The sequence below is a fragment of the Lygodium microphyllum genome, chromosome 8 (genome assembly GCF_053477565.2).
Source record: "Lygodium microphyllum isolate KBCC chromosome 8, Lygodium_microphyllum_v1.1.10, whole genome shotgun sequence".
NCBI lineage: Eukaryota > Viridiplantae > Streptophyta > Polypodiopsida > Schizaeales > Lygodiaceae > Lygodium > Lygodium microphyllum.
Window position 1 is genome coordinate 207960 of NC_141142.1, and position 72089 is coordinate 280048.

Genomic DNA, 72089 nt, shown 5'->3' on the forward strand with positions numbered 1-72089 from the left:
GCTTTGATTCAGAGCTCCTGTTGAGACTTCGGGTTGTTGAGTCGCTATTGGAGGAATTGTTTAAGGCCACTATTGTTGTGGTTGAACCATCATTTGAGGCACTGTTGTCTACGATGACCACACTAGATTAGGTGCATTATACTGCAGCACTGTTTGCATCTGGGGATAGGGGTAGGGAACTGTTCCTGGGATTGTATTTGGTGGTTATACCATTCCTAGCATGGGAGGAGGTAAGACTCCTCTTCCTGGAGTCATTGGCAGCCTTGCTTCAACTATCATATAATCTTGCACCTTCCACTGCAGCTTGTAGATTGACTGGTCTTCTCAATTCTACAAACTTGTGAACTTCTGGTTGTAGGCCTCAGTGGAACACTCCTTTTTGGATTCCTTCATCCAAATGATAGTTAGTCCATCTCTTCAGGATGGATTCCATTCGCGAGACATAAGCTTCTACTCTTTCTCCAGAGGACTGACTTAGGTTCATGAACTCCTCTCGCATCCGCTCTTAAAAACCTTCATGCCTGAATTTAGTGAGGAAGGCCAACTTCAGGTCATCCCATGTACCAAAAGTTTCTACTACTTGTCTCTCATACCACTGAAATGTCGCGCCCTTGAAAGTGGCGGGGAATATTGCTAACCAATGCTCAGGGGTTCTGGCATTGTTAGCCACACATGCTACCATAAACTTTGCTACATGAAGATCAGGGTCTTCATTGTACTCTCCCTTAAAAATTGGCAATGGGACTACATTTGCTGGCCTGTCATCAATATTTTCAGGACGAATCTGACTAGGAAGGGGACCTTGAGTCGCCATGGGGACTTCTGTAAAGAGTGATTTTAGGGTGTCAAAGGAGGTTTCTGCTTCTGCAAGCTTGTTCTCGGCTTTGATTTTTGTCTTCTCTCTTCTCACGTACCTCTGGACTCGTTCTAACGATTGCCTCTTGATTGTGTCATTCATCAGGGGGTTGGCTCCAACCAGTTGTTCAGTACTCAGCAGAATAAAATCAGAGAGGGGCTTCAGTCTTTGATGGATTCTCTAGCCAACATCTCTTCTACTTCCTTCTTTTCAACATCTTTGAATTCAGCTTTTAAACCATTACAAAAGGGGAGATATTCTGTTCTAAAAGTATCAAAACTCATTCTTCTCAGGATTGTTGTTACGTCATTATAATAATGCCAGCTTCTGAGGGTTTCAACACTGTATGTTATAAAAAAGACTCTATCTACCAACTTCCAGTGGGTTGCTAATTGGACAAACAGAAGATTTTCAGTGCACCAAGCATCCCACGTATCTTGTTGTTGAGCATCCACGAACAGATTTCAATTTTTTTTCTTCTTGTCTTCGTGAACCTCAAAAGACCAAGACTCCTAAAGCTTCTTCACAATCTCCCACTTGATGATGTCTGGAAACTTCTCAATGAATGCCAAATCTTCCATGGATGGTCATTCTCTCTGTTTTTGCTCTTCAGTTTGTTCCCAAACAGTTTGCCACCAAGATGCAAGTTTCTGCTGCATCAACAGGAAGAGGAAACAGTCCACCACATAGAGCATGCATCATGATGGTGATATGTTTCCACCATTGTGGGATGAACTTCTTGTGGAAAGTGGATTGATTATGAGAAATTCCAACTCTTTAGTGGAAGAAGGAACTTTGCAAACATCCATTGAATTCTCTTCTTCTTGGCAATGCCATTTCCTTCATTTTCAGCCTCTTCTGGTGATTGTTGATGGCAAGTTTCCCCAGCTGCGCACCAAAAACATGGAGTCCCAAGAGGAACACCAAGGAAAAGGGAATTCTCTTGCAAGAAAATCTATCTTGTAACATCAACAAGCTTTTATTTCATTCTTCTGATCATCAAAACAAAGAAAACAGCAATTCTTCACACAGCATCATAGTAGATATCTCCCACAGATTTTATAGAATCAACCATAATCTTCAACATCTTCATAAAATCCATCAATATAACAAAGAATACAAAGGAATAAGCAATATTTGAATGAAAATCAATCACATATTATTCATCTTCAATGTCTTCATAGTTCTCTCTCTCAATCTCTCATATACAGTTACACTATTTTGATAGAATTGGCTATCTCTGGCTCTCTCTCTCTCTCTCTCCATCAATAGTACATCATCTCCTCACTACAATGCTCTCATAATAAATATCAATAATCCTTCTTAGGTCGTGGATGCACCTCCCAAGAGGTATGTCTGATATGAAGAGTCACCAAAGCCACTATAGTATCTTTTCATAGCTCACTACTATCACTGCCACTTTAGTTTTCTCTTTAGTCTTGAGCAGTGCTTCTTCCCCTTGTTTTAGCTCTTTTGAACTTAGATTCATCCTTTCCAAAGGTTAGAAAACTTTCTCAAAGTCACATATACATTCTACAGAATACTTATAGAAGGTCTACAGAACAGTTACAGTACAGTACCAGAATAGCTACAGTACAGTTACAGTACAGAGACAGAGCAGAGATAGAGGCTCTACAGAGGGTCTACAGAAGGTTATCAGAACCTCATAACTCATACTCAAACCATTCCAAACTATAAAAAACTATTCAATAAAATTTCAAAAGATCTCAATCTTCATCAATCATCAATCCATGCTTCATACAGAAGACAATCAGAACAAAACAGAAGCTATACAGAAGGTATATAGAACTAATCAGAACATATCAGAACATCACAGAGCTTCATATCTCACTGAGAATCATCATGAACTTACAAAACATAATCAATATCATCCAAAACACTCTCAAACACTTCCATTAACAACTATACATCACTCTAAATCCATCAAAAATCAATCATTCAAACATAAAAAACAACAAAAATCAGTCAAAAATTCAGTCTTCTTCCACTCTCAACATTGGTTTTCATTAAAATCTTTCCAAGGAGATCCTTTCCAAAATGTTCTCTATGCTAGGAATAGTAAAGGCAAAGGAAAAGACATCATCGGATGTAGCAAAAAGATGGCATCAAATCATCATGAAATGGATGATTGGATCCATGAACAACAACATTTTGCCACATCCTCCCAAGATTCCTTTGGAATGTTTCCTCAACTAGCTTATGAAGCTGATACCGAAGCAGAAGATATTCCTCCTCCTAATTGTCTCCACCTGAATCACATCACCAAGTGGTATCCTCATCAACTCCAAGATTGGATTATCCACTTAGAAAAAGTGCCGACTACCTGTCTGCGTGAAGAACAAAGCTATACTATAGCAAAGTGCCATCAACATTAGGAAGATTCTCGAATTTCTAGAGAAATCATTGCAGACCCAGAAGAATGTTCATGGAAATCCCAAAGGCCCAAACTCACCTCTCGACTTGACAAAAGAGGTCTTTGCTTCCAAGATCATCCCCATGAACAAACTGAAGTTCATTGCCTTGACCTCATCCATTGGCAAGATCTGGAATATGATCAACATACTGCATCCTTTCTTGCAGATATGCATAGTTCCACTTCTTATGCAGAAATTACTGACCCTGACACCCCTCAGAGTACTCATGAAATCATGCATTATCTTAAAGGGCTTCATATTAATTATAATTATGATGGATGGCATTCTTTCCCACCAATGGCAGCCCCTGGATGGGATGCTCTTAATGATCCCCTAGATTGGCCCGCGACTTTTCTGATTGGGATGAAGCAACAATTCAAGATACAGAGGACCAAATGGACCAATATGACAAAGGGACTAAATTCTACGGTATAATTCGAGGTATTGATCCTACTCATCTTCCTTCTGTTCAAAAGGAACTCAAGGAAAAAAATTACTAAATCCAGAAAAGGACACTGAATCCCCTATCATAGGCCTTACACAAGATGAAGGTTATCCTTCCACAATCAACATGATGACAAGTGACCCAAACAGGCAAGAGGACAAGCCCAAGAGGCACATAGTTGGAAATCTTCCCTTATGGAATATTGATCATCTTTCACAAGCAGAAATTGAAGATATTTTCCATGAAATGTTTGGATATTTTTGCTCATTATATAGAAACCAAGGAGTTGCCTAGGTAAATGCAGTCAATCATGTTACCCATGGCTTCACCGGCGATCTCTGCTATTGGTGGGAATTCCTTGACCCTAATGCCAAGTTTTCCATTCAAAAGGACCCTAATCCTGGCAGAATCTTCTTTGAGATCTTGGTCTCCGAATGGGTGGGTAACAGGTATGATGAGGCGCGAGATGTTATACAGGCCTTCCACCAGGCCTGCTTGTGTAACATCAACAAAATAGAAGATTATGTCATTTGTATGCCAATAACAAGAGCTTCTTTGTGAATTCCCTTCCTAATCCTATTCCTCGGATGGTAGCAGATAAAATGGAGCAATAGAAAATCACTTATGAGCACTCTTTTGGCATGATCACCCAGCTAGTCCACAAGGTAATAGATGATCTCTGTACTCAGATTAAGGGGAAGAAGCTGTTAAAAACAACCCAGTCCCCATCTATGGAGTTTTATACAAAAAATATATATACTAAAGATTTTGGCTACCTCCACCAAAGCTGCAGTTGCAAAAAATCCAATCCCCATAAAAAATATAAACCCAAGAAAATGTTCCCTAACATTCATTCTTCTAAGCGGCGGCTGTTCCAAAGACGTTCACAAAATCCCAACTCTTGCTTCATTTGTGGACAACTCGGCCATTGGGCTAATAAATGCCCTAACAAAAGCAAATTCCTGCAAAAGATCAATACCCTCCAAAAGTTTGGCCTTCCTCTCGAAGATGGGTATGATTACTATGAGCAAAGTGCTTCCCATCTCTCTGATTGTGATGATACTTCTGCTGGTAAGTCTGATGCTTCCTCCCATGATGAAGATACCATTCATACCATCAATGCATTAGAAGATGATTTTGGAGAATCCTCCAGAAGGAACAGACGCAAAAACTACCAAGGACATGGACACGGCATGTATAGAGGAGGCAAACAACCATTTGGGAAAAGACTCATCAAAGCCCCCTCTTCAGGCATTTTCTACAAATGGCATTCTGATTATGATTTGGTCTCACCCAACCTCCCAAAATCCTCCTCATCATCTTCCTTAGATGAAAAAAAAGAAGATACCTTCTCAAAACTTCTCTTGAAAGAAAGAAAAACTGTTTTCCTTAATGGGGAAAGTTCTAAGACCATTCTTGAAGAAGAAGATTTTGTCAGTACTAATCTTTTCAAAATGTTTCCTAAGCCTTGGACTCTCCAGCAAATTCTCAAAGATGCTAAGGAACCAACTACCCTTGACAAAGATCGACCTTCCCCTCCCAGAATGGAAAAAAGTCTACAGAAAAGGATAACCTTGCCCACATCACCCAAGAGCTTTCGCAAGTTACCCAAGCACTGAAAAATCTCACGACCGAGGTAGAACAACATGGCAAGGAATTGACAAGGCTTGCAGCCAAAGATAAATCAATCAATGAAGCCCACATAATGGCCACCAAAGAACACCATATTTCAGTTATTGGCAGAGCCCAACTCCCACTAATTCCCATCAGCATGTCTCTCACTAAGCATACTCATATGCAATTAGATGCTTTACTTGACATTGGCTCTTCCCTAATAGCTTGTGAAGACCATTATGTACCACCCAACAAGGCAGAATATCTTGAAGAAGAGATCAGCATATCCCTAGCTTCTAATAGAAGACTACCCATCCAAAAAACAGCCAAGGTACGATGTCAAATAGGCAACCTACAAGTTCCTCTTACAATTTGCCTGATCAAATCTATAGGTTTTTATATGATTATTGGTATGGATGTTATGAGTCACTTTAAGCCAATAACATTTGACTTCCAAAAGGTTTCTTTCTTCTTCAAAACAAAACCTTTTGATGTGTCCCTCTTCTTCAACATTTCTCCAGAACCCTTTCACTTATCACACCCACGTGTACAGATACTTGTGATCTAAGATTCAAGAAATGGTTCTTCCAGCAAAAGTAGCTCTATGCTCCTCAGCTCCAGCAATGGAAGGATCGTATTATGACTTTCTCTTCAGATAATCCTCTTCACTTTTGGGAAAAAACCAAATACTTTATCTCTCTTCCTGAGCTTCCCCAAAGCACTCCTACCAAATCCACTCACCCAGGAATGAGCCTTGAAGACATGCAGATTTTCTAGAATGAAATTAAAGCACTCCTCTCACAAGGACTCATTGAAAAAAGTTCAAGCCCATAGGCATGCAAAGCCTTTTATGTTGATAAGGATTCGGAGCAAAAAAGAGGAAAGAAAAGGCTTGTGATTAATTATAAGCCTCTTAACAGGTTCCTTATCGACAACAAGTATCCCTTGCCTTTAAAATATGATCTCATCTAAAGGCTCCAAGGTGCTCAAGGTTTTTCAAAATTTGATCTAAAATTTGGGTTTTGGTAGTTTAAGATTACTCCTTCTGACAGGTACAAGACCGCCTTCTCTATGCTCCAAGGCCACTTCCAATGGGTGGTTCTCCCATTTGGTATTAAACTGCCCCTTCCCTCTATCAGCAGTGGGTGGATACCATATTCCTACCTCTTCGGGCCACTGCTATGTGGCCTACATTGATGATATCCTCATCTTTTCAAAGACCTTCAAAAATCACATAAGGGACCTATCTGACTTCTTCCAACTACTACAAATAGAAGGCTTAACACTCTCTCCCACTAAGTGTGAATTTGCCACACCTGAAGCCGAATTCCTGGGTGTCATTGTCTGTAATGGTACTATCAAACTCCAGGAACATGTTGTCAAAAAGATCATTGAAAATTTTAAGACTCCTCTTACCCATGTCACACAACTACAACAATTGCTTGGGTGTCTCAATTGGATCCACTCCCATGTTCCTGCCCTCTAGAAATACACCTCCCAATGGCAGGACTTACTAAAAAAGGGAACTCACTTTGAATGGACACCTCACCATGAAACAACATTCCCCCCCGAAGTAAGTTATTTCCCAATTACCACCACTTCGCATTCCCTCACCAGGAAATCCTTTTATTATTTATTCTGATGCTTCAGATTCAGGCTGGGGAGGAATCCTAACACAAACAGAACAAGAAAGAGAATAAGTTTGCAGATTTGCTTCTGGCACATTCACTCCTACAGAAAAAACTATCATTCCTTTCACCGAGAAATATTAGCACTAAAAAAATGCATAAAATTTTTTCGTATTTTCATAGAGCTAGCTAGTTATGCACCAAGGATTGAAGTCTATGCTGAACTAGCAAAGAAGAAGAAGAAGAAGAAGAATTAGGATGCTACATCCAAATCCGATGATGACATCATCGAAGAACTATTGAAGGAAAAGAAGAAGCATTACAAAGCTATAACACAATCTGATGGTGAGACTTCATCCTTTTCTCGTTTTCCTTCTCTGAATCCAATTAAGAAAACTCTTCCAAAGGAGGATGAAAATGAGGTTTGCTATGAAGATTGGGCTAGCATATGTAAAAAGGATATTCTTCATTGGTAAAACACAAAATGGCAAACTAACCACAGAGATGGTTTGCCTGACGCCCTGTCAGACTCAGAAGCCTCTAATCCCGATCTAAACTATGCAACCAAGGACGACCCTACTTGGCTCTTAGAAGGTAACTACCCACGGAATCTCCAGCAGTTTCACACTGAAGGGCAACAAACATGTGCTATCTGTGCTCAATGGACGGATAACTCTGGTTGGGAAAATTATAATGATGATTCCCAAACCCAAGCCAAACTTGACAACCTTGGCGATGATCTTGGCTGGGATTACTATGGAGATGATGAATATGAATACCCCTATCCATATAACCCAAACTATAATAAAATATGCCAGTTTGAGAGAACTGTCCTTAGCTCAACTAATGTTCTGCAACATGTTCCTGACTATATTCCATACCATCCTCGCACAATGGGATGCCCCACCTATAACTGGTTGGACTATGATCCACCCAGCTTGACAGAATTGGAAAGTTATGAAGGATGGGACACTAACGACAATGAGGACTATGTGGGCGCCCTCGACTATGTAGACTCCAACGAAAAACTATATATGATGATTTGGGCCTGACTATCCCTACAATGCATTCCTTGGAGATGAGCATACTTCATTACTAACTCCAAGTATGCTTTCAATGAGGGTGAATTCATTATCTTGGCCATCCCTGCAGTATTCACAAACCAACTTTGCATACACAGTGCTCTTCTCTGTAAGAATTCCACATTTTTCTATGTATGCTAATTTTGGTTCAAAAGGCGATCTCCAAAGATGGTGGAAATCCCTAAAAGAAGTTTACAAAGATGATGATCCAGGGGTTCTCTTTCTTCTGATCCCCGAACAGGCTCATGGCAAGGAAAATTTTAAAAGTGCCATGCAAATGAACAACCCGACAAACCTAGCATGGAACACTCAAAAGGCGTATTCTTCGCAATGAAATTTTCTTCTAGCTCTCTAGAATACCCTACAATGGTGACTGTTATGCCTACAAATCCAAAGAATAAATTAATCCTAAGAAAATATTACTACAACTTCATTGACAAAACGCCTACTTTGCTTTTATTAAAAGGGGGAAAAGAGAGTTATTCAAAAGAATCCAAAATGTGAAGAAATTCACATTTGAGCAAAAAACCTTGAAAGGATTCAAAAGCATGCAACAATCCTTAGAGGGGTCCAAAAGTATTGTGCAAATGTGAAAAAATTCACATTTGATCCAAAACAACCCTTAGAAGGATTCAAAAAATATGTGCAAAAGAATGTGCAAATGTGAAAAGGTGAAAATATTACACATGCACATCCATAACTTGTCCTATACAAAAAATTGGAGCTATGCTTCTTTTTGAAGCTCCAAACCATGTACAAAGCACATTAACAAAAAATAAAGTGACAAGCCATACATAACAAAGTCTTGTCAAAATAAATACAAAAAAAATATGCATGGATGCATGGTTATAATAAAAAGATATGGATGATAAATAAAACAATAGATGGACAAAAGATACCATATGGTTTAAAGAAAAGAAATCACGGATGAAGAAAACCACTTCTTTAACCTATGGACCAGAAACTTCATCACGCTTGGAATTTCTTTCATTAGTATGGAATGTAGGTCCTTGTTGTGGAGAAGTAGACTCGTGATTTTTCTTTAATGTTGGAGGCATGCAAACTCATCCGAACTTGAAACGAAGCCATAATAATTTCAGAATGGACGATCTTCCTTGTGTAAACCCTCACTACCTCAAGCTCTTACCTTCTAGCTGCTTCAAGCTTCCTTCCTCCATAGCCATAAGCCGCTCCAAGCTTCCTTTCTCTCCAAGCTTCTTTCGTTTTACCCTCATGCCGCTTCAAGCTTCCTTCCCCATAGCCCTAAGCCACTCCAAGCTTACATACTCTCCCTTGTCCATACCCTCATCACACAAAGCTCTCTGCCATACTCCTCTAAGCTTCCCAACTACCTTCGTCATCAAGCTACCTCCACCACTTCTTCCAAGCTTCCTGCTTCCTCAAGCTCCATACCTGCTAAGCCTCTGCTTACCCTCGTGCATCATACCTTTCCCTCTAGCCTTCCATACACTCTTGTAACTACTCCTTCTACCATATCCACCCACTCCATGAACCTTTCTCTACCTTGTACAAGAAGCTTCATGCTCCTCATGTAATATATTGACTTCATCTCCTACAACTAGTGGTCTCTGTATCTTGTGTGGTTTTGCTTTTTTTGTTCATGTTGGCGTTTCCGTGCATTTCGCTCTGAAGTTGGTATCAAAGCCTAAACCCTAAACCCTAAACCCTAAAACCCTCAACCCTCAACCCTCAACCCTCAACCCTCAATCCTCAATCCTCAACCCTAAACCCTAAACCCAAAACCCTAAATCGATTATGAGGGGTTTAGGGTTAAGGGATAGTTCCCAACCATGGAAAAGTAGCAACAGGAGCCTGCAAAAGGGGCTAACCTTGCCCACATCACACAAGAGCTTTCCAAAGTAACCCAAACACTAAGAAACCTCATGACCCAATTGGAGCAGCATGGAAAGGAATTGGCAAGGCTTACAACCAAGGACAAATCAATAAATGAAGTCTACATAATGGCCACCAAAGAACATCATATTTCAGCTATTGGCAGAGCCCAGCTTCCACTAATTCCTATTAGCATGTCTCTCACTAGGCATACTCATATGCAATTGAATGCTTTACTTTCACGACCCAAGTGGAGCAGCATGGAAAGGAATTGGCAAGGCTTACAGCCAAGGACAAATCAATAAATGAAGCCCATATAATGGCAACCAAGGAATATCATATTTCAACTATGCACAAAGCTCGGCTCCCACTAATTCCTATCAGCACATCTCTCACTAGGCATACTCATATGCAATTAGATGCTTTAAAAACACGCCTCTTCCCTGACAGTTTGTGAAGACTATTATGTATCACCCAACAAGGCAGAACATCTTGAAGAATAGATTAGTGTATCCCTGGCTTCTAACAGAAGACTAGCCATCCAAAAAGCAGCCAAGGTAAGATGCCAAATCGATAACCTATAAGTTCCCCTTACAGTTTGCCTAATCAAATCTATAGGTCTCGATATGATTATTGGCATGGATGTTATGAGTCACTTTAAGCCAATTACATTCGACTTCCAAAAGGTTTCTTTCTTCTTCAAAAGAGAACCTTTTGATGTCCTTCTTCTTCAACATTTCTCCATAACCCTTTCACTCATCACACCCATTTGCACAGATGCTTGTGATTTAAGATTCAAAAAAGACAATTACATTCGACTCCCAAAAGGTTTCTTTCTTCTTCAAAAGAGAACCTTTTGATGTCCCTCTTCTTCAACATTTCTCTAGAATCTTTTCACTCATCACACCCACTTGCGCAGATGCTTGTGATTTAAGATTCAAAAAATGGTTATCTCAACAAAAGTAGCTCTATGCTCCTCAACTGCATCAATGGAAGGATCGTATTATGACCTACTCTTCAGATAATCCTCTTCAGTTTTGGAAGAAATCCAAATATTTTATATCTCTTTCTGAGCTTTCCCAAAGTACTCCCACAAAAGCCACTCAGCTAGGAAGCCACTCACCTAGGAATGAGCCCCTAAAGATATGTAGATTTTGCCAAAATGAAATTAAAACAGTTCTCTCACAAGGTCTCATTGAAAGGAGTTCAAGTCCATGGGCATACCAAGCATTTTATGTTAATAAACATTCAGAACAAAAAAGATGAAAGAAAAGGCTTGTGATTAATTATAAGCCTCTTAATAAGTTCCTTATTGACAACAAACATCCCTTGCCTTTAAAAGATGATCTCATCCAAAGGCTCCAAGGTGCTCAGGTTTTCTTGAAATTTGATCTAAAATATGGGTTTTGGCAATTTAAGATTACTCCTTCTAACAGGTACAAAACCGCCTTCTCTGTGCCTCAAGGCCACTTCCAATGGGTTGTTTTCCTATTTGGCATCAAAATTGTCCCTTCCCTTTGCCAACAACAGCGTGTACCATATTCCTACCTCTTCACCACTACTGTGTGGCCTACATTGATGACATCCTCATCGTTTTGAAGACTTAGAAAATCACATAAGGGACCTATCTGACTTCTTCCAACTACTACAAATAGAAGGCTTCACACTCTCCCCCACTAAGTGTGAATTTGCCACACCCGAAGCCGAATTCCTAGGTGTCATTGTCTGTAATGGTACTATCAGACTCCATGAACATATTGTTAAAAAGATTATTGAAAATTTCGAGACTCCCCTTACTCATATAAGACAACTACAACAATTACTCGGGTGTCTCAATCGGATCCACTCCCATGTTCCTGCCCTTCTAAAATACACCTCCCAATGGACAGACTTACTCAAAAAGAGAGCTCATTTTGAGTGGACACCTCACCATGAAACAACATTCCGATCCATGAAGCAAGTTGTTTCCCAATTACCCCCACTTTGCATTCCCTCACATGGCAATTCTCTCATTATCTATTCTGATGCTTCAGATTCAGGCTGGGGAGGAATCCTAATGCAAACAGAACAAGAAAGATAAGAAGTTTGCAAATTTGCTTCTAGCACATTCACTCCTACAAAAAAGAACTATCCTTTCTTTCACCGAGAAATATTAGCACTAAAAAAATGCATAAAAAGTTTTTGCATTTTCGTAGAGCATGTCCCATTCATAGCAAAACAGACCTAAAAAATATGCAAGGATTTCTATCCTCAAAAAACCTTTATGAAATTGGAAATAAGAGATTGCTAGATGGTCATTATGGTTTGACAATCTACAAATAACCTATGAGCATGTACCCGGACATAAAAACATAATGGTCGACTTACTTTCCAGGTGGCATGAAAAGGACATCTCTACTATAGCCATGTGAATCTACTATAGCCATGTGAAGACATTCACTTTTTCACATGCGTTCTATGTACAAACCTTCTTCTCAGTGTAGCCATGTGAGATCCCTTACGGATCCATTTTCCCTTTTTGATCACATGGAATCTGATGTATAAACCCTTTATTCCCAGCCAGCTAGCCCTAACTTCTAGCTCTCTATACTATCCTAAAGTTGTATAAAAGGAGGACCACAACCAAAAGAAGGCACCGCTTTCTCTCTACCTTTCTTCACTTACTTACATTCTGGTATCATCTTTGTATCCATATCTCCTTGTATCTATATCCCAACCTCCGCCATATCCCCTTACTCTATGTAACTTCTCTACCTTGTACAAGAAGCTTCATGCTCTTCATGCAATATATCGGCTTGGTCTCCTACAACTAGTGGTCTCTTTCTCCTGTCTGGTTTTTCTTTCTTCGTTCCTATTGGCATTTGTGTGTGTTTGCTCTGAAGTTGGTATCAGAGCTGTAAGCATTTCGAGTTCTGGAGCGAGTTCTCTTGCAATTTGAGATATCCTAAAGGCGTTATTTGCGTGCTTGCCGTTGGCCGTGGTGGCATTGGCGTTTGGCTCAAGACCCTGTGTTCTCTTGTAATCTGAGATTATCCATTCCGAAATTATTATGGCAGCATTTCAAGTTTCCTGGGCAACAAGACGAAAGAAGGTCATTACCTACCACTGCCTGTGTCTTGAAGAACCAAGATTTGGTATCTCCGACTCAGGGTCCTGTCAAAGGTACAGATAAGGAGCTAATGTCTACTTCTTCTTGTGATTCATTAAATCACTTAAAACAAAAAGAGTTGGAAGTTTAAGATATTCTTTACATGATGCATAACAAAGGGAAACCCAAGGAGATAATCGGGAATAGTAAAAGTAAGGAAATTTTTGAAAAAGCTATATTCTCTCTTAATTCTTCCCCAAAATTGACATGACTATTCTTAAGCTCTCTCCTCAAAAGAATAATTTTACTAAACTTCCTAGAGTCCCTCCAACATCTTGGACATTGTCTCCAGACAATGAACAAGAACTGTGGCATGTGTGTGAAAATCTTCCCAGAGCTCCTCCCCCAACATCTTGGACATTGTCCCTTGACAATGAACAAGAATCATGGTACAACACAGAAAATGTAGAAGAGCTTCCTGAAGCAAGATACCAGTAACCAAACGTTACTAAGAGATATCATCTCAATCTAGAAAATTACCTAACCAAGATAGAGGATTACTCTAACAGGCCTCTCATTGCTTTCTTTCTGGATGAACCAGTCTTAGATGAAAGATCATATGAAGTAGACAAAAGGCGGTGCCATTGGGAAGATTCTCGTATCCACCATGGAGAGATACTTACTGAAGAGTCCAATCCCGCCGACACATCAAAGAAGTCTATTCAGGTTTGAGAAGATCTAAAAGGCCTCTGCTACAAAGATGTACCTCATCACCAATTTGAGATTCACCACATTGACCTAAAGCATTGGCAAGAAAGTGAATGGGATGAAACACTCTACGACATCTTGGGAGAAGATCTTAGTTCCCACTTCTCTCCCTAGGTAACAGATCCTAATTCTCTGATATCATCTTCTCAAACAATAGGTCCTTACATATATAGATGAAACTCTCCTCAGCTAATTACACAACATGATCATGCTTACCTTAGAGCATGGGAAGATGAACCTCTCATTCCCATTAATAACTTGACATAGCCAAGTGAAGAACATGATCATGCCTGGATAAACAGATGGAAAGAAGAACCTATCAATATCCCTGCTAAAGCATTTGCCAAACGAAGGATTGAGAAAGCCTCACCCTCTCTCAGAGTGATGCTAGCTACTAAAGCTACACTTGGAAAAGATGATTCTCCCAAGACCACTCAAGACAAAGATAAATCCCTATCTCAAAAGTCTTTTCTAAATCTGGGTGCAGCCGAAGATACAACTATGACTTTTCCAAATGGTAAGTAGTCTCATAACAAGATCAAGCAAAAATCAACAGGCATCAAAGGGTGTAAAATGGATTTTGAATCTTTTAATCTCATCAATAGATTTGAAGCTTCTATTTTGGTAGAAGAAAAGAAACCATTACCTCTTGATTCCCTCATATCCTCACAAGATCTCCAAAGGTCTAACCCTAAAGAAATGATTTACATGATGAACTCTTCTTCTCCAAAAAGGAAAGGCAAAGAAAAGGACCTAGCAGAATCTAGCAAGATAGCTCCTCTAGACAACCAATGGTCTCCTATTCACTCAGGAGCTGAAGCAGACATTGAATCTGAAAGGCAACCCAGCATGAAGATTCCAAAGCCTACAATGCTAGCTTGCTACGTACCAAGGATTGAAGCCTATGACATAAATAAGCATGCAAAGAAGAAGAAGAAGAAGAAGAATCACAATGCTACATCCAAATCCGATGGTGAGATCATCGAAGAACTACTGAAGGAAAAGAAGGAGCATCACAAAGCTATAACAAAATCAGATGGTGGGACTTCATCCTTTCCTTAATTTCTTTCTCCAGATCCAATTAAGAAAACTCTTCCAAACAAGGATGAAAAGGAGTTTTGCTATGAAGATTGGGCTAACCCTCAGGAAGACATATGAATAAAAGAGATTCTTCATTGAAAAAACATAAAATGGTAAATTAACCACAGAGCTGATACGCTTGACACCCTGTCAGACTCAGAAGTCTCTGATCCCGATCTAAACTATGCAACCAAGGATGACCCTACTTGGCTCCAAGAAGGTAACTACCCACAAAACCTCCAACAATTTCATACTGAAGGTAGCTACTAAAGCTACACTTGGAAAAGATGAATATTGTAATAATGATTCCCAAACCCAAGCCACACTTGATGACCTTGGTGATGATCCTGGTTGGAATTACTATGGTGATGATGAATATGAATACCCATATCCATATAACCCAAACTATGATAAAATATGCCAATTTGAAAGAACTTTCCTTAGCTCAACTAATGTCCTGCAGTATGTTCCTGAATATATTCCATACCATCCTCACACAATGGGATGCCCCACCTATAATCGGTTGGACTATGATCCACCTAGCTCTATAGAATTGAGAAGTTATGGACGATGGGACACCGATGACAATGAAGATTATGTGGGTGCTCTCGACTATGCAAACTCCGACGAAATACTATGTATGATGATATGGGGTTTTGACTATCCCAACAATGCATTTCTTGTGTAATATTTCCATGCAATAAAAGTTAGTTGGTTAGTTTGAAAGTTAGTTAGTCAATTAATAAGTTAGTAACATTACTAACTAAAGACTAACTAGGGTAAAAACTGATTAGCATTAATAGCTAATAATTTTCATTCAATTAAAAATATATTTAAAAAAATCGAGAGTCATAAATCTGATATTTTTCTCGGATTGATAGGACCGTAGCCACCCTTCACGAAAAGTGCAATGTGAACAGGACTTATGAGCCATATTAATCACTAGTATTAATGTGTATAGTTTGAATGGTCCAAAAATATTAAATTCTTGGGGAAAAAAACTATTATATTTTAGATATTATCCTAAAAAGATAGAACTAAAAGTCATTTAAAAGAAAATACAAGTGATGTTTTAGTTAGTTTTGGAGATTTTATAAAAAGAGAAATAAAGAAAAGTGACTGGCAAAATCGCGCGCGCCGCGATGCAGCCTACAGGCAGTAGACAGCACTTCGAACAGAGAAAAAAAGGAGTGACTAAGAGCTTTCTAAGCAAGGGTCTTGGGGTTTTCCCCCCCTTTTGGAGCCAATGCAACCATCAGATTTATGATCTGAGTATCAGATCGCTGAGTCTTCTAAGAGCCCCTCCACTCTTGTTCTCAGACTTATCCCCTCCTCTCTAACTCATTATAAATATGAGGCATGGGGAGACATAAGGGAGCATAAGGAGACCCCGAAAGGCTGCAAGAGAGAGGGAGAGATAGAGTATACCCCTCCAAGATATTGTGAGAGAGAGCTTGAGAAAGAGAGAGAGAGAGAGAGAGAGAGAGAGAGAGAGAGAGAGAGAGAGAGAGAGAGAAGAGTTACCTTGAGAGGCTGCACAATTTTCCTCTATCTCGATCCTCGATTTAACCATCTTCTCTTTCTCTCTCCCATCTCAAATCTATTCCACCTTCTTAATCTCTTGATTCTACTTGCGGATGATGGCCTCCAAGCAAAGAATGTCACGTGTGGATGACAATCCTACAACCAACAACAAAGCTTCGGGCAAAGGTATCACTATCAATCCAATTGCGGTACCGGTTGTAAATAATGTATTTTCAAATTGATAGATGCTTGTTTTAATGCTCACAAGAGATGCATTAGGCTCCGTACCTTGTGGTGCTAGAATAGGTCATTGAAAAAAATAAATCGCATCTCAAATATTCAAAGATGAAGTTTGTGAAGTGCTTGTATCAAAGGGAGTTGAATTGCACCTAGTTGCTATGTGATGAATCCATGCATAGCATAAGCAACATATGGGACACTAAAGTATTGAGCATCGATGAGTCTTTGATTAATCTTTACCGAGAATAATATTGTTTAAAGTTCGCAAATGCATATACACGATACATACATGGGAGAGATTATGTAAACTTTACATCGATGATATGCGACTCCTTACCTTAGGAGAAAGGAAGATAAAGCCAATAAAAAAATGTTGCATAGTAGGAAAATGCTAAAAGATAATTCTCACTTAGAGAAGAGGTACAAATGCTCTTGCTAGATTGATTTATTTGCATTGGAATGATAGGACTTACGTTATGTATAGTATTGGAACCTTTAGCATATGCCTTAGGCTAAAGGAGGAAATATTAAGTAAATTCTACTCTTTGGCTCCAAGGGGGAGAGTGAATATGCGATGGAATTATTGTCGCATCTATTATTGTATTGTTGGGAAAAATACAATTAGTTTTGTTGGTTGATTGAACAACACTCTAAATGTTTTTCTTTCAATCAAGGGATTGTTGCATTGTGATTTGGATAAATATTCCAAGGCTTGTGTTGATGGCAAATGCATGGCAGGGGTCTGTAATGACAAGTTGTCATGGGAATAAAGAAATGTTTTTCTAAAATATGATATTAGGGCTGATTGCTTTGATTGTGCTTGAATTTTAATTGGATTAATTAAGGAAGGATATTTTGCACGTGTGGATCATCTCCAAGATCACATCGCGGATTATCCCGAGAGGGCACTGTTTGATTCATAGGCCAATGGTCGAGTGGTGAAAAGGCCAACCACACAAATGGCATCTCACTCCTAGATCGCTTGTGGGTCAGGTGGAGCTCTGGAAACCCCTTGCCTGTCCAGAATGGAGTTGGAGATCCCTGTGAGCCCAACGTCTGGGACGTTGGAAGATCCTATTCTAGATAAAGGATGGAAATTTCGGTGCCATGAGATTTGTACTGGGTACTTCTGTTGGACAGAAGGGATACATAATTCTCCTGTATGGGCAGGAGATAAAGATAAACTTAAAGATAAGTTAAGAAACTTGTTTGATAAAAGGACTGCTCGTTTTGTTTTTGTGCATGTGTTGTAAATTACGTGAACGAACTCTGTGCCCTAAAAGGCTTAATTAATGAAGCTGATTTTAAATGTCGCACATAAATTTGGTAGGACCTAATTAGACAACTAAAGCTATCAAGGGAAGCGGGTGGACGGAATCCCCCAACGGGTCCGTCCTATGGCTGGGTGGTCCCAGAGAGCTGGGAGGCTTCTCACAAGGATTTACCATTGGATGACTTTAGGTACTGTTAAGTTAGAACCCGATTCATGCCGTTTTAGGGGACTGAAATGGGACTATGCCTTACGGGCAGAGAGGTTGAGCTTCGCATCCCTCTCGTTTCCCATTCTCTATGAACCAAGTGCAGCATAAATCTACTTCGACTCTATTGTTCCTACTCAAAGTGGGTCATCTGGAGCTCGATGCTAGCTACTTCCTAGAGACTTGGCTAATAGGAAAGAAACCGTGACTTCAGGTTGGTCCTAAGTGGGGATGGCCGGATACTTCTGCTTCAGGGCAGACTCGAGAAGACCTAGATCACAAACCTTGTGACATTTCTTGCGAGTGCCAGGTGGTGCTTTCCAGACCCCTCTCGATGGGCTGCTAAGACGTGTCCCACAAGTGGTCAAGCGGACACATTACAGTTGGTATCAGAGGGTACTTCATTACTAACTCCAAGTATGCTTTCAATGAGGGTGAATTCATTATATTGGCCATCCTTGCATTGTTTGCAAACTAACATTGCATACACAATGCTCTTCTCTCTAAGAATCCCACATTTAGCCATCAAAGACGATCTCCAAAGATGGTGGGAATCCCTAAAACAAGTCTACAAAGATGATGATTCAGGGGTTCTCTTTCTACTGGTCCCTAAACATGCTCATGACAAGGGGAATCCTAGATGTTCCATGCAAATGTACAACCCGAACCGTGCATGAAACACTCCAATGGTGTATCCTTTGCAAGGGAATTTTTTTCTGGCTCTTTTGAATAACCTACAATGGTGACTATCATGCCCACAGATACAAAGGATAATCCCAAAATTAATCCTAAGTAAATACTACTACAACTCCATTGACAAACATCTACTTTGCTTTTATTAAAGAGAGAAAATGAGAGTTTTTCAAAAGGATCCAAAATGTGAGAAAATGTGAAGAAATTCACATTTGAGCAAAAAACCTTAAATAAAAGACAAAGAAAAAACCAAAGAGATGGCACATGGAAAAAATCAAGAAGACAATTCATATGGGGGTAGTACTCTCGCACATGAAGAAACATGTGGCTCTCATATGGAAAACCATTTCCTAAGGGATAAAATATACCCTTTCATGTAAAAACCATGTGACTCTCCCACTGTTTCAGAAAAAAAACCACCTTCTAGAGAATTCATTCTCTAGAATAAAAACCCCATCTATTATATTGTAAAAAGGGACTCCCTTGCAACTATAAAAGGGGGATCTCTCATCCATAGGAAGGAATTGACCTTTCAATACTTCCTTGTACAATTTTCTTTTTGTGCGTAGTGTTTCTTAGTTTTTAGGAGGTGCTCAACAAGCCTCACATACCTTCTTCCCCAAGCTTCCTTATACACATACCTTCTTCTCCAAGCTTCCCTTGTATACACCATCTCTCTCAAGCTTCCTCTCTAAGCTTTTCTTGTGCAAGCCTTATTCCACAAGCTTCTCCCTCAAGCTTCCCTTGTGTAAACCCTCACTGCCTCAAGCTCTTACCCTCTAGCCGCTTCAAGCTTCCTTCCCTCCATAGCCGTAAGCCGCTCCAAGCTTCCTTCCTCTTACCCTCACGCTGCTCCAAGCTTCCTTCCCCCATAGCCGTAAGCCGCTCCAAGCTTCCATACTCTCCCTTGTCCATACCCTCGTCACAGTAAGCTCTCCACTATACTCCTCCAAGCTTCCTTCTTCCTTAAGCTCCATACCTGCTAAGCCTCTACTTACCCCTATGCTTCCACCACCACCATATCTTTCCATCTAGCCTTCCACACACTCCTGTAACTACTCCTTCCACCATATCCACCTGCTCCATGAACGCTTCTCTACCTTGTACAAGAAGCTTCATGATCTTCATGCAATATATCGGCTTGGTTTTCTACAACTAGTGGTCTTTGTCTCTTGTTTGGTTTTGCTTTCTTTATTCGTGTTGCATTTCCGTGCGTTTAGGTATTAGAGTCATAAGCATTTCGAGTTTTGGAGTGAGTTCTCTTGCAATTTGAGATCCCTTAAGGGCGTTATTACCGTGTTTGCCATTGGCCGTGGTGGCATTGGCATTTGGATCAAGACCATGTGTTCTCTTGTAATTTGAGATCGTCCATTCCGAGGCACTATGGCTCTTGCTCATGCTTTTTCAAAGAAGTATCAGTCCCTTGTGCACAGTGCTCTTTCAATCGATGAGGCTAAACCAGGTGTAAAGTGGCAACTCCCTGTCATTAGACCTACGGAGATCTATGAAGAAAAGTTTTGTCTTTTCAAAGCTTCTACAATGTACATCGATGAGAAGGGTAACTTCACTATTTCAGATAGCCAAGTAGACACCACTTTCTCAAACTCCTCGAGAAACCTTCAGAGTTTTCTTAAGAAGAAAAATCTAAGGGTTACAATTACATGAATTTAGGCTATGTTATAATAGGATTAGTTCCTCTATTTAGCAAAGGTCTACCTGTTACAACTCTAGCTGCTGTCTTAGATACTAGACACAAAGCCTTAGAGAATATATTAGTAGGTGCTATAATGTCCCGGAACTTCGCCCTAATTTTCTCATATCTCTAGATGATCCATATTTTTTTAAGATTCTTACTCTCAAACTCCAAACTCAAGGTTTGGAAATGAAATCAAAAAGCATACACTTAGCAACACAATATCGAGTGGTTCTTCCTCTGGTCGATTCTGCTCTTCCTAGTGTTTTTGAAGGACTTTCACTAGATCCTAAGGATAAAGGTCAGAATATAATCATGAAAGCAGATGCCACTACTGAAAGGTTGACTCCTCAGGTCATCAATTGGTTCGAACTCCAACTGCTTGAACAATGGGACATGGATGTTAGTATTACATAGAAAAATGAAATGTTGCCTCCAACTCCTGTATCAATCAAAGAGATTACTGCTAACAACTATGCTATGGCTCGACCTTCAAAAGGAAAACAACAACAAATGTAGCCAAGGCCTCCAGTTCCAGCAATGCAAAAACTCCATACTTGGCTTTTTGTTTGCACACATGACGAGCTCCAGAAGACTACAAATGGCTTGCAGTGCCTTTATTGCCAAAAGCTGGTGGAGTCTGCCTCCACCTCTTCTACCTTAAATGTCATCCAAACACAACCGACCTCTTTCTATGCCCAAGACATAGAAGTAATTGGAGACCCTTCATCATTCCTTCTTTAGGTATTTATTCTCAGCAAGACATGGCCATAAATTGTCAAAGCCATTGTCTCTACAATCTTAGTGAACTACTAACTCAGGTCAGTCAACAACTCACTAATATAGAACTTCTTATTAATCTTCAACAAAAACAAAAAAATGTTGTCTCTCATACTGCATCTAGGTCATCTCTTGACCTCTCTCAAACCCAACAAAACACCAAAAAACTTCAAGCTTGGTTTTTATTAAAATCTATCCAAGAAGATCCTTCCCAAGATGTTCTCTATGCTATGCATAGTAAAGGCAAAGAAAAATACATCATGGATGTAGCAAATAGATGACACCAGATCTTCATGAAATGAATGATTGGATCCATAGACAACAATATTTTGCCACATCCTCCCAAGCTTCCCCTAGAATTCTTCCCCAACTAGCCTATGAAGCTGATACTGAAGCAGAAGATATTCCTCCTCCCAATTGTCTCCACTTGTCTCAAATCACCAAGTGGTATCCTCATCAACTCCAAGATTGGATTATCCACTCAGAAGAAGAGTCGACCACATGTCTGCATGAAGAACAAAGCTATACTACAATAAAGCGTCATCGACATTGGGAAGATTCTTGGACTTTTGGAGAAATTATAACAGACCCAAAAGAATGTTCATGGAAATCCCAAAGGCCCAAACTCACCTCTCGACTAGAAAAAAGAGACCTTTGCTTCCAAGATCATCCCCATGAGCAAACTGAACTCTACCGCCTTGACCTCATCCATTGGCAAGATCTGAAATATGACCAGAAAACTGCATCCTTCCTTGAAGATGTGTCTAGCTCCACTTCTTATGCAGAAATTACTGATCCTGACACCCCTTAGAGTGCCCATGAAATCACACATTATCTTAAGGGCTTCATATCAACTATAATTCTGATGGATGGCATTCTTCCCCACCAATACCAGCCCTCAGATGGGATGCTTGGAGCCCCAAGAGGAACACCAAGGAAAAGGGAATTATTTTGCAAGAAAATCTATCTTGTAACATCAATAAGATTTTATTTCATTCTTTTGATAACCAAAACAAAGAAAACAGCAAATCTTCACACAACATCATAGTAGATTTCTCCCACGAATTTGATAGAATCAACCATAATCTTCAACATCTTCATAGAATCCATCAATATAGAAAAGAACACAAAGTAATACACCATCTTTGAATGGAAATCAATCACATAATATTCATCTTCAATGTCTTCATAGTTCTCTCTCTCAATCTCTCATATACAGTTACACTATTTTGATAGAATTGACTATTTCTGGCTATCTCTCTTTCTTTCTCTCAATAGTACATCATCTCCTCACTACAATACTCTCATAATAACTCTCAATAATCCTTCTTAGGTCATGGATGCACCTCCCAAGAGGTATGTCTGATATGAAGAGTCACTAGAGCCACTATAGTGTCTTTTCACAGCTCACTATTGTCATTGTCACTTAGTCTTCTCTTCAGTCTTCAGCAGCTGCTTCTTCCACTTGCTTTAGCTCTTTTAAACTTAGATTCATCCTTTCCAAAAGTTAGAAAATTTTCCCAAAGTCACACATACTTTCTATAGAACACTTACACAGAAGGTCCACAGAACAGTTACAGTACAGTACTAGAGCAGCTACAGTACAATTACAGTACAGAGACAGAGCAGAGACAGAGGCTCTACAGAAGGTCTACAGAGGGTCATCAGAACCTCATAACTCATACCAAAACTATTCCAAGCTATCAAAAACTATTCAATAAGCTTCCAAAAGATCTCAATCTTCATCAATCATCAATCCATGCTTTATACAGAAGAAAATCAGAACAAAACAGAAGCTATATAGAACCAATAAGAACCTCAACAGAACATCATAGAGCTTCATATCTCCACTGAGAATCATCATAAACTTCCAAAACATAATCAATTGAGGTTGGAAAAGAAGAGGTAAGATAGCTGTTGAATTGGTTTGATAAAGGGAAAGATAGGTATCATAACGATGAGCCATTTGTTGATAGTACAATAGGCTAGGAACAGAGGGACCTAAGACAGATCTTCTCTAGTAGACATAAAAAAAGGTTGAATCAAATGGATGGCTTTTGAAAAGGTAAGCTAAGAGATCCACCCTCAGTTGGTTAGTGCTCTGTACATAGGTAGAAGCTGTGTTTTGACATTGATTCAGGACCACAGAATCAATCATTGAGTGCCAGGAATTGTCATTGCAAGTAGCCACTTTTGAGGAGTAACACTGGAGCATGTCATCTATCCGCAACTCCAAATAGTTGATATATAAAACAGCTTGCAAAACCACGTCCCCCACATACCAAGCCATATCTAGTTCATCTGGAATCAACAGATCTCCCCATAGATACATGTAAGATAGCAACATGGTATCCATCATCACAGAATCTTCAAACACCATACGGACCACTTCTGTCAGCAACTCAGGAGACCAAGCCCCACTCCAACCATCCTCTGAAAGAGGAAGATCCATCATTGAAAGCTTCATATAAAAGGCTAACTTTTGCAATCGATAGTGGACAAAGAAAGAATGGTCCGGAGGAACATACTGTTGGAAATGCTCAAATGTTGATCATAACAAATCCATCCGGGACTGCAATCTTTTCACTTTATCTTGAAACAATGGACACAAGGTGGCCTGTCTCTGAAGAACTGCCAAGTCCTGCTTAGAAATAGAAGGAACTAGAGGAACATTGGGGCTTGCAAGTACAGACCGTGACTGTGTCAGTTGGTCTTGCAACTGCTTGATTTGGGAAGCTTGTGATTCCATTGTGTTATGAGCAGTCTGTAGGGCTGAGAGTTTTTCATCTAAAAGAGTTTGAAACTCTTGAGCTTCTTTGGACATCCTCTCTTTCTCCTCTGAGATTTTAGTGACCTCTGATTGAGCTTCTGTTAACTGAATCTTCAAAGAAGATATCTCTTCTCTTTGAGTCTCAATCATTTGGGTTTGTTGCTCCATCTTCTTAAACAAATCTGCAAGTGTATCTTTAGCAGAGACTAACTTTGAGGTTGCCTTATGCAATAGGTCTTTGGACTGCATTAGTTCTTCATAAAAGGAAGCATATAGTTGTTGAGCACAATCTATCTCACTGAAAGTTCAATCGAACTCTGGATGTCTTTACAGAGAAATGGAATGGCATCTCCCGACACTAAATTGTTCAGGGAAGGGACTGATATGTTTGTTGCTCCATCTACTTAAACAAATCTGCAAGTGTGTCTTTAGCAGAGACTAACTTTGAGGTTGCCTTATGCAATAGGTCTTTGGACTGCATTAGTTCTTTATAAAAGGAAGCATACAACTATTGAGCACAATCCATTCACTGAAAGTTCAATCGAATTCTGGATGTCTTTACAAAGAAATGGAATGGCATCTGCCGACACTAAACTATTCAGGGAAAGTATTGATATGTCCAAAGAACCCTCTCGATGTGCTCTAAACAAATTGTTACATGTGAGGTAAGCAGGGAGGTCACTGCCAGATGTAGCAGGAATTGTGACTGAAGGAATAACTAAAGGAGTTTTATCTGCCACATGCTTTAAGCACTTTCGTTGAATGACCAGTGGAGGAGAATCAAGATCCTCTATGCCAATAGGTTCTAACTCTTTTGAAGGTGGAGGGGGAGGTACTCGATCAGATGGAGGAGGTGGTAGCACACCCTTCTTTAGGCCTGAGTATGTCAAGAAAGCATACAGGTAGGATCCATAGGTAACATTTGTGGCATTTCCTTTGGTTACTTTGAAAAAATGTTGGTCTATCTTTGTAAGCAGTTAAGTACTCCAATCAATAGCCACTCCTTTTAACACCATCCTGGAAGCTATAAAGAGCTCTTTGGACAAGTAATGGGATGGTGTTTTGGCAAGTATAAACCTGTCTTGGAGAAACTGGCAGACTAACTTCCAAAGAGGATCAGTGATCATGGAAAAAGATACTCCAGTAGTGTTGATCACTTTCTTGACATCCAGAATTTCCTTGGTCTGCTTCTATAACAACTTGAAAATCTCATCATTGGAGAATAATTGTCTAGCTGTAACAAAGGGCTCTCCTTTGTAGGGAAGAGACAAAGCCTTCCCTAACCCTCGGGGTGTCAATATCATGGAAGCACCATGAACCAGGCCCGACTTCTTGCTATATGATGAAAGGAACTCATCACACAAGGATGGATCATTTGAAATCAGTGGGAATGAAGCAGCCACAAAAATTGCAAGTCCTGCTTTTGCTATAGGCTCAAAAGCCAGTAGGGAAGAATAATCCCTACTGACCAGCAGGACATACTGGATAGGAGGAGGAGCGTGATGTACCATTCAAATGGAAAACACACACACCACAACACAGACAGTCAAAGAATGCATGTAAAACAACCAAAAGGCTATAAAAAAGAAATCAATCAAAAGAAGGACACACATACACAGACGTGGCTAACCAATTTACCACCCCAAACAACCCACATCCTAGAAAAAATTCAGCATGACCTCTACACATATGCGATCGAAAACTTCATGCGATGCAATAAACAAGCACCCAAAACCCCGTATCAGGCAAGAAAGAAAGAAAAAACTACAAACCGTACCCGTAATCGTAACACATAAACAAACCATAATACCATAAAAATGTAAATCAGGACCTGACCATAACCTTAACCCACAATTTCAACTTAAAGGACTTTACGCGTCCATCCCACGAAGTGTATTTATTAAAAGGGAAAAAAAAAGTGCAGTGAGGGGAAATTATTTTAATGAAGGGTTCATTTTAAGAAATTATTAACAATGGTGACATTTTATTAGGTTATAAACCTTAATAAGAAAACGGCAGTTCTTTCTTAAAATTTTAATTACAATTTATTAGGGTGAAATGATGATTTATCGAAACCCGAACTACAATTCCCAGATTGGGTCTCTAAATGCAAATTCATTGATTAGAAATTAATGGTGATGTGGAGTGCTTTTTTTTACCAGCATGTGCTTTTTTGTGATGGTTGGTTCATTTTTATTAAAAACTAAGGTGCCTGTTAAGTGCATGTAGCGCGTGCAAAGTGAACGGTTGGTTGATTTTTTTTATTAGAAATTGTGTGTTTAGCGCGAATGCGCGTAAAAAAGTGGGTGAATAAAGTTCATTTTAGCAATTAATTGTGATTAAGGAGCAATGAAAATAAATAAAACTCACAAAATAAATGCCTAGTAGGGGTGTGTATGCAATAAACTGAAGGCGCACGGAGTAGTCCCCCAAATGCAATGAATCTAGTCAAACAAAAATAAAGACCACTGAAAAAAATAAAGCACCTTAGTGTTTTCGTTTTATTTGGATGTGATTTTTATTTTTTATTTAAATTTTATTTGTTGATGGTTTATTTTTCAATTGTATTTTAGGTGTGTTTGTTTTGTGTATATTATTTGGTTTGGCTTATTTGTTTTATTATTTTTATTTGTTTACTGTTGTTTTTTTAACATGAATAAATCAGGATATATGATACACGAATATGTTATGAAGTGTAAGAGTGAATTTTTAGCCATCTAGCAAGTGTCCACAATGTATGTTAATTCATCCATGATTTTCAACTGATTTTTAGGATTTAAAATGAATTTTTATAAAGTGAAGTATTAAAATTAGGAATTTTTTTGGCTTCAAATAATATTTTGCCATTTATGGAAACATTTTTACTTGAGAATTTAGTGGCAAAAGGGAAAGGGGATTTGTGGATTTTTTTAATTTTTTTTTGAAATTTTTAATGTATTCTTACTAATTTTTAATGAATTTTAGTCGTTTTCAAGTAATTTTAAATGAATTTTCAAATTTTTTATTTTCTAAAATTGATTTGTTTTAATTTTCACTTTAAAAATATTTCAAATAATATCAACAATATTGGTTAAATTTTAGAATTTTTTTGTAATTTTTTAAATTTTAAATGAATTTTTGGAATTTTATGTGTTTTTTGTTTATTTTTTATGTATTTTTATATATTTTGCGGGTTGGAAAATAAAAGGCGATATCCGGGCTGCGTGTGAACAACGAAGGATGACTGCGTGTGAATGGCTGACTGCAATACTCCACTGCACGGACAAGTCGGAAGCGCGTCCTCGTGCGTGAACGCCCGCTAGCACATCCATACTCAGCGGGAAAACAACGGAAGAGAAAAGGCAAGAATGGGGGACTAATTGAGTAGATTAAGTGAATTAGGTTAGCTTAGTCTGAGAAAGTCAATTAAGTTAATTTAGTTGAGTAAAGCAATTAAGTTAGTTAGGTTTGTCATGTTAGTCATGTTAAGTCTGGTTAGTTAGGTTAGTCTAGTTAGGTAAGTTAAGTCTGGGTAAGTCTAGTTAGGGTCAGTAAGTCTAACTAGGGTTAAGGTGGACTAACTAAGAGGAAGTTAGGCTAATTAGGGTTAGGGGTCAATTAACTAGGGTTAGGTAAGCTTGAGGTTAGGGGTAACTAACTAGGGTTAGTTAGGAAACTAACTACGGTTAGTTAGAAAACTAACTAGGGTTAGTTTAGGTTGGGTTAGTGGGACTAACTAGGGTTAGGTTAGGTGGGGTTAGTGGGACTAACTAGGGTTAGTTAGCCAGGGACTAACTAATGTTAGGTTAGTCTTTTAACTAATGTTAGGTTAGTGACTAACTAATGTTAGGTTAGTCTTTTAACTAAGGTTAGTTTAGGAATGAACTAAGGTTAGAAACTAACCAAACGGGTGGTTGGAGGAGGAGGAAGAGGAGGAGGGGGAGAAGAAGGAGGAGGAGGAGGAGGGCGAGGAGGAGGAAGAGGGGGTTGGAGGAGGAAGAGAGGGTTGAAGGAGGAGGAGGACACGGTGGCAGCAACGGCACAGTGGGCGGTGTCTAGGGGCAGAGCGGCGTCGAGGGTGTCACAGCTGACATGGGTAGCGTTGAAGCAGCAGGGGACGGCGGGAGGGCGTCGCGCAGCAGGGCGAGGAGGTCAAAGGACATTTTGTGTTTTGTTTTGTTTTTTTTGGTTTAGAATTATATATATATATATATATATATATATATATATATATATATAGGATTTATGTATTAAATTTATTGTGTCTTTTGTTTTTTTTTTCTTTTTTCTTCTTGTTGTGTCTGTGTTGTTTGTTATTTTTCTTATTTTTCTTCTTTTTCGAGGTGGGTTTTTTTTCTCTCTTTTTTTTTGTCTTTGGCTATGTTTGTTTTTGTTTTTTTTTAAAGAAAAAAGAAAAATAAAATTAAAAAAATGGAAAATGGAGAGGCAAGAAACACACCCCCAGCCCGTGCGCATGCGCATGCGCGAGCAGGGGTAAAAAAATTTGCAGTGACGGGGTCAAATGGGGCAGGGACGGCAATGTGTAAGCCAGGGATGCCACGGGGGCGTCCCGAGGCGCGTAAAACTAAAAACAAGTGCGTTCACGCACGATATGAGAAATGTGATCACACGGCAAAAAGGAAGAAAAATTAATAAAATCCAAACCGTTCGTCGGATTGAAAAACCGTAAGAAGGGAAAATTTGCCAGGAGACGAGGAGAAAATGATGCAAACATGCAACACCGCATTTGGGGCAAAATCAGGGTGTTCACATGGAAAAAATGCACAAAACAAACCCGAAGACACATATGGGTATTAATATCGGAAAATCCGCGCATTGGAATGAAGTGTGAAAAGAAGGAAAATTGGGCAAAATAAGATCGCCAACAAGCCTATCATGATAAAACACAGTTTCGATCGAGATAGGACGTGTTCACATAGGGAAAACCCAAAAAATGGGCCTGAAAATGGACTCGGAAATTAATACGAAAAAAACCGTGCACCGGAATAGAGGACAGTAAAAAGGAAAAATGTCTGAAAGAAAGGGATTCACAGGATTGGTGCATCAAAACTCAGTTGGAAAGGAATTAGGAGGGGTTCACGTGGAAAAAAAACACAAAAATCACACCCGAAAACACTCGAAAAAATTAATAACTAAAAATTTGGCAGTCGAAAGAGGGGGATGGAAAAAGGAAAAAGTGGGGAAAGGTTGGCAGGACACGGCTATCAAATTAAAATGGAATTCCGATGAAAATAGAACAGATTCATATGAAAAAATGTGAAAAATAAGTACGAAAAAGGGCTCGAAAACTCGCAAAAATTCGTAACGGATCAACTGTGCATTGAAATGAGATGGAGACAAAAGGAAAAATGTTAGGGGGAAGGGATAGGACAGGGCTGACACATCAATTTAGGGTTTTGAAGCAATAAAGACGCGTTCACATGGAAAACCGTCCATTTTACAGGAATTGCTTCAAAAATTAATAACTTTAGAACCGTCTCTCAAAACAGGGGTTGGTGAAAAGAAAAAATAGGCAGTTCAAAGGGACAAACAGGACTGTATGGTTGGATTTGGATTCCGGTAAACGTAGGATACATTCACATGGAAAAATTACAAAACAAAGAATAATGGCAAACGGTCAAGGAACAACCCCGAGGACAGGGTAAAATAGAACGAAAGGGTGGGGAAGGACCCCATCAGGGTAAAATGAAGTCATGGCATGGATATATGATCAGAACAGGGTATATGCATGGGGGTATGCAACATAGACGCGCAGGGACGCGTCCCCACACGTAAGACCTTAGCAGGAAGGGAAAACCGAACATCAAGGATCTGGTACCACACATCAGACCAACCATGAATGTCCCCACACTTAAGACATGATCGGTATTGAGAAACAGAACGTGTAGGGTTAGAAAAACTTGGCCCATATTGCTGAGGAGGAATGTCGACTATCGAGATTGCGTTTGGCGTCGTCGTCGACTGCAAGAGGTAACAAGGTATCTTCACAGCACACGTCCAACGTCCTTTGTGACAAGAACCACGTGGCAGCACCCAAGGAGGTAAGTGGTTAAAGGAATCACAGAAAATTCGTCGATGGCGAGGGATATGGCACTCAACTCACGATCACTCAAATGGATTGAAAGAGCAGTCACTCACCCCATTACTAACATCACTCGAGGAAATAATGATGAAAACCCAGAGCTCACACTGGTTTAGAAATCGACAAAGGAATGGTGCAGAGGGAGTATGCCTGGCTGCACAATTAATGGTGCATCAGTGTGTCCAACGCCGTCTGGCATAGGTGCAAGGAGGAAGGCCATGGAGCCTTGTAGTGCAGTGTACAGAACAGAGTGACGTGTCTTGTGTTGATGGCAGAAACCTAGCCCATGGGTGCATAGGGAAATGGGAATGTACCTGACCCCAATGGTTGCAACGTCCCTCAATCCTCACCTCTCGGTAATTGATTGAAGAAACACCAGTCACACTCAGCCCACCCTCTGTCTCACGCTCTGTTAAAAGATACAGAGGGCAACCCATTCCTAAAACCCATTGATGTAATCCTCACAGTCACTTGTGCAGAGGTTGTATGCCTTGTGCGCTTTTGATGGTGCAACTGTGCATCCCACCCTGTGCTGGCATACAGTGCAAGAAGAAAGGCCAGCGAGTCTTATGGTGCAATGCACAGAAACAGATCGTGCATTGTGCACTGAGAGGCCCAACCTGTGCGTGCAACACTCCGGTCACACATCTCACCTCTCATTTGATTTAAAGAGAAAGACTGGTCGCTCATCCCACCCTCTGTCTCACTCTCGAATAGATACAAAGGGCAGCCCATACTCACATCCCCATCCTATTAGGATGAAAGCTCATATCATTCAAGGGGTTGGTGATGAAGATCATGTCGACTGTTGTTGTCTCGAGGATCTTGAAGACGAGGCGTACCCAGGGAGGCAGCCTATAAATCTCATACTTCAATGACTTGTAAGAAAAGTCGTCTGTTAAGAAGGGCATATGGACTAATGCAGCGCACCAAGGGAGGTGGCTTCAAATTACTTGCTGAAGAGGTTTTGCTGGTGAGTCAGCTATCCTGAACTGTGGGGTGTCACCACCTTTTCAACAGTCAGCTTCCTGCCCAAGGGTGTTTCTACCTTTTCTTGGAACGAGGCCTGCTATGACAAGGAATTTCTTCATTTTCTCCCACAACAATTTTGTTTTTTTTTCTTTTTCTTTTTTTTTTCGTAAGAACGAAAATGGTAGAAATACCATGTGTCAGGACCAACCTTGCCACCATTGTTGGATCAGATGAGAAGAGAACAGGGTCGGGTTGAGATATTTCTACGAGGGGGTAGCATAATGAGACCGCCTTATGAGGAGAATCATAAGGGCTATTAGAAGCACAATGAGAAAGACAGTGCGCCGCCCAAAAGGGAAAGGGTAGGTTGACTGTGATTGTCAAGATCCCCAGGGAGGAAAGTACATCTTCAGGCGATAACCATTGAGCAAGAAAGGAACATTAGAGGCATCAACGGTCTGCACCTGAACAGAGCTGTTAGGATTGACAGCAAGTACCTTGTACGAGCCCATCCACCGATGTTGAAGCTTGCCAAATCTCAAATCATAGGCTAATAAAAAATCACCTTCTTTGAACTCCTTGTGCTTGATGAAATTGTCACGATAGGCTTTGCATTGCGCTTGAGTGGTTTCCATGCACTGTAGGGCCATCTGCCGTATCTCATCCAAGCATTCCAAGTGCAGGAGACGGTGTTGCAGTGACTCACTATCTCCCAAGAGTTCTTTAACTGCCACTCGCAAAGAGGGCAATTCCAGTTCAATAAAGAAGACGGCTTCTGTGCCATAAACTAGCTGGAAAGGGGTCTGTCCTGTAGCTGCCTTATGGGAGGTTCTGTACATCCAGAGGGCCTCTGTAAGTCGATCGTCCCAGTCGCGATAATGTGCGGCAATCGTTCTTGTTAGAATCGAGCAAAGGATACGATTAGTGACTTCAACTTGGCCGTTGGCTCTAGGATAATAGGGAGTGGACTTGCGATGGCGAATCTTATACAGTTTCGTCGGCTCCTCCATAATTTTGTCAAGGAAATGAGTACCTCTGTCACTCACTAGCTCAAGGGGACTGCCAAAACAGGTGATAATATTCTCATACATGAACAAGACTATACTGTTGCCATTGTCCCGTTTCAGAGCTTTAGCTTCACACCACTTTGTGACATAATCCGTACATACTAAGATGTATCTCTTCTGCTTCCATCTGGTGGGTGGATCAATGGGACCCACGAGATCAATCCCCCACTTCTCAAACGGCTTTAGGGGAAGAATGGGTTGCAATGGCATGGCACTTGTTTTGGGGGGCCCCATTCGCTGACAAGCATCACATCTTTTGTAGTAATCGTATGCATCCTTGTGGAGGGTCGGCCACCAGTATCTTGCTAACAGAGCCTTCCTGGCTGTCGCTTCTCCTGCAAAGTGTCCACCACAGGGTTTGTCATGGCATGCTCTCAATACTATGCCGATTTCATCCCCTGCAACACATCTTCGCAACACTTCATCTTTGCTTTTCTTGTACAGTGCACCACTTAGCAAGGTGTAGGGGGCTGATTCTAATAGAAGCTTCTTCTTCTCATGGATTGAGATGCCTGGAGGATATCGTTGAGTTGCTAGGAGGTTGGCTATGTCTGCATACCAGGGAGTAACTGTTTCAACTAGAAATAAGGAAGCATCAGGAAGGTCTGGATCATCTGGTTCCTCTTCTTCTGTTTGAGGGATCCGTGATAGATGATCGGCTAGGACTTGGGAATGGCCAAGCTTAGTGACCACTTCAAAGTCAAACTCGTGGAATAGGAGCAACCATCTCATCAGTCGTCCTTTAACATCTGCTTTGTTCATCAGGAAGGACATGGCTTCATGATCCACGTAGAACTTGAAATGCGTTGATAGTAGATAGTGTCGAAACTTCTTCAGTGCAAACACCATTGCTAAGCATTCAAGCTCTGTCACTGTGTATTTCTGTTCCCTATCAGTGACCTTTCAGCTTGCACAATAAATTGGTTGATCTAATTTAGAGAGGCCCTTTTGACATAGGACAGCACCTAGCCCTTCAACTAATACATCTGTGTGCACATGGAACTCCTTAGTCTAGTCAGGAGGCTGTAAAATAGGTGCTTGGATAAGGCACTATTTGAGGGCATTAAAGGCCTCTTCACAGTCATTAGTCCAAAGGAAATCCACCTCTTTCCTTAGGAGCTTGTGCAAAGGAGCTGTCTTGGTTGCAAAATGTGCAATAAATCTTATGTAGTATCCCACATGTCCAAGAAATCCTCTTAATTGCTTGAGGTTTGTTGGTGCTATTAAGGCGGCAACCTTTTCAATCTTTGCAGGGTCTATTGCAATCCCTTGTGCAGAGAAATCCCATACTCTCGGTATCTGTCAAAACATTTCTCTAGGTGTCCCCAGTGCTCTTGGATCAAACTATAGACACAAAGGTCATCAAGATACACCTCAATGAAATCATGCAGATGATTTTGGAAGGCAGCCATCATTACTTGTTGAAAGATGGCAGGAGCATTATAGAGCCTGAATGTCATCACTCTATAGGCATAGGTCCCCAATTCTATGGTGAAGGTTGTTTTGGTTTGGTCCTCTTTTGCAATTTGGACTTGGTTATATCCGCTGAATCCATCCAAGAGGGAATATAGCTCATGGCCTGCCACTGTGTCCAATAGTTGGTCTGTAAAAGGGATAGGGAAATGATCCTTCTTTATCTTTGAATTTAGCTTCTAAAAGTTGACACATATTCGAAGTTTCCCATTCTTCTTGGGTACTACCACAATGGGCGAAACCCATTCACTGTTAGCCACGAGATAAATGAACTATGCTTCAAGAAATTTCAATAATTCAACCTTCACTAGAGCAAAATAATTAGGATTCATACGCCTTTGTCTTTGCCTTACAGGTTTGGCATTATGCTCTAGGTCAATATGATGTTGGCATACTGTGGGATCAATCCCCTTTAGATCTTTATATGACCAAGCAAACACATCTAAGTTTTCCTTTAGTAGATCTCACAGGACCACTAATTCTTCTTCTGGAAGATTGAGGCCCACTTTTAGGTGATGTTCGATACCTTAAGTATCCAAGAACGTTACTTGTCTTTCACCTTCCACTTCGCGGATAAATGTCCCATGGACTACTTCTGGATAGAGGTCTAACTCTTTCAAGAGAGTATTATCCTCGTCTGATGTCCCGCTAGAACCAGTGTCCTCCTTCTGAACAGATGACTCGTTTGTTTGTTTAGGTTACTGGAAGGGTATCAGAGCTTTGTTTGCTTCTGTGTGAGTGGTAATTTCTTCTAGACTTAGAGATTCATCTTGAGAGGATGCATCCAGGAATGTCACATACCTTCTAGGGGCCATGCATCTGAGGGCTTGGGCTTCTGTTGGTAGGGGACATCATCATCATCTTTTCTATGTATTGAACGGTCAGGGCAACAGGAGCCACTGGTGAACTTAATTTTTATGCTTTTAATCTATTGCTTATACAAATTCTGCATACTTTGTGGTCTATTGATTAACCCAAATGGAACCATATTCATTCCATCCAGCACCCTGAGATCTTCGGCTTCTGAGGTCTCTTTAGGGACATCAACAAGATCATCCTCTATCAGAGGAAATTCTTCATCTGCACTTTCATAACTTGCTTCATTTTTTTCCTCATCATTTTTACCCTCTTCCTCTGGAGGCTCTGTCTCTGCTTCTGTAGAGGCTCTATAGGAGAAGAACAGATCTTCTGCATCTCCATCTGCTTCTGCTTCTGTCACAACTTCTGACTCTGCTTCTGCCTCTGGCTCTGGCTCTAAGTCTGCTATTGTCTCTGTGACTGTCTCTGTATCCACTCTGCCTCTGTTCTATCTCTGCTCTGTAATTGTACTGTCTCTCCTCTGTCTTTGCTCTGTATCTGCTCTATAACTGTATTGCCTCTGTTCTGCCTCTGCTCTGTCTCTGCGACTGTTACGTAACAGGGAGAATAGTACATCCATCCTTCTATTTCACTATCAGAGGTGATTTCAGAAGTTAATTCTAGTTGAAGTAGGAGGTATTCACCCATGGACAAGGGTTTTACTTCCCTTGGCAGTCGGCTTACAGTGCCCACTATTAGGGAATGTGCCTCTGTTTTCTTAGGAAAGATCTCCTTAACAGCCTCTTCATCTCCTGATGTACCATCTGTTACCTTGTTGGAGGAGTCAGTTATGACTCCGATGGATGTGGGTCCATTGCCTTTTTGCGATCCATACAGCTTTAACACTGCTTTGTTGGGTCCTTTGCCTAGGGTTAGGGTTCCTTTGAACCAGTCTATCCTAGCTCTTGCTTCAAAAAGCCAAGGTCTTCCCAACAGCAGAGGGTATGAGGTCCCATAAGAATTTGGTTTGACCACCAGATATGTCAACCAATAATCTCTTTCTGCAAGGGTTGTTTTTACGTATGGGAGGATGCCCAATGGTTTGACTCTACTTTGGTTTTTCAATCTAATAAGCCACTGTGTAGGTTGAATTCCTTGCAACCTTAAGTCCTTCATTGTCACATCTGTCATTATATTTACTGATGAGCCTCCATCAATCAATGCATTTGAAATAGAGCATCCTTCTATCCATACACTAATCTCGGGGGTTCCACGATCTAGGAAAGCATTAGCCACATCGACTTCCTTTACAGGCTCTGGGGCCTTATTGGTCTTAGACGCTGTTGAAGGAGCGATCCTTAGTCCACGTCTTCTTATTAAGATTCTTTTGAATTTCTTTCGATAGTTGGGAGATAGCATCAGACTATCAGAGTATTAAGTTTGGTTTAAAAGTGTATAGGTCCTTTACCAAGTCATAATCTTTGATAGGATCTGCAGGCTTCTCCAAGTCATAATCTTTAAAAGTGTATAGGTCCTTTACCAAGTTATAATCTTTGATAGGATCCACAGGCTTCTCCAACCTACTAGGGAATAGGGCTACACCCATTTTCATTTTTCCTTTTTCTTCTAATAATTCCAGCATCAGCACTTTCTCTGTTTCTGAAAGTGCTTCTGTATCATCTATCTCCTGGGCCTCTGGTCCTGTCTCTGGGACTGTCTCTATAACTCTATGTGGCATTACAGTGCTCTCTACTGCACTATTCTGTTCTGTTCTACTCTGTCCCTCTGTTGGTAGGTTGAACTTCACAGTCTTGGCAGGAGAGTTATTTTCATTCTGAACCACTGGTTCCTTCTTCTAAGCGTGCGTAATAGTGGCAACTTCCAACTCTACCAAATTGGAGGCATGCTCTTGTATCTTCTGTTGGCTATCAGTGCCATTGGCCTTTACAGGGGCTGGGCTTGGACAATCCTTTGCAGTGTGGCCTTCGCGTTTGCATCGATTGCATAAGGTCTTGTAATCCACAGTGTCAAGAATTGCGTGGTGGGGGGACTTGCTCGAGATGATGCGCCGAACACACATAAGATGCACAAGGAGAAGCTCACTCAAGAGACAAGAAGAGAGATGGAGGCCAAAACGTTTTCTTGCTGGTTTTTTCTTCTTCTTCCACACACTTTACAATGTACACAAAGTATAGATAAGATACAACATAAAGGAAAGTGGCCTACTAAGTCAAACAATGCATAATCAACTACACTAGTTGACTGGCACTATAACTATGCCAGCTGTAGATAGGTGTAACAACTTGAATATAATAAGTAATGAGTCAGCGGCCATGTGAGAGTCATAATGACTACCGACGTGCTGTGTAGACGTGTGGACCCATCTAACCAGGTGGTCCATCATCAATGTCCGCATGTGTTGAGCTTGTCATCTCAACACTCCCCCTCAAGCTCAACTGCATCTCTGCAACTCCAAGTAAGCTTCGAAACTTTTAAAGCTTCTCTGTACCCAATGCCTTCGTGAAGATGTCAGCTAGTTGATCCTATGTGCTGACATACACCAAGTCAATCTCACCTGCTAGTATCTTCTCTCTCACAAAGTGGTAGTGTACCTCAATATGTTTTGTCCTGGCATGGAACACAGGGTTCCTAGCCAACTGTATACTGCTCATGTTGTCACAATAAATGACAACTGGACCTTCCACTTGCACATCCAAATCAGCCATTAACTTTTATAGTCATACTACCTCACATGCTGCAACAGTGGCACCTCTATACTCAGCCTCTGTACTCGACAAAGCAACTGTAGATTGCTTTTTGTTGCTCCAAGCAACTGCTGCACTACCAAGAGAGAACATGTATCCACTGGTAGATCTTCTATCAGACATACTACCAGCCCAATCTGCATCTGTGTATCCAAACACCTGTACATCTGTACCTGCCTCATAGAAAAGTCCATAATGTAATGTGGACTTCACATATCTCAATATGCGTCTGACTGCATCTAAATGTGGCTTTCTAGGTACTTGCATAAACTGACTCACAAGACCAACAGCGTAGCTCAAGTCTGGCCTTGTAATGGTCATGTAGATTAAGCTCCCCACTATCCTCCTGAACATAATAGGATCTTCTATCTCATCCCCAACATCAGCACTCAACTTTACATTCTGCTCCAACGGGATTGAAAGTGGTTTGCATGCTGTCATACCATACTTGGACAACATATCCAAGCCATACTGTCTTTGGGACAGCCATATACCATCATCACATCCGATCACCTCAATGCCAAGGAAGTACCTTAGCTCACCTAAATCCTTTATCTCAAACTTCTTCTTCAAAAATTCCTTGACTTCAGCAATCCCATTATCACTATCACTTGTAATAATCAAGTCATCCACATAGATGACTATGATGACCAAACCTGCATCTCCCTTTCTCACATAAAGTGAGTGATCAGTATCAGAAACATAAAAGCCAATATTGACAAGATACTCTCTGATCTTATCAGACCATGCTCTAGGTGCTTGCTTGAGCCCATAGAGTGCCTTCTTCAACCTGCACACATATGTGGGATGCTCTAAATCTTCATAACCTGCTAGCTGATCCATATACACTTCTTCCTGCAAATCACCATACAAGAAGGCATTTTTCACATCCATTTGCTGCAACCTCCAACCTTTGGCTGCTGCCAAAGCAATCACACATCTGACAGTTGCCATCCTAGCAACTGGACTGAATGTTTCATCATAATCTATGCCATATGTCTGGGCATAGCCTTTTGCAACCAGCCTAGCTTTGTACCTACTAATAGAGCCATCTGCATTGTGCTTAATCTTATAAACCCACTTACATCCAATGGCTTTCTTGCCCTTCGGCAATGATACTAGATCCCAAGTCTTATTGGCCTCTAATGCAGCCATCTCCTCATCCATTGCTGCATCCCAATGAGCATGACCAATAGCCTCCTCAAAACATGTGGGCTCAACATCATCAACTAGTTTCACCATATAAGCATAATGGTGAGCTGCATAACCTTCAAAACCAAATCTTTTAACAGGGTATCTCACCCTACTAGACATGCGTACCACTGGATCACTCAATGGAGTCTTTGCATTAATGCGTGCTCTTTGCACACCTGAAGTCCTCACTGAAGGAATGCCAAGCTCATCATCCAAGCTCTCTGAGCCACTGGAGTCTCCATCAAGAACTGCATCAATGCCTTCTGACACTTTACTCTTTCCTTTGTCTTTACCTGTAGTGCTACTAGATGCACCTGAAGATATAGAGGTACTCCTTAGTCTCCCAGACCAAGGACTACCAGATGATGTCTCTGGTCCATTAAGAGTCCGTGATTCTTGCTTTTCAGCCTGCATATGAGTGTCATGATCATCATCATCATCCAATGCATCACCACTAGATGCATACCAACTGCTCATTTCATCAAAGATGACATCCTTGCTCACTCTGAACTTACATGTGACACGGTTATAACATCGATACCCTTTCTGCTCTAAAGAGTATCCAATAAACACACACTTTTCAGCCTTTGGATCTAGTTTCTTCCACAACTCATCTAGCACATGAACATACGCAATGCAGTCAAACACTTTCAAGTGTGAAACATCAGGCTTACTACCTGTAAAACATTCTTCGAGGGTCATACCATGAACTGCAGCTGTGGGAGTTCTGTTCATAATATAAACAGCAGTATGAACAGCCTCAGACCAAAAATGCTTAAGCATATTCTTTTCAGCCCCATCAAGGCGCGTGCAACTTCTGCAATATGCCTATTTTTCCTTTCTGCAACCCCATTTTGCTGTGGGGTATACCTGCATATGAACTGTCTCTTTATCCCATGAGACCTCAGAAAATCACTGAACTCATTTGAGAGGTACTCTCCCCCTCCATTTGACCTCAAGCACTTTACTTTCAAGCCTATTTCTCTTTCAACTGTAGCCTTGAAAGTTCTAAAGTGCTCAAATGCTTCACTCTTTTCCTTCATAAAATATACCCATAGCTTTCTAGAACAATCATCAATGAATGTGACAAAGTATGAACTGCCTCCAAGAGATACATTTTGTGTAGGCCCCCAAATGTCTGTATGCACAACATCAAGGATATTTCTGCTTACATCTCTGTCATGTGAAAAGGGTTGTCTTGCTTGCTTACAAAACTGACATGCTTCGCATACCTTATGAAATTCTGCAACTCTAAATGTAGGCAAACTTATAACCAACCCTTTGGATTGCATTAATTTCAGCCTTTGTACATTTGCATATCCAATGTGTTTGTGCCAAATTTCAATGTCTACAACAACACCTTTTCGTTTAGCATACATAGCAGCATTCATAGTAGGAATTTCAGCATCCAGAGTAAACATACGTCCAACTCTACTTCCCTTTTCAACTAACCTGCACTTGTCATTGAAGTCTTCTACAAAGCAGCCCTTTGCATTAAATCTGACTTGTAGTCCTTGCTCCACCATCTGACCCACTGACACCAAGTTCTTTGTAATAGATGGCATATGTAATACATCTGAAAGACTCTTTGTCTTACCATCATGCAAGGACAAGGGAACTTTTCCAATGTGTGAAATTGGGTGGCATGAATCATCACCCGTCTGCACATAACCTGCATTTTGCAAATCCTACATCTCTCCAAACCATTCTGCATGGCTGGTCATATGATTGGATGCACCTAAATCAACATACCAAACATCGTCATGCGTTCCCTTTCTTGTAACAGCATTCAGCATATGCTGCATAACAAACAGACGTTCATTTTTATCTTCATTCTGTCGTGAAGACGATGCATAGTTTCCTTGCTACAACTTACCACTGCGAATATAATCTTTCTTAGCATAACATTGGGCTGCAATATGACCTGTTTTGCCACAGTAGTGACACACAATACCAGAGTTGTTAGAGCCTCTGTTCTGCCATCCACCTCTTCCTCTAAAGCTCCCCCTGCCTCTAAAGTTACCATGACCGCCTGAAACCTGTATATCGCCAAATTGCTGATTCAATCTGTTTTGTTGGTTGTCACTACCACGTCTTGTACCACGGCCTCTTGAAGAGAACCTGCCACGTCCTCTTCCTGAACTGGAGTAGAAAGCTTGGGCCTGTTCACCACTTCTTTCAAATGTCTCACTTTGCATGTTGATCTCTTCAGTAATCATAAGGAAGACCAACTCATCGAAATCTGGAAATGGCTTTCTGACATATACGGAAGTTACAAAAGACTTCCAAGCCTTTTCATTGTTAAGTCCACCCAAGGTAGACGACACCAAATCATCATCATCGGGCATTGCATCAATCGTTGCCAATGCATCTGCAATGCTTCTTACCTTCAGTGCATACTCATTGATAGACATCTTTCCTTTCTTTAATATATTCAACTCTTGCTTGAGTTGAATCTTTTGTGCCTTTGTATTTACAGAAAACATACTTTCAAGCATGGTCCAAGTTGCATATGAATTCTCTACATTTCTAATGTGTCCCAGCATATTATTGTCAATTACTGCAGACAACCAATACATGACCTTTTTATCCTTTGCATTCCATTCCTTTCGCGCCTTTGTCTCTTCTGTCGTTGGAGGATCACTCACCTTCAACTCCTTTTCTTCACCTGAAACAAACTCGTAGAGGCCTTTTTCAATAAGGAATTCGTGACACGGAACTTCCATGAAGGGTAGTTGTTCTTGTCGACCTTCTCAACGATGGGGCTTCCACTGTTCTCTACCATTATCACAAAACTAATACCAAACAGCAAGCAAATCTTCTGCAACCCTTGACCTGTAGTGCACAGCAATACACCAGACAGCCTTTTTCACTGTTTACTCAACAATACATGCAATCTGCAACCTATTTGCAGATAAACCTTGTGTTTACTCTCACTGGTAAACACCTTTGAACTTACAGATCTGAAATCTGTAACCTACGCATCCACTTTCGGTCAATACAGTCAAAGTCGCAATGTACCCTGAAACTGCTGTCCGCAACCTTGCGGCTCTAAAACGGGCCCTGAAACGGCCTCAGAAGCCCAAAATAAATGCGAAAGCCCTAAAGGCCTTATTTGCAAAAAACACAATGCTCTTCGTGCACACCAAATCTCACTGCAATCTAAGACTTTTGCTCTGCCCTACTTCCGGTGCCTCCACAAGCACTATCCAAGAGAAAGAGTGGAAGAATGGGAGAGCTTCTTACCCGTGGCTTGCTTGCTCGAACCTTGCTTCTTCTCCTTCGCTTCAGCGTTCGAAATCAACCTCTCTCAATGGTGCGGCTTTGATACTATGTCAAGAATCGCGTGGTGGGGGGACTTGCTCGAGATGATGCACTGAACACACACAAGATGCACAAGGAGAAGCTCACTCAAGAGACAAGAAGAGAGATGGAGGCCAAAATGTTTTCTTGCTGGTTTTTTCTTCTTCTTCCACACACTTTACAATGTACACAAAGTATAGATAAGATACAACATAAAGGAAAGTGGCCTACTAAGTCAAACAATGCATAATCGACTACACTAGTCGACTTGCACTATAACTATGCTAGCTGTAGATAGGTGTAACAACCTGAATATAATAAGTAATGAGTCAGTGGCCATGTGAGAGTCATAATGACCATCGATGTGCTGTGTAGATGTGTGGACCCATCTAACCAGGCGGTCCATCATCAATGTCCGTATGTGTTGAGCTTGTCATCTCAACACACATATCATCTAGGATTTGGACAATTCAGGGAGATATGTCCCTTTTCTCCACACCTATAACATTCCACCTCTGATCTTTGACCACCGCCAGACTGTCGGCCTCTGTAACTTTGAGAGGGAAACCTCCTTGGACCAAAATTAGGACCAAATTTCCTAGACTTTGATCCAATATCCTGTGTTGTCATTTTAGATTCCAGTAAGTTAAATCTTGCATTTTCATCCTTCTGTCTTCGTTCATGCATCTCTTTTAGAGAGCAAATATCCTCTGTATGGTTCTTCCGCAAATAGTAGGAACAAAAAGCTCCAGGAATGGTTGATTTTCGGGTACATTCAGTGGCTAAATGTCTCGCTTGATGACACTTTCCGCACCATGTATTAGAGCGTATCACATCTCTTCCAGCTCCTGCAGGAGTGGATATATTGGCAGCATTCACCTTCAGCATCTGTAGTTGCTCTGTAATCACATCCAGAAGCTCTTTCTTGATACTTACAAATTGAATTGAATAAGTAGTCCTTCAAATTTTCACCTCCTGAAGTACTTGTAGTGGGATCTTGGGAAGCTTCTGTAATTACTGCATAAACTGGTTTGGTCGGATCCAGAGGGTCCTCTGTTCTGGTTCTGATTCAGAGCTCCTGCTGAGACTTAGGGTTGTTGATTCCAAGTGGTAGGGTTCCACTGTTGTTGAGTTGCCATTGGAGGAACTGTTTGAGGCAATTGTTGCTGTGGTTGAATCATCATTTGAGGCACTGTCATCTACGGTGACCATACTAGATTAGGTGCATTATATTGCGGCACTGTTTGCATCTAGGGATAGGGGTAGGAAACTGTCCCTGGGACTGCATTTGGTGGGTATACCATTCTTGGCATGGAAGGAAGTAAGACTCCTCTTCCTGGAGTCATTGAAAGCCTTGCTTCAACTTCGTCATACAATCTTGCACATTCCACTGCAGCTTGCAGATTGATTGGTCTTCTCAATTCCACGAACTTGCGAACTTCTGGTTGTAGGTCTCTAAGGAACACTCCTTTCTAGATTCCTTCGTCCAATGATGGTTAGTCCATCTCTTCAGGATGGATTCCATTCGCGAGACATAAGCTTCTACTCTTTCTCTATAGGACTGACTTAGGTTCATGAACTCCTCTCGCATCCGCTCTTCAAAACCTTCACGCCTGAATTTAGTGAGGAAGGCCAACTTCAGGTCATCCCATGTACCAAAAGTTCCTATTGCTTGTCTCTCATACCACAGAAACGCCACGCCCTTGAAAGTGGCAGGAAATATTGCTAACTAATGCTCAGGGATTCTGTCATTGTTAGCCACACATGCTACTATGAATTCTGCTACATGAAGATCAGGGTCTTCATTGTACTCTCCCTTAAAAACTAGCAATGGGACTACATTTGTTGGCCTGTCACTCATCAATATTTCTAGGATGTATCTGACTAGAAAGGAGGCTTCTGCTGCAAGCTCGTTCTTAGCTTTGATTTTTGCCTTCTCTTTTCTCACGTACCTCTAGACTTGTTCTAATGCTTGCCTCTTTATTACGTCATTCATCAGGGGATTGGCTTCAACTAGTTGGTCTGTACTCAACAGGATAGTACTCAACAAGATAGTATCAGAGAGGGCTTCAATCTCTGATGGATTCTCTGGCCAATATCTCTTCTACATCCTTCTTCTCAACATCTCTGAAATTAGCTTTCAAACTACTACAGAGGGGAAGATATTCTGTTCTGAAAGTATCAAAACTCATTCTTCTTAAGATCGGTGTTGTGTCATTATAATAATGCCAGCTTTTGAGGGTTTCAACAATGTATGTTGTGAAAAAAACTCTGTCTACCAACTTCCAGTGGGTTGCTAATTGGACAAACAGAAGGTTATCAGTGCACCAAGCATCCCACGTATCTTGCTATTGAGAGCATCCATGAACAAATTCCAACTCTTTTCCTTCTTGTTTTTGTGAACCTCCATAGACCACGACTCCTGAAGCTTCTTCACAATCTCCCACTTGATGATGTCTGGAAACTTCTCAATGAATGCCGAATCTTCCATGGATGGTCATTCTCTCTATTTCTGCTCTTTAGTTTGTTCCCAAGCAGTTTGCCACCAAGATGCAAGTATCTGCTGCTTCAACAGGAAGAGGAAACAGTCCACCACATAGAGCATGCATCATGATGGTGATATGTTTCCGCCATTGTGGGATGAAATTCTTGTGGAAAGTGGCTTTAATAATGATAATCTCTAACTCTTCAATGGAAGAAGGAACTTTGCAAACTTTCATTAAATTCTCCTATTCTTGACAATGCCATTTCCTTTATTTTCAGCCTCTTCTGATGCTTGTTGATGGCAAGTTTCCCCGGCTGCGTACCAAAAACATGGAGGCCCAAGATGAACACCAAGGAAAAGGGAATTATCTTGCAAGAAAATCTATCTTGTAACATCAAAAATCTTTTATTTCATTCTTTTGATAACCAAAATAAAGAAAACAACAAATCTTCACGTAGCATCATAGTAGATTTCTCCCACGAATTTGATAGAATCAACCATAATCTTCAACATCTTCATAGAATCCATCAATATAACAAATAACACAAAGGAATACAACATCTTTGAATAGAAATCAATCACATAATATTCATCTTCAATGTCTTCATAGTTCTCTCTCTCAATCTCTCATATACAGTTACACTATTTTGATAGAATTGACTATCTCTGGCTATCTCTCTCTCTTTCTCTCAATAGTACATCATCTCCTCATTACAATACTCTCATAATAACTCTCAATAATCCTTCTTAGATCATGGATACACCTCCCAAGAGGTATGTTTGATATGAAGAGTCACTAGAGCCACTACAGTGTCTTTTCACAACTCACTATTGTCACTGTTACTCAGTCTTCTCTTCAGTCTTCAGCAGTTGCTTCTTCCACTTGTTTTAGCTCTTTTGAACTTAGATTAATCCTTTCCAAAATTTAGAAAAATTTTCCAAAGTCACACATACTTTCTATATAACACTTACAGAAGGTCCACAAAACAGTTACATACGGTACCCGAGCAGCTACAGTACAGTTACAGTACAGAGATAGAGCAAAGACAGAGTAGAGACAGAGGCTCTACAAAAGGTCTACAGAGGGTCATCAGAACCTCATAACTCATACCAAAACTATTCCAAACTATAAAAAACTATTCAATATGCTTCCAAAAGATCTCAATGTTCATCAATCATCAATCCGTGCTTCATACAGAAGAAAATCAGAACAAAACAAAAGCTATACAGAAGGTATACATACCAATCAGAACCTCAACAGAACATCATAGAGCTTCATATCTCTACTGAGAATCATCATGAACTTCCAAAACATAATCAATATCATCCAAAAAACTCTAAAATACTTCCATTAACAACCATACATCACTCTAAATCCATCAAAAATCAATCATTCAATCCTCAAAAACAACAAAAATGAGTCAAAAATTCAGTCTTTTTCCACTCTCAACAATGCTCTTGAAGATCCCCTAGATTGGCCTGACCTTTCTGATTGGGATGATGATGAAACAATTCAAGAAGCAGAAGGCCAAATGGATCAATATGACAAAGGGACTAAATTCTATGGTATAATTAGAGGTATTTCTCCTACTCATCTCCCTTTTATTCAAAAGAAAGTCAAGATAACAACAAAATTAGTAAATTCAGAAAAGGGCACTGAATCCCTGTCATAGACCTTACTCAAGAGGAAGGTTCTTCTGCCATTAAAGATTGTCCTCCTACCCTTAACATGATGAAAAGTGATCCAAACAGACAAGAGGACAAGCCCAAGAGGCACAAAGTTGGAAATCTTCCCTTATGGAATATTGATAATCTCTCACAAACAGAAATTGAAGATGTTTTCCATGAAATGTTTGGATAATTTTGTTCTTTGTATAGAAACCAAGAAGTTACCCAGGTAAATGGTGTCAATCACATTATTCATGGCTTCACCAGAGATCTCCGCTATTGGTGGGAATCCCTTGACCACAATGCTAAGTTTACCATTCCAAAGGACCCTAATCCTGGAGGAATATTCTTCGAGATCTTAGTCTCTAAATGGGTGGGTAACAAGTATGATGAAGGTCAAGATGCCATGCAAACCTTCCACTAGGCCCACTTGTGTAACATCAACAAAATAGAAGACTATGTCATTTATATGAGACATCTCTTATATCATTTCAATGGAGAACATGAAGCCAATAACAATAGTTTCTTTGTGAACTCCCTTCCCAATCCTATTCTCCGGATGGTGGTAGATAAAATGGAGCAACAACATGCCACTTATGAGCATTATTTTGGCATGATCACCCAGATAGTATGCAAGGTGATTGATGATCTCTGTACTCAGATCAAGGGGAAGAAGCTCTTAAAAACAACCCAGTCCCCATCTATGGAGTTTTGTACAAAAAATATATACACTAAAGATTTTCCTTGCCTCCACCAAAGCTGTAGTAGAAAATCCAACACCCCATAAAAAATATAAAACCAAGAAAATATCCTCTAACATTTGTCCCTCTAAGTGGCGGCTATTCCCAAGATGTTCACAAAATCCTAACTCTTGCTTCATTTGTGGATAAATCAGCCATTGGAAAAATAAGTGCCCTAATAAAAGCAAATTCTTGCAAAAGATCAATACCCTCCAACAGTCTAGCCTTTCTCTTGAAGACATGTATGATTACTATGAGCGAAGTACTTTCCATTTATTTGATTCTGATGGTGCTTCTGCCGCCTCTTCCCATAAATCTAATGCTTCCTCCCATGATGAAGATACCATCCGTACTATCAATGCATTAGAAGATGATTTTGGAGAATCCTGTAAACGAAACATGCACAGATACTACCAAGGACGAGGACACAAAATGTACAGAGGAGGCAAACAACCATTTGGAAAAATGCTCATCAAGCCCCCTCTTCAGGTATTTCCTACAAATGGCATTCTAATTATGATTTGGTTTCACCCAACCTCCCAAGATCCTCCTCTTCATCTTTCTCAGATGAAGAAAAACAAAATGACTTCTCCAAACTTCTCTTGAAAGAAAGAAACATGGTTTTTCTTAATGGGGAAAGTTCTAGGACTATTCTTGAAAAAGAAGCTTTTGTTACTACTAATCTTGTCAAAATGTTTCCTAAGCCCCAGACTATCCAACAAATTCTGAAAGATGCTAAGGAACCTACTATCCTTGGAAAGGATCAATCTCCCCTTCTCACCACTTTAAGAATGGAAAAGCAACAAAAGGAGCCTACAGAAGGGGCTAACCTTGCCCACATCACCCAAGAACTTTTCCAAGTAACCCAAACACTATGAAATCTCACAACCCAAGTGGAACAGCATGGAAAGGAATTGGAAAGGCTTAGAGCCAAGGACAAATCTATAAATGAAGCCCACATAATGGCCACAAAAGAACATCATATTTTAGATATCGACAGAGCCTAGCTCCCACTAATTCCCATTAGAATGTCTCTCACTAGGCATACTCATATGCAATTGGATGCTTTACTTGACACTGGCTCTTCCCTGACAATTTGTGAAGACCATTATGTGCCACCCAACAAGACAGAACATCTTGAAGAAGAGATTAGCGTATCCCCGGCTTCTAACAGAAGACTAGCCATCCAAAAAATAGCCAAGGCAAGATGCCAAATCGGTAACCTACAAGTTTTCCTTACAGTCTACCTGATCAAATCTATAGGTTTTGATATGATTATTGGCATTGGCATGGATGTTATGAGTCACTTTAAGCCAATTACATTCTACTTCCAAAAGGTTTCTTTCTTCTTCAAAAGAGAACCCTTTGATGTCCCTCTTCTTCAACATTTCTCTAGAACCCTTTCACTCATCACATCCACTTGTACCGATGCTTGTGATTTAAGATTCAAAAAATGGTTTTCTCAACAAAAGCAGCTCTATGCTCCTCAACTCTAGCAATGGAAGGATTGTATTATGACCTACTCTTCAGATAATCCTCTTCAGTTCTGGGAAAAATCCAAATATTTTATATCTCTTCCCGAGCTTTTCCAAAGTACTCCCACAAAAGCCACTCACCCAAGAATGAGCCCTAAAGATATGTAGATTTTCCAGAATGAAATTAAAACACTCCTCTCTGGAGCCCCAAGAGGAACACCAAGGAAAAGGGAATTCTCTTGCAAGAAAATCTATCTTGTAACATCAACAAGCTTATTTATTATGTTTCATATGATTACAATGAAGAAAAGGACACCAGGCACAACAAATCTTCATGCAGCATCATGTAGATCTCCCACGGATTTGATAGAATCAACCATATTCTTCAATATCTTCACAAAATCCATCAATATAACAAAGAAAGCAAAAGAATATACCATCTTTGAATGGAAATACATCACATAGTATTCATCTTCAATATCTTCATAGTCTTCTCTTCTCAATCTCTCACATACAATCACTCTGTTTTAGTATAATTGGCTATCTCTAACTCTCTCTCTCTCTCTCCATCAATAATACATCATATCCTCACTACAATCTCTCAAAATCACTCTCAATAATCCTTCTTAGGTCGTGGATACCATGTTAGAAATCAAGCTCACCGTCAGTGTGTCTTCATCTATGACCGACATCTATGACAGCTAGTGTGTACAGCTGTCTACATGTGACTACATTAAATAAGTCGGGTTAGTAGTCAGTCAGTGACCTGACTAGAGTTAGTCAGTCTAGTCTACATTTACACTAGGTCACTTTATCTTGTAGTGGGTGTGTGCTTTTCAGTATAGTGTGTGGAAATGAAGGAATGAGCTTGAGAGCCTGAAGGCTCATGGATATGGAGTCTTTCCCTTTCTCTCTCTCTACTCTTTGAACATGGTATCAGAGCTTCATCCATGAGGCTATGGGAGAATGGGCATGACAACTTGCAGTGCAAAGGAGATGGAAGTAAGGAATGAGGAAGAAGCTGGACACTTGCAAATGAAGCCATAGTCAAAGGAAGGAATCATTGTGGACTGCCTTCTGAAAATCGTGGACTGGCTCCTAAAACCTGTGTCTGAAAATCGTGGACTGCCTCTTGAAAATTGTGTCCTAAAATCGTGGACTGCAACCTGTGTCTGAAAATCGTGGACTGCCTCCTGAAAAACAACAACCTGTATCTGAAAATCTGCGCCTGCTGATCTGAATGGACAGCAACCTGTATCTGAAAATCTGCACCTGCTGATCTGAATGGACAGCAACCTGTATCTGAAAATCTGCGCCTACTGATCTGAATGAACAACAACCTGTCAATCTTTAGTGGGGCACCTTGACAAGGTTCATAGAGCATGTATGCTCACTATTGAAGGTATTTGAAGTGTGCAAGAAGTAAATGCTTGTGTGGGAGCTCTGTTATGAGCTGGAGTGATAGACACAGACCTGTAATCATTTCTAAACTGCTGTAAACATGAATGGACAGCATGCATTTAGTCATTACTGACACACAGGAACCTTGTACTACACTCAGAAGGCATCTTTGGAGCACAAGAATGTGTCAAAGCATGTATACATTGGATCAAATGTCTTGGAGCTGAGTTCTCTTGCTCAGAATACTCAAATCTGAAAATCAATGACAGGCTGAAAACTGTCATACACAGTCAATGACAGAATACTCAGATTTGAAAATCAATGACAGGCTGAAAGCTGTCATACACAGTCAATGACAGAATACTCAGATCTGAAAATCAATGACAGGCCGAAAACTGTCATACACTGTCAATGACAAGTACTGTGCATTACTAAAGTAATACAGGTTATCTTGGGGGTTCCATCATCTATATGAACTGACCTATACATGCTGAATGCATGGAGAATTGAAGCAAGCAATGAGCATCATTGAAAACTGAATTTTGAAGCTGAAATAAATGCAGTTACACTATCCTGGTTAATTACAAACAGCTCATGAGGTTTATGCCATTCGTCAATGAAGACAGGTTATCAATGCCTACTCAGATGCTCATGTATTGAACTTGCTACTACAAAGTAAATGTATGACATGGTCAAAAGACATTTTGGAGCTGCTTGGAGCTTGGTATGCTGAATTTTGGTTGACTGCAACCTGAAACTGAATTTGTTGACACACTCAGTTTTGGACTTGAAATTGTTGCTGGTTACTCACAGTTTACAGTTTTCAGACTGCATGTATGTACCCTGGCAGTGAGGTTACATAAGCTTAAGTTGAAGCAAACACATAGCTTATGTATTGACAGTTATATCTACACTTGAGACCACTTGTTTGAGGGTTGTTTTGTGGTGTCAGTGGGCTGAAATACCCTGGTTTTTTTCTGCAATTTAGTGCAGAAAACTGTCATAAACTATTACGGACTGAACTTAGTCAGTCATACGTATTGGATTGCAGGGAGTCAGGCACGTGACAGACAGTCTATTGCATCATGGCTAATGCACATGGGACTGACAATATCACTCAGATAGTTGGAGAGAAGTTGGATAATAAGAACTTTACATTATGGAAATTCAGAATGAAAAACTTTCTGGTTGGCAGAGGTTATTGGGATTTATGTACAGGAGATGAAGTTGCTCCTGAGTTGCCTGCATACAATCCAACAAATGAACAGAAAAGAGCCTACAGGCTATGGAATGAAAGAGCATGCAAGGTGCTGCATTGGTTTTCCTTATGTATATCTGATGCTATGGTAATTCAAATCACTGGATGTGAGACTCCGAAGAATGCTTGGGACATACTGATGAAAAATTATGGAACCATGACACATGCAAGAAAGATCCAGTTGAAACAGCAGTTCAACAACATGTCTAGGAATGGCAAGAGCATCCAAACGTATACCACGGAGATTAAGACCATAGCTGATCAACTTGCAACTATTGGCTCAAGTGTATCAGAAGATGATATGATTGCTGTTGCTTTGAATGGCTTAGGCAAAGAGTACAAAGCTTTTGACACTTCCATTTCTGTCAGAGAAGAGCCCCCTAGCTGGGAAGAGCTAGTTGCTTTGTTGCTGCATGAGGAAGTCAAACTTGGTTTGAATATAGGTTCTAGTGCATCTCAGAGTAGAGACACTGTGTTGTACTCTAGCCAGCGTGGCAGAGGATCTAGAGGTTGTGGTTCATTTCGAGGTCATGGTGACACTCGTAATACTTATGGACAGCAGCAGCAGCAGAGTAATTGGCATTGTGCAAATACACAAGGCCAGCGTGGATCTGGTGGGTTTAGAGGCAGGGGGAGATCACCTCGAGGAAGAGGAGGTGGATATGGATCTTGGCAGTCTACTGATCAGTCCAACAGGGACAAGGACTGCCATTATTGTGGCCGGTATGGGCATATTGCAAAGGATTGTTACAAGAAGCAAGGAGATATGAAGGCAAAGGGCAGACAGCATGGGCACTATGCATCTTCCAGTGGTGCTCATGATGAGTCAGTTGATAGACTCTTTGCCATGCAGCATGTATCTAAAAATGCATCGAGACATGATAGAGATGACAGATGGTACATTGACTCTGGAGCGTCAAACCACATGACCCCGCATGGAGAGTGGTTTGATGAGATGGTTGCAGGTACACATGGTCATGTATGTACTGGGGATGATACCCAACATGACATAAAGCATAAAGGGATTGTTCCATTGATGATGCCTGATGGCAAGAAGAAAGGCTTGCATGATGTCTTACATGTACCGACCATAACAAAGAATTTGTTGTTTGTGGGTCAAATGGCATAACAGAATCTACAAGTGAGGTTTAACAAGGATGGATGTTTCATTGAGGAGTACGGAAATGGCTACAAGCTAATTGCCAAGGGCAGAAGGGATGGCAGGATGTTTACTTTGGAAGCGACCATTCCTGAACTTAAAGCAGCTATGTTTGCTCATGATGAGAGTGCCATCAGAGATGTAGAGATCTGGCACAAGAGAATTGGACATGTCAATGTACAAAAGCTGAAATCTATGCAGCAGAAAGAAGTAGTACTTGGATTACCTAAATTCAAGTATAATGATTTTGGTCATGTATGCCCTGCATGTCAGTTTGGGAAGCAGACTCGGTTTCCTTTCATGAGATATGTAAAAAACAGCACTAGGCCTTTACAATTGGTACACTTTGATGTCTGGGGTCCTTCACATAATGCTTCATTTGGCGGTGCACAATATTATGTCTCATTTATTGATGATTTCAGCAGGTACACTTGGCTTTATATCTTGAAACATAAGGATGATGTGTTTGATGCATTCAAAGACTTCAAGAAACATGTTGAAAATGAATTGGGCTATTCCATATCATGTTTGAGATCAGATGGAGGAGGTGAATATGTCTCAAACTACTTTGACAGGTATCTTGCTAAACATGGGATTAGAAGACAGCTCACATGCAGTTATACACCGTAGCAAAACAGTGTTGCAGAGAGGAAAAACAAGGTTTTGATGGAGTCAGCTAGAGCTATGCTGAATGAAAAATGTCTGCCAAATGGTTATTGGGCTCAAGCAGTGGTGACTGCTATATATGTGCTGAATCGAACCCCTACAATAGGGATTCATGATGTCACTCCGTATGAACGGCTGTATGGTCATAAACCTGATATTTCACACTTGAAGGTATTTGGCAGCATTGCATATGTGCATATACCGGATGAGAAGAGGAAGAAATTGGATCCTAAGGCAGTGAAAAGTGTGTTTATTGGATATGCACAGGAACGGAAAGCTTATAAGTGTTATGTACCTTCTACGCATGAGACACTCATAAGCAGAGATGTGGTATTTGATGAGTTAGCATCTTGGTATGGGAATCCTATTGCAGTGCCTACTGATGGCTCACCCAGTATGAGTCATGCTGAAAATACTCCTGCAGAGAGTACTTCCATGACTGGTCAGACAGGTGATGTATCATCTACAGTGAGTCCTTGGACAGGACGATTACGGAGTCGCACTACTGCATCCACTGACACGGATGGAGAACATATAAGGGAAAAGAAAAGGTTTTTGAAGATGTAACAGGTCCACTCACTGCAGGTTATGATTCATCTAGCAGTGACAGCTTGGATAGTGAATTGGGGATTCCATTTGTTATGACGCCAGATGCTAGACAAAGCCGTTATGTGCCGCCTCATGAGAGGCAAGCTCACAGTGAGCCACAACTCAGGAGATCAGAGAGGGTTAGATGACCTGTTGACAGGTATACTTACACTGGATATTCAGCCCGTCATTATGCTTATATGACGAAAGTAACATGTTTTAGAGAACCAAGTAAGTTTGATGAGGCAGTTTCAGATGAGAATTGGCGTGCTGCTATGGATGAGGAATATTCAGCTTTGGCTGAAAATGGTACATGGGATTTGGTACAATTGCCTGAGGGCAAAACACCTATTGGATGCAAGTGGGTGTATAAGGTAAAATGTAAATCAGATGGATCATTGGAAAGATATAAGGCCAGGCTGGTTGCAAAAGGGTATGCGCAGTAGTATGGTCTTGATTATGAGGAGACTTTCAATCCTGTAGCAAAGATGGCTACAGTTAGAACTGTGATTGCTTTGGCAACAGCTAGAGGCTGGAAACTATGGCAGATGGATGTAAAGAATGCATTTCTCAATGGAGAATTACAGGAAGAGGTTTACATGGAACAGCCTGAAGGCTATGTACATCCAGAATTTCCAGCACATGTATGTCGACTGAAAAAGGCATTATATGGGTTGAAACAAGCACCCAGAGCATGGAATGCTCGCATCAGTAGTTATTTACAGCAACATGGTTTCCGATTGGGAGATGCTGATCATAGTTTGTTTGCGAAGAAGACAAATAGTGGCTATGTTTTCCTAATTGTCTATGTTGATGACTTAATCATTACAGGAGATGATGAAAATGGGATTGCTGAAATAAAGACGTGTTTACAGGATGAATTTAAAGTCAAGGACCTTGGAGAGCTGAAATACTTTTTGGGGATTGAGGTTGTTTCTACACCTCAAGGCATATGGCTGCTACAGAAGCAGTATGCTCATGACATGTTACAGAAATATGGTATGGTTGATTGCAAGCCTATGGATACGCCTTTGGAGTAGAATGTCAAGTTGCAGATTGATGTTGGGACAAAGATTGAGAATGTTACTATGTATAGACAGATGGTAGGCAGCTTGATCTATCTCACGATCACTAGACCTGACTTGAGTTATGCTATGGGGCTGATCAGTCAATTCATGCAGAAGCCTCGCAAACCACACTTGGATGCAGTTAGAAGAATTCTGAGATATGTAAAGAGTACCACAGATCATGGGCTGTTTTATGCATATGGGAAAACCCTTGACTTGATGGGGTACACTGATGCTGACTGGGCTGGTTGCACATATGACAAGAGGTCAACTAGTGGCTATGCATTTGGATTGGGTAGTAGCATGATCAGTTGGCAGAGTAAGAAATAGCCTACAGTTGCATTGTCCAGTACAGAAGCAAAGTATCATGGTGCGGCCTTAGCGGCCTGTGAAGCTAAGTGGTTATAGAAGTTACTGAATGACTTGGGAGTACACTTGGATAGCAAAGTCAAGCTGTACTGTGACAATTTGAGCAGTGTTATGTTAGCAAGCAATCATGTTTATCATGCAAGATCAAAACACATTGAGGTTCACTACCATTTCATCAGGGAAATGGTTTTAGCAGATCATATTGACTTGGAGCATGCGAAGACTGAAGACCAGGTAGCAGACATCTTTACCAAATCACTTGGTAAAGATAAGTTCATTCACTTTAGACAGCTAGTTGGAGTGATGCAGATGATTTGAGTTTTGTTTTTGAGCTTGAGGGGGAGTGTTAGAAATCAAGCTCACCGTGAGTGTGTCTTTATCTATGACCGATATCTATGACAGCTAGTGTGTACAGCTGTCTACATGTGACTACATTAAATAAGTCGGGTTAGTAGTCAGTCAGTGACCTGACTAGAGTTAGTCAGTCTAGTCTACATTTACACTAGGTCACTTTATCTTGTAGTGGATGTGTGCTTTTCAGTATAGTGTGTGGAAATGAAGGAATGAGCTTGAGAGCCTGAAGGCTCATGGATATGGAGTCTTTCCCTTTCTCTCTCTTTAATCTTTGAACATACCCCTCCCAAGAGGTATGTCTGATATGAAGAGTCACCAGAGCCACTACAGTGTCCTTTCATAGCTCACTACTGTCACTTCACTCCAGTCTTCACTTGAGTCTTCAGCAGCTACTTCTTTCACTTCTTTTAGCTCTTTTGCACTTGTATTCACCTCTTTCCAAGGCTAGAAAACTTTCCCAAGCTACACATACATTCTATAGAACACATACAGAAGCATACAGAATAGTCACAGTACAGTACCAGAACAGCTACAGTACAGTACCAGAAGCTATACAGAAGACCTACAGAAGGTTACAGAAGGTCATCAAAACCTCATAACTCATACTCAAACCATTGCAAACTCTCAAAAAATATTCAATAAACTTTCACAAGATCTCAATCTTCATCAATCATCAATCCATCCCTCCTTACAGAAGACAATCAGAACAAAACAGAACAAAACAAAAGCTATACAGAAGGTATACAGAACCAATCAGAACCTATCAAAACATCATAGAACCTCATATCTCCACTGATAAACATCATGAGCTCAATAAAACTATTCCAACCTATCCAAAACACTCTGAAACCACTTCCAAACCAATCAATCATCTCATAAAATCAACCATTCAGCTCTCAAAAACAACAAAAATTAGCCAAAAAACAGGTTATTTCAACACTCAACACTCTCACAAGGTCTCATTGAAAAGAGTTCAAGTCCATGGGCATGCCAAGTATTTTATGTTAATAAACATTCGGAACAAAAAAGGTGGAAAGAAAAGGCTTGTGATCAATTATAAGCCTCTTAATAAGTTCCTTATTGACAACAAACATTCATTGCCTTTAAAAGATGATCTCATCCAAAGGCTCCAAGGTGCTTAGGTTTTCTCAAAATTTGATCTAAAATCTAGGTTTTGGCAGTTTAAGATTACTTCTTCTGATAGGTACAAAACCGCCTTCTCTGTGCCTCAAGGCCACTTCCAATGGGTTGTTCTCCCATTTGGCATCAAAACTGCCCCTTCCCTTTGCCAACAGCAGCGGGTACCATATTCCTATCTCTTTGCCACTACTGTGTGGCCTACATTGATGACATTCTCATCTTTTTGAAGACCTTAAAAAATCACATAAGGGACCTATTTGACTTCTTCCAACTACTACAAATAGAAGGCTTAATACTCTCCCCCACTAAGTGTGAATTTGCCACACCCAAAGCCGAATTCTTGGGAGTCATTGTCTATAATGGCACTATCAAAATCCAGAAATATGTTGTTAAAAAGATCATTGAAAATTTCAAGACTCCTCTTACCCATGTCAAACAACTACAACAATTACTCGAGTATCTCAATTGGATCCACTCCCATGTTCTTGCCCTCCTAAAATACACCTCCCAATGGACAGACTTACTCAAAAAGGAAACTCATTTTGAGTGGACACCTCACCATGAAACAACGTTTCAATCCCTGAAGCAAGTTGTTTCCCAATTACCACCACTTCGCATTCCCTCACCTGGCAATCCTCTCATTATTTATTATGATGCCTCAGATTCAGGTTGGAGAGGAATCCTAACACAAACAGAATAAGGAAGAGAAGAAGTTTGCAGATTTTCTTCTGGCACATTCACTCCTACAGAAAATAACTATCATTCCTTTCACCGAGAAATATTAGCACTGAAAAAATGCATAGAAAGTTTTCGCATTTTTGTAGAGCATGTCCCATTCACAACAAGTGACAGACTTAGCAAATATGCAAGGATTCCTATCCTCAAAAAACCTTTATGAAATTGGCAATAAAAGATTGCTAAGATGGTCATTATAGTTCGACAATCTACACATAATCTATGAGCATGTACCTGGACATAAAAACACAATGGCCGACATACTTTCCAGGTGGCATGAAAAGGACATCTCTACTATAGCCATGTGAAGATCTTCACTTTTTCACATGGGTTCTAATGTACAAACCTTATCTTCTCACTGTAGCCATGTGAGACCCCTTATGGATCCATTCCCCCTTCCCGACATGGACTCTAATGTACAAACCCTTTATTCCCGGCCAGCTAGCCCTAACTTCTAGTCCTCTATACTATCCTAAAGATGTATAAAAGGAGAACCACAACCAAAAGAAAGCACCACTTTCTCTCTACCCTTCTTCACTTACTCACATTCTTGTATCATCTTTGTATCCATATCTCATTGTATCCATATCTCCTCAAGCTCCATACCCGCTAAGCCTCTTCTTACCCTCGTGATTTCACCACCACCATACCTTTCCATTTGCCTTCCACATACTCTTGTAACTACTACTTCTGCCATAAATATCTACTCCATGAACCCTTCTCTACCTTGTACAAGAAGCTTCATGCACTTTATGCAATATATCGGCTTGGTCTCCTACAACTAGTGGTCTCTGTCTCCTATCTGGTTTTTCTTTCTTTGTTAGTGTTGGCGTTTCAAAGCAAACACACGGAAATGCAACATGAACAAAGAAAGCAAAAATGGACAGGAGACAGAGACCACTAGTTGTAGGAGATCAAGCCGATATATTGCATGAAAAGCATGAAGCTTCTTGTACAAGGTAGAGAAGGGTTCATGGAGTAGGTGGATATGGCGGAAGGAGTAGTTACAAGAGTGTGTGGATGGCTAGATGGAAAGGTATGAGGCTTAGGCTAAAATGGTAGAGGAAGGAGTATGCGGCTTAAAGGGTATGAAGCTTGAGGAAGAAAGAAGCTTGGGAGAAACGGTGAAGGTAGCTTGATGGCGAAGGTAGTCGGGAAGCTTGGAGGAGTAGGGTGGAGAGGTTCGTGTAACAAGGGTATGGGCAAGGGAGAGTGTGGAAGCTTGGAGCAGCTTGAGGGTAAGAGGAAGGAAGCTTGGAGAGAAAGGAAGCTTGGAGTGGCTCACGGTTATGGAGGAAGGAAGCTTGAAGCGGCTAGAGGGTAAGAGCTTGAGGGAGTGAGGGTTTACACAAGGGAAGCTTGAGGGAGAAGCTTGTGGAAGAAGGCTTGCACAAGGGAAGCTTGGAGGGGAAGCTTGAGAGAGATGGTGTGTACAAGGGAAGCTTGGAGAAGAAGGTATGTGAGACTTGTTGAGCACCTCCTAAAAACTAAGACACACTATGCCAAAATGAAAACTGTACAAGGGAGTTATGAAAGTTCAAGCCCCCCCACTATGGATGAGAGATCCCCTGTTTATAGTTACAAGAGAGTCTCCTTTTTACAATATAATAGATGGATATTATATCCTAGAGAAAGAATTCTCTAGAGGATGGTTTTTTTGAAAAGGTGGGAGAGCCATATGGTTTGCACGTGTGAAAGGGTACCTTTCTCCCTTAGGAAATGGTTTTTCGTATGAGAGGTATATGTTTATTCACGTGGGAGAGTACTATCCCCAAATGAATTTTGAAAAGAGTTATCTCCTTTTTCCATGTGCCATCTCTTTGGGTTTTCCTTTGTACCTTTTTATTTTGATACCATGTGCCTTTGAAAAAGTCATTTTGCGTACATGGTATTTTTATCCATAGTTTAAAGAAATGGTTTTCTTCATTCGTGACTTCTTTTTTCTTTAAACAATATGGTATCCTTTGTCCATCTATTGTTTTATTTATCATCCATGGCTTTTTTATTCTTCCATGAATCCATGCATATTTCTTGTGTATGCACTTTGACATGACTTGTTATGCATGGCTTGTCACTTCTTTTTTATTTTTGTTAATGTGCATTGTGCATGGTTTGGAGCTTTCAAAAAGAAGTATAACTCCAATTTTGTATGGGACAAATTGTGGATGTGCATTTGTGATCTTTTCACATTTACACATTCTTTTGCACATATTTTTGAATCCTTCTAAGGGTTGTTTTTGGATCAAATGTGAATTTCTCACCTTTGCACAATGCTTTTTATCCCTTCTAAGGATCCTTTCATATTTAATCCTTCCAAGGTTTTTTGCTCAAATGTGAATTTCTTCACATTTTCTCACATTTTAAATGCTTTTGTAAACAACTCTCTTTTTCCCTTTTTTAATAAAAGCAAGAGGGCGTTTGTCAATGGAGCTGTGGTAGTATTTGCTTGGGATTCATTTGGGATTATCCTTTGTATTTGTGGGCGTGGCAGTCACCATTGTAGGTTATTACAAAGAGCTATAAGGAAATTCCCTTGTGAAGGATACATCTTTTGAGTGTTCCATGCTAGTTTCTTTTGGAAGGGTTGTGCATTTGCATGGAACATTTAGGAGTCCCCTTGTCACGAGTCTGTTTGGGGACCAAAAGAAAGAGAACCCCTAGATCATCATCTTTGTAGACTTATTTTAGGGATTCCCACCATATTCAGAGATCGCCTTTGATGGCTAAACCAAAATTAGCATACATAGAGAAATGCGAAATTCTTAGAGAGAAGAGCACTGAATATGCAATGTTGGTTTGCAAACAATGCAGAGATGGCCAAGATAATGAATTCACCATCATTGAAAGCATGCTTGGATTCGGTAATGAAGTATGCTCATCTCCAAAAGAATGCATAGTCAGATTCCCATATCATCATACATAGTATTTCGTTAGAGTCTGCATAGTCGAGGGCACCCACATAATCCTCATTGTCATCGGTGTCCCATCCTTCACAACTTCCCAATTATGTAGAGTTGGGTGGATCATAGTCCAGCTGGTTATAGGTGGGGCATCCCATTGTGCGAGGATGGTATGGAATATATTCAAGAACATACTACAGGACATTACTTGAGCTAAGGATAGTTCTTTCAAATTGGCATATTTTTTCATAGTTTGGGTTATATGGATATGGGTATTCATATTCATCATCACCATAGTAATCCCAACCAAGATCATCGCCAAGGTTGTTAGGTTTGGCTTGGGTTTGGGAATCATCATTACAATATTCCCAACCACAGTCATCCGTCCATTGAGCATAGATATCACATGTATATTTTCCTTCAGTATGAAACTGCTGGAGATTCTATGGGTAGTTATCTTCTTAGAGCCAAGTAGGGTCATCCTTGGTTGCATAGTTTAAACTGGGATTAGAAACTTTTGAGTCTGACAATGCGTCAGAAGAATTATTTATGTGGTTAATTTTCCACTTTATGTTTTTCCAATGAAGAATATCTTTTTTACATATGTCTTCCTGAGGGTTAGTCCAATCTTCATAGCAAAACTCATTTTCATCCTCCCTTAAAAGAGTTTTCTTAATTGGATCTGATGGATCTAGAGAAGAAAAATAGGGATGGGGCAAAATCTCACCATGAGATCTTGATGTAGCATTGTAATGCTTCTTCTTTTTCTTCAGTAGTTCCTCGATGATCTCACCATTAGATTGAGAAGTAGCATTGTGATCATTTTTCTTCTTCTTCTTTGCTAGCTTGTTTATGTGTTCAGCATAGGCTTCAATCCTTGGTATGTAGCAAGCTAGTTTTGTAGGCTTTGAGATCTTCATGCTGTGTTGCTTTTCAGGTTCAATGTCTGCTTTAGCACCTGAGTGAATAGGAGACCATTGGTAGTCTAGAGGAGTTGTCTTGCTGGATTTTGCTAGGTCCGTTTCTTTACCTTTCCTTTTTGGAGAAGAAGAGTTCATCATGTAAAGCATTTCTTTAGGGTTAGACCTTTGGAGATCTTGTGAGAATATGAGAGAATCAAGAAGTAATGGTTTCTTTTCTTCTGCCAAAATAGAAGCTTCAAATCTAGTGATGAGATCAAAAGATTCAAAATCCATTTTACACCCTTTGATGCCTTTTACTTTTATCTTGTTATGAGACTGCTTACCATTTGGAAAAGTCATAGTTGTATCTTCGGCCGCACCCAAATTTAGAAAAGACTTTTGAGTTAGGGATTTACCTTTGTCTTGAGTGGTCTTGGAGGAATCATCTTTTCCAAGTGTAGCTTCAATAGCTAGCATCATTCTGAGAGAGGGTGAGGCTTTCTCAATCGTTTGTTTGGCGAATGCTTTAGCAGGGGTATTGATAGGTTCTTCTTTCTATCCATTTATCCAGGCAAGATCATGTTCTTCACTTGGCTGTGTCAGGTTGTTAATGGGGATGAGAGGTTCATCTTCCCATGCTTTAAGATAAGCATGATCATGTTGTATAACTAGTTGAGGAGAGTTGCATTTGTATATGTGAGGACCTATTGTTTGAGAAGATGATATCGGAGAATTAGGATCTATTACCTGGGGAGAGGAGTAGGAATTGAGATCTTCTCCCAAGATGTCATAGAGCATTTCATCCCATTCTATTTCTTGCCAATGCTTTAGGTCAATGTGGTGAACCTCAAATTGATGATGAGGTGTATCCTTGTAGCATAGGCCTTTTAGATCTTCTCGAATCTGAATAGACTTCTTTGAAATGTCTAGGGGATTGGACTCTTCAGTAAGTATCTCTCCATGGATACGAGAATCTTCCCAATGGCACTGCCTTTTCTCTGATTCATATGATCTTTCATCTAAGACTGGTTCATCCAAAAAGGAAGCAATGAGAGGCTGTTAGAGTAATTCTTTGTCTTGATTAGGTAATCTTCTAGACTGAGAGGATATCTCTTAGTAATGTGTGGTTGCTGGTATCTTGCTTCAGGAAGCTCTTCTGCATTATCTACGTTGTAGGATTCTTGTTCGTTGTCTGAGGACAATGTCCAAGATGTTGGGGGAGGAGCTTTGGGAAGCTTATCACACACATGCCATAGCTCTTGTTCATTATCTGGAGACAATGTTCAAGGTGTTGGAGGGAATTTGGAAAGTTTAGTAGAAATTTTTGCATTATGCTTTCGGAGAGAGAGCTTAAGAACAGTCATGTCAGTTGGGGAGGAATTAAGAGAGAATACATCTTCTTGAAATTCTTCCTTTCTTTTACTACTCTCAATTATCTCATTGTGTTTCTCTTTGTTATTCATCATGTAAAGAATATCTTGATCTTCCAAATCTTTCTGTTTTAAGGGATTTATGGAATCACAAGAAGAAGTAGACAATAGCTCCTTATCTGTACCTTTTACAAGATCTTGATTCGGAGATGCCAAATCTTGGTTCTTCAAGACACAAGTAGTTGGACCAGAAGCAATGGTAGATGGTGACCTCTTTTCATCTTTTTGGGTAGGACCTTCTTTGTTCAAATCTTTACCCTCCAATGGATATAATGGAAAACAAGAAGGAGAAGGGAATGACTATCCTTTTCTTTTGCCCAGAGGAAGATAGTGTTGTTGAGGAAGAGGAGAGGAACTTGATGCCAATTCTTTAAGTCCTTCATCAAGATTTGGAGAAGGAGATTGTGGAGAAGCACAAGAAGACCGAGATGCATCATTCTTGGCTTGATCTTTAGGATCACCAAGTTGAGGCTATAAAGTAACATCAAGACGACACTGCAAAGTAACATGTGAATTCTTTTCCTTAGAAATAGGTAAAGAACCAAATGCAAGATACTTGTGTCGGTTTGGGAACCATTAAAATCAGACTGTTGAGGCTCGATTAAAGAACTAGATGTAAGATCTCTTTGTTTGTCTTGAAGAGCAACAGGAAGAGACTGTTGGAGCATAACAGAAGAAGAACTAGATAGTAAATTCTAGTTTTCTTCTTTAAGATCAACATAAGATCTTAATGCAAGATTCTCTTGTTTATCATAAATATGCAGTGGAACATTGAGAGAATCAGGTGCAAGATGTTCATTCTTATCTTTGGGATGAAGAGGAGGAGATTGTTGAGGAACATCAATACTAGTAGAACCGGATTGTTGGGGATTAGTCGAAGGGTTAGGTGTAGTAGAAAAAGAACACTGTGAAATAGTAGGAGAAGTAGATACAAGGCTTTTTTGGTTTTCTTCTACAAGTTGTTCTATGTAAGTATTTTGGAGATTAAAACTATCAGTGAGTTTTGTAATACAATCTTTGATAGATTGTATACTAGATTCTAGGTGATGTACACTAATAGGAGTTTTATGGATATTAGTGGGGTGATTAGGATAGGAGAAGGGCTCAATAAGATTATTACTTTGAATAGATTTTCTAGAAGAGATGTTATGAGATAAGGATTCTGGGGGATTAGAAGAAGAAGAGGGTTTTCTTAAGAGATAGTGAGGTTCAGTGCGAGAGCAAACCCTTTTAAGGATATCACTGAAATTTACCTCAGAAACTTTGTCAAGCTTGGAACTTCTTTCGTTCGTATGGAGTACAGGTGCTTGTCGTGCAGAAGCAGACTTTGCTTCTTCTTTTAATGATTTCAAAATGGATGATCTCAAATTGCAAGAGAACATAGGGTCTTGAGCCAAATGCCAACGCCACCATGGCCAACGGAAAACATGGCAATAACTCCCTTAAGGGATCTCAAATTGCAAGAGAACTCATTCTAGAACTTGAAACGCTTACAGCTCTGACATCCAAATCCGATGGTGAGATCATCGAAGAACTACTAAAGAAAAAGAAGGAGCATCACAAAGCTATAATGAGATCTGATGGTGAGACTTCATCCTTTCCTTATTTGCTTCTCGAGATCCAATTTAGAAAACTCTTTGCCATCAAGCTACCTTCACCATTTCTCTTGCAATTTGACATCCGTAAAGCCTACTCCCTTGCTTGATGTGGAGGTAGTTTGATGGCGAATGCAAGAAAAACCTAAACCCTAACCTCTAAATCCTAAATCCTAAACCCTCAACCCTAAATCCTCAACACTAAATCCTCAACCCTAAACCCTAAACCATAAACCCTAAAGCCTAAAGCCTAAACCCTAATCCGATACAGTTTAGTATTTTAAAAATTATTCCACACCAAAATTATGGATAGATTGATAATAGAGAAATCAATATTGCGAATACTGGCCCTTAAAAACTTCGCACCACATAAACTATATAGAGGCATCAAGAGTAAAGTCTGCAACAAGAAATGGTAAAATTTTGCATGTTTTTTCTATTGAAATTGACAATGCTAACAAAAATTATAAGTAAGAGTTGAAAATACAGTGAAGATGCACAGTCAAAGTTGAGAGCGAAGGACAAGAGAAAAAAATAATTCATGTTTTAAGGCCACGTACAACAGTTTTGCACTAGGACATAGTCATATGTCCAATGCACGAGGAGAACACTATTCAAGTCAACTAAAAAGGCCTCTGTAGCACACTATAGAGCATGAAGATATTCTTTTGTGAAGCAATCAGGTCTATCCTGACCTTGTGCCAAAAACCACCTCCCTGCTTTCTGTGTGGTAGAGGTCTTCCACAATCTCGCGAACAAGTCTCGAGAAGCTCACCTTCAAAATGATGAGATCAAAAGAGCGTTGATACCTCTTGATTTCTCTTAGGGCCACTATACCTGGCTTCTGCTTGCGTTTCTTGTGGGGATGCTGAGGAGGACCCTTGTGAGGGCGGCTTGAGAAATCTGGGTTAGGTTGAGAAGGGGGTGTATTTGAGTTAGTAAATGCTCTAAGGGACTGAACATGATATGGGGATTTGAGCGAAAGCTTATTTGTAATTACCTTAGACCTAGCCATCTTTCTTGCACAAGAGATGTGAGAACTCAATGAATAAGATAGAAAGTGAAACCCTCTTTTATATAACCCTAAACTGTAAGACTCATTCACATAGATGCAGACTTTCTCTTTCTCTCTTCAACTATGAATTGCATTCACATATTGAACACATTGTTCATCTTACTATCTTAGCTCTCTTCAAGCCCATTTGTTGCCTTGTTAAAGCCTTGTTTCTAGCCACTTGGCAGGGCTTTCTTTGGCATTTGAGACTTCATAATACACTCTTTTAGTGACACGATGTGATTCTATCATGTCTGCAGTTGATTCATCAGCACTTTCATTTGATCTCTTTTGCGAGAGTTTAGCTTCATCCGCTACTATAATTCTATACCACCAAGATATCAATTGGATCATTGGATTGCTACCATTCACCTCTCCACTATGATCGGTTTTTCTTTGGTATGAACCACACGCTATCCAATGTGAATTTTCCATCCCTTGTGTGGATCAAACTTCGATGCTTTTCTTTTCTGCAAAGTATGGCCCATGTGCCTCAAGGATATGCTACAAAGACACATATCACACATGACTAAAACTATGCTCAATAGTTTATACAATTCATACAATTTTAAAATATTGACATAGTACGCACCATGTAATGTGTGATAGAGCTTTTGCCTCACGCTTCCACCATGTTTTCGTAGAAGCTATGCACAACATCTGTAGATTCTTGCCTATCTTCATTGTTAAACACCATCTTGCAAAGTAAGAGAGCCAATTTGTTAAGACTTATCCAAACCTTAGCTTTGGCCAACCTTGTTTTTCCTCCATTACTTTGATCAGGAATTGCAAACTGTAACTATGCTACAAAGACACATATCACACATGAGTAAAACTATGCTCAATAGTTTATACAATTCATACAATTTTAAAATATTAACATAGTATGCACCATGTAATGTGTGATAGAGATTTTGTCTCACGCTTCCACCATGTTTTTGTAGAAGCTATGCACAACATCGGTAAATTCTTGCCTATCTTCATTGTTAAATGCCATCTTGTGAAGTAAGGGAGCTAATTTGTTAAGGCTTATCCAAATCTTAGCTTTGGCCAACCTTGTTTTTCCTCCATTACTTTGATCAAGAATGGTAAAATGTAACTTTTTCCACCGATTGTAGTCCTATGACCTACGAACCATGATATTTTCTTTCTCATTGATGGGTGCTGAGAGAAACTTCCTAACCTTTACTCCTCCAAAGCAAGGTTTTTTTGGCAAGTTACCAGATTTTCCTGATCTCTTCTCATCTTTTTCAATTGTCACTTGATACTTGTATAGCCTAATTTCTAATAGCACTCGCTCCACATTCCTACACATTGCAATGGCTTCTTTTTTTTGTTGCATCCTATAAGCAAAGTAAATGTATTCATATACAAGTTTCTCCATGATTTTGAAAAGCATGCGATGAATAAATGTGAATATGATCTAATGGAATGTTGAAGATGGGCTTCCAAGTGGGATCTTCTCTATTGCATGTCACCCTTTGCCAGTTCTTCTTTCCGTCCTTTTCTTCCACCCTCTCTATCAAGCAATATAGGCATGTATTCTTTGTATTTGCACCATTGAAGATTCTACACATGCATTTTAAAGTTTTTAAGTCTCTTACAAGATGCCATTCAACCAAGTATTGACCATACCTTTCAATCAAGAGCATCTCACCATGTTCTTGATGATCGATGATGCTTGGAATTCTTGTGTGCATAAAGAACAGCTGCAATACCTCAAATGTTTCCTTAGGAACTTCAAATGCAACAAGTCACCACACATGGTGCTCAGATTGAACACTAAAGTTCCCTAGGTTGTTCTTGTCGAATTGTAAAGCTCTATTCATCAAAATTACACTAACTCTTTCAAGCTTTAATCCTTTGATGACCTCACTTTCATATAATTTTATAATAAACTGCAAATTACCATTACATTTCTCAATAGACATATTGTAGTACATTACCATTGCCGACTGCACCTTGTACAAATCTAAATAGTAATTATTGAGTTCGGTGAACTTCACCTTATATGCATTTTTGGTCCTAACCGTTAGTGTTTCCATGCATTGAACATGCATGGAATCTCCTATCAGCTCCAAAATCTTTTTCTTAAGTTGCCGTCGAGCCTCTATTAACTTTGAAGGTTGAGGAAGAGACACGATTCTATTTCTCTTTGGCATACGACCAAACCTAGCCTTCACACGTTTGAATATCTTTGACTAAGTCGTTGTGCTAATACCGGCCTTGTCACAAATGGATTGTGCATCCACAACTGAGAACTCATTTGACACATATTTTAATGTGTACTCAATCACCTTTTCCTTCACAGCCTTAAACTTAAGATTTCTCAAAGCATTTTCCAATGTACTTGCTTTCAACAATCTACTAATATACGATCCAATCTCACCCTCATCTAGGTTCTCATTCTCAGCTACCTTACATGCTTTGATACATCGCTTCCACTAGCCACTATTCACAATTAACTCATTGATTGGCTTCTTCTTTCATTTGCGCTCCTATGTTAGCTTGTTGTTGATCTTTCTCAGGTCATCCAATTGTGCCTTTGTCTCCTCATATGAGATACCAATGTCATGGGTAGTATCCTCCATTGAAATAATTTGATTGTTTTGTTAAATTATAGTGTCATTCAGCTGTACCACTTGTCCTTTGAGCTATTGTATATGAAGTTGATGTGCAACGATCACATCATGATAATTTTTTATGGTTGCTTGGCAAGTTGTAAATACTTTGAATGCCTCATTATTGATCCGCTTAGTGTAATTGAGCAACCCATTTTCACCCTTGCACACATACTTCAGCAAATTTGTGATTCTTGAGAAAGTTGGAGGTCTATTATTTAAGGGGTCAATTGGGTAGATTCTCTCATCCACCCACAAGTCCACATGTTTCAATCTTATTTTCCTGTAACACTGCAAAACCTAAGGGTTGACACTGGTATGTTGGGTTCTTTTGAATAATGGGGTGTATTCAATCTCTACCTCAATATGCAGCTCCTTCTTTCCTATATTTATTTTACTATTAATAGAAACGGGGAGCCTATTTGGCTGTCATAGGAGGTAGAGTGGAGATGCATAAAGAGGCACACAACGATGCCAATGGAAAGGAGAGTAGAATAATTCACTCTATTAATAAAGGTTGCATAAACAGAGAAGCCAAAATATCTTAAAATGAACTTTCAAAAATCCATTTTCCTTGTTCTTGATTAAAAAATCAATTACCTTGTATCTACTAATCATTTTGCATTGAAAACGCAGCACCACACTCCTGTAACTAACTTCGTTTTTAATATAAAAATTGGTTGAAAAATACTTATTGAATGAGAAGAGAGAAGGAATCTGAGTATATCTTTGTAGATAATATTAAAAAGGCAAAACAAGATTGCAAAAGTGGAGAGGGAAGAGGATTATTTTATTATTCTTATCTCCTCTTTTCCTTGTTTCAAGGAGGAGAGAGGGGGGGCTAAAAGGCCCATTTGTAAGTTCATTTTTTTCTTAATGCATTCTTGAAAATATGTATGGGATCCAACAAGTGGTTGATTTGTAAGTGATTTTAATACGGCAACTTGTAGAAAATTGAGAACCACCACATTCCGTTTGGATGTAACTCCGTGTGGACCATTTTCAACTCGTACCAGCTTTGGATGTTCATTCCTGATGGAGGTCATCCAAGAAGACCTTCCCTCAGTTCATGACCCTTCGGTAAGAAAGGGTGTGTCCTTGATATACCATCTTCTTCATGGTTTGTGACCTTTGGGAGTCTAATTGTGGTCCACACAATGAATATGCATGATAACCTAAGGTAACCAGACCTATCCCAATACCCCTATTTAGTCAATATAAACATGAACAAGCTATGTTAGATATCATAACAAGAACAGAAGCCTACTTATCTGAGCACTCCTCAAATCGTGAAAAGTCATGTATGGTTCACATGACAATGGCTCGTATATTGGTGGACCGTCGACCATCATGCTTGCTCATATTTTCTATGGCGACCCCCTCCTCCCACAAAATCTTAAGTTCATCAACTAATGGACAGAGATAGATGTCTACATTCTTGACTTTATAACGCCCATGAATGAGCAAGCTAAGGATCATGTGTCCTTTCTTTGTAGAAAGCCATGGCGGGATGTTGCAGTTAACAAGGACTACATGCCACACACTATAAGAAGTTGAGCAGAGACCAAATGGGTTCATGCCATCTATAGCAAGACTAAGCTGAAGATTCCTTGGCTCTCGTGCAAAGCCTGGAAAGGTAGATTCAATGTGGCTCCATACGCATGACACTACAAGATACAAGTCTCATACCGACATTCAAAGTGACGAAAATGTTTACCAAAAACATTACCCCCATTATCTTTAAACACATCGGTATTAGCGATGCCATAAAACCATCGCTATCCGCTTGCTATTGTGATGCAAACAATGACGCAAATAGCGATGCTGATAGCGATGTTTTGCGATGCAAATTGCGATGGTAATAGCGACACATGTAGTAAATTTGTGACGCTAATTGCCAGGGTAGCCATCACTATGTGTTGTATTTGGGCTATACAAAAGGGTTATAATAAGGTGTATAATGGTCGTCAAAATGAAGGCAAAGTGTACTTGAATCCACAACTAGACTGATATATAAAATAAATATAAGATCATTAATGAAAGAGCTCATGGAATCATGGTAAGATACAAAGGATGATAATAACATAGTGCATAGAAAATGTCTATATAAATCACAGGACAAAAAAGAGGAGGATGTGCACTCCATGAATCCAAGCGTGAGCTATAGATCCTCACCATCCAAAAGCTCATCTCGCCTCAAAGGAGCATCGAATGGACTCTACAAAAAAAGAAACAACTACACATCAGTCCACCATACAATAATGCATTTTAATTAAAATTAGTAACTACGGACAAGAAAGATGATTGACTTACTAGGCTACCGCGTGCATACAATCTATCGATCAATGCAGTGAGACCGTGTCTCTCTGCATATCGAGTCTCTAGGCCAGTGGGATCATGGTTTCTAATGGAGTGCTGCAAAGAAAACAAAATATAACAGTTCAAAATACTATTTAGAAATCCTAAACCCTAAACCCTAAACCCTAAACAAAATACAACTGTTAGAAACCCTAAAACCTAAACCCTAAACCCTGAAAACTTACAAAGTCCTCCAAATAAGTCTTGTGGACTGCCCCTCCTAAGATGATGGTGTTAGAAATGCGGGATCTAGAGCATGACATAACCGGAAGCTATGGAGGATGGAAGGAGAAGTGTAGACTCATGATGGAATGGACACTGTTTGTTACACAAGTGAATTAGGTTCCAAGATTGAGACTTGGACTCATAAACACAATCTTGTGTATGTGGACAATGACATTGACACTTTACTGAAATGAAAAGAGTACTATCATTGCATTAAGAAAGGAAGCAAGTACAATGCTTTATAGGAAAGTAGGAAACTGTAGTAGGCACCATTGTGCATATGGGATAAGTTAGCCTGCATGTCCTTGACCCTGAGACTCCATACAAAGAGGCTGTTTGAGTGTGATTGCTGATTCTCAACACCCCTCCTCAATCACAACTAGGAAAGGCACAAAGTGTGTAGAGGCTGTAATGAGAACCACCTGCAAAGTGTGGGTATACCACAGACATGGCAAAACACCAGAGACTGTCGCAGAAAAAGCTAAGTGTGGGTACCATAAACATGGTGGACATCCAGAGGCTGTAACAGGGGCCTCACAAAGTGTACAGGGACTGTAATGCCAAGTTACATAAGGAGTTTACATAGCTTATGGCAGGAAGCATTAGGGCAATGAAAAATACAAGGCTATTAAAATAGTCTATCAGAATTATGAGAGTACAAGGACTGATGAGTCTTGTCCTTCCGATCCTGGTGATCTTCATCTTCTTCTTCCTTTGCTTCATTTTCTTCTTCTTCTTTGACTGCGACTAGATAGGCCTTTTGGGATCTCTTTCTTGCGTGGCAGAACTTCTCGGTGTGTCCGGTCCTTTTGCAGAAGTCACAAAAGAGCTGATCTTTCTTGCCTTTGTACCTGCTGCCAACATATAATGCATGCTCATCTCTAGAGGTACTTGGTTCTTCTTTAGTTTTTAGCTTCTTTTCTTCTTCTAACAGTGATGCCTGGATATCAACAAGTTCAGGATTTGGCATGTTGATTAAAGTTGTTGATACGTTATTATATTCAGGAGGCAAGCTCTTAAGTAGAACATCGATGCAAACATCTTCATCCATTTTAATGTTGATTCCTGCAAGTTGGGTTAGGAGTCCTTCCATGTAATTAAGATGTGTGGCAAGTGATGTGCTGGACTTCATTTCAAGCCTAAAGAATTCAATTAGGAGACCATACTTTGATGATTTAGATTGTGCACCGAACAGGGTGTCAAGTCTTTTCCATGTATCCTGTGAGGTCTCACAGTTATCCACGTGATGGATATAACTGTCATCTAGCTCCAATTTGATAATGGCCTGGGCTCTGTCATCATTCTTTTGCCAAGTAGTTGCAAGGTCCACGTCCCGCGGTTTCTTCTCTTTGCCATTTGTGATGGCCCAGAGACCCTTCTTCATCAGGATGAGCTTGATGCGGGTTTGCCAAGTGTGGAATCCGACTCCTTTGAATTGAGCATTTGGCGAGTCTTTGCCCATGTTAGATTTACGGGAACAGTAGCAAATCAAATTCAGACTTTATTAGATTTGAGCAACAAAAGAATTGATTGAGAGACACAAGTGCTAAAAAGCACTAACTGAGTGTCAATGAATACCAAATCTGCAAAAGTCTTTTACTCCAAGTGATCTTCCCCTTCTTGATTTGATGCTGATGCCTTCAGATTTGAGTGACAGTACTTTAACGAACTTCAGAGAGTATTTCTCAGTGATTAAAATCACTGTTGATAACTTCAGTGAGAGAAACAGTGAAAAATGTCAAGATTTTGAAGCTTTTGGCTATGGTGGAATTAGGGTTTCTGAGACAGGGGCCTGGTTTTTTACTAATTGCAGGAGCTACAGTGCATCATTTTCAAAACTTTTTACATATCTAGGAAGCTTATGTCATGGGCTACCAAAGCCCCATGGAGATTGTCAACATCGTGGTCAGTATACAGCGCGCAGGTGCCGCGAACAGAATCGGCGCAAATCTGGACAACGAGGTCAAATTTGAGCAATGATGGAGCTGTAGATCATCAATGTTGGTGTTTAAAGTGACAGGAAGCTGCGCCTTGAGCCAAGGAACATTTCTCCAAAAGAAATTGTGTTGAAATTCTGCCTGGTTGAAGAGTTATGGAAGCTCCAAGCAACGTAGGTCCTGTCTGGCTATGGCAGACACAGAATAGAGATTGGGGATTTTCACAATGCTGAGCTCCAGATGGTCCAATGTCCTGGATTGATGTGATACAGGGAAGCTT